The sequence below is a fragment of the Chiloscyllium plagiosum genome, chromosome 9 (assembly GCF_004010195.1).
Source record: "Chiloscyllium plagiosum isolate BGI_BamShark_2017 chromosome 9, ASM401019v2, whole genome shotgun sequence".
Lineage (NCBI taxonomy): Eukaryota > Metazoa > Chordata > Chondrichthyes > Orectolobiformes > Hemiscylliidae > Chiloscyllium > Chiloscyllium plagiosum.
In genome coordinates this window covers 6,374,736-6,446,824 of record NC_057718.1, presented here as the reverse complement: position 1 = coordinate 6,446,824, position 72,089 = coordinate 6,374,736, and the positions used below count along the sequence as shown (strand labels likewise).

At 43.4% G+C, this 72,089-nt stretch overlaps 1 long non-coding RNA gene across 1 annotated transcript; it reads left to right on the top strand.

Moving 5' to 3' along the window:
* Nucleotides 1-27,210: 27,210 nt before the first annotated feature.
* Nucleotides 27,211-42,955, top strand: LOC122553199. Its single transcript, XR_006312626.1, has 3 exons — nucleotides 27,211-27,245; nucleotides 41,900-41,965; nucleotides 42,555-42,955. It is a non-coding gene; the product is annotated as an uncharacterized LOC122553199 (long non-coding RNA).
* Nucleotides 42,956-72,089: the final 29,134 nt, after the last annotated feature.

The following is a 72,089-nucleotide window of genomic DNA, read 5'->3' as shown; positions in this document are numbered from 1 at the left end:
GATTTTGTCTTTGGAGAAAGGGGGGGGGGGGTGCTGTGGTCAGTGTGTCATGTCTCATGATGAGTATGTCAGTCTACCTTGAAGAAACAAGCTGATGATGTTATCAATGTATTTTCAAATAAGTTCTCAAATTGCATCGTACCTCAGATCACTTGAAGCATGTTCTGCAGTTGTAATCCAATATGATCATATGAGCCCAGACACTTCCGTGCTTGAGGAATGCAGTATTTGTATATAGTAATTAGTTGTAATAAATGCCTGATGGGCTTTTCAATACTAGGGTATCCATGCACAGTTTTTCATTTGATAGGAGTGCATTGATCCATCAGGCAATCTACCCAGCAAATGCAAACTCACCCTTACCCTCCTAAGAGTAAGTCACAACTTTCCCCATAGTTCAATATGTTTCTCTGAAGTTACATTGATCTTGAGTTGAAGCAGAGCAAGAAAAGATTTATGTTGTCCCTGGAGCGCGTGATCCAATCTATGCATCTAGTGGGAGCGGCAATAATTCATTTTAGGTTTGAAGATAATTCTATTCTGATAAACTTTCTAAGAAGTCACTCCTGGAGAGTTGGGACTGTTGGGAAAAATTGACATCTCTTACATGTTGCTGGTTATGGTTTGGAGATGCCGGTGTTGGACTGGGGTGAACAAAGTTAAAAACTCACACAACACCAGGTTACAGTCCAACAGGTTTAATTGGAAGCACTAGCTTTCGGAGCGTTGCTCCTTCATCAGGTGGTGGTGGGTTGGTTAATGTTGCTGGTTGGTTCTCAAAACTGTCTTCTTGAACACCACAGTATGTACAGTGAAGTTGCTCCTATGTGTTTTATTAATATATCTTTTATTGATATCATGGCTTCAAAGGTGATGGACCTCATTCCATAGAGAGAATGGAGAAGCTTGGGCTTTTTACCTCAGAGAAGAGAATGCTGAGAGAACAGTTTAAATCCCAAACTATGTGAGGGTTAGACAGAGGAGATGGAACAGTGCAAATCAGATCCTAAACACTGTCTGCTCAAAAAAAGAAGTCCTACTATCACCTGCTCATTAAATCTGTCCCCTTCAGTTCCATTTGCTGTCTTCCCTTCATTTTCCTTTACCACCAGTCGTCATCAAATCACCTCTTCAAAATGGCGGTGGAGTAACAGCGCAGTGCAGCAGGTCCCTGCTTGTGCGTGGCTCGTTTACTCTTTATGCTTTTATTTTTAAGTCTTACATTTTCTTTTCCTGTTCTTTAACTATTGTTTTTTCTTTGTCTAATCTACTTTCTGCACAGAAAATAGAACATAGAAAAGTACAGCACAGAACAGGCCCTTTGGCCCACGCTGTTATGCCGAGGATTAATCCTAATCTAAAAAGAAATAATCTAACCTACACACCCCTCAATTCACTACTGTCCATGTGCATGTCCAGCAGTCACTTAAATGTCCCCAATGACTCTGCTTCCACCACCACCAATGGCAACGCATTCCATTTATTCGCAACTCTCTGCGTAACGAAACTACCTCTGACACCCCTCTATACCTTCCTCCTAATATCTTAAAACTATGACCCCTGTGAGAGTCAATCCTGCCCTGAGTAAAGGTCTCTGGCTATTCACTCTATCCATGCCTTTCATTACGTTGTACGCCTTGAACAGGTCACCTGTCTTCCTCTTTCTCTCTAGAGAGAAAAGTCAGAGCTTAGTCAACCTCTCTTCGTAAGACAAGCCCTTCAGTCCAGGCAGCATCCTGGTAAACCCTCTCCAAAGCCTCCGTTTCTTTCCTATAATAGGGCGACCAGAACTAGACACAATGGTCTCACCAGGGACTCACAGAGCTGCAGCAAAGTCTCACGGCTCTTAAGCACCCCTCCCCCCACCTTCCCCGTTAATAAAAGCCAAAACACCAAATGCTTTCTTAAAAACCCTATCCACTTAGGTGGCAACTTTGAGGGATCTATGTACTTGAACACCAAGATCTCTCTGTTCCTCAACACTGCCAGGAATCCTGTCTTTAATCCTATATTCAGCATTCAAGTTCGGCCTTCCAAAATGCATTACTTCGCATTTATCCAGGTTGAACTCCATCTGCCATTTCTCAGCCCAGCTCTGCATCCTGTCAATGTCACACTTCAGCCTGCAATAGCCCTCGATACTATTAATGGCACGCCAACCTTTGTGTCATCGACAAATTTACTAACCCACTACTCAACCTCCTCATCCAAGTAATTAATAAAAACTACAAAGAGCAGAGGCCCAAGAACAGAGCCCTGTGGGGGACCATTCAACACTGACCTCCAGGCAGAATACTTTCCATCTACAACCATTCTCTGCCTTCTGTCAGCCAACCAATTCTGAATCCAGACAGCCAAATCTCCCTGTATCCCATACCTTCTGACTTCATGAATGAGCCTACAATGGGGAACCTTATCAAATGCCTTGCTGAAGTCCATATACACCACATCCACTGCTTGGCCTTCGTCGACCTGTCTCGTCACCTCCTCAAAGAACTCAATAAGATTTGTGAGGTATGACCTGCCCCTCACAAAGCCATGATGACTGCCTTTAATCACATTATCCTTTTCTAAATACTCATACATCCTATCCCTCAGTGTTCTTTCCAAAACCTTGCTGATGTAAAACTGACTAGTCTGTAATTCCTAGTAATTTCCCTATTCCCCTTCTTGAAAAGAGGAACAACATTCGCCTCCCTCCAATCTTCCGGTATGACTCCTGTGGAGAGTGAGGAAGCAAATATCCTCACCAGCGGCTTAGCAACCTCCTTTCTTGTTTTCCAGAGCAGCTGAGGATAAATCTGGTCTGGCTCTGGGACTTATCAATTTTAATGTTTTCCAAACTTTCCAGCACATCAACTTCCTTAATCTCGATCTGTTCAAGCCTGTTTCCTAGCTCCTCAAAGTTCTCATCCACAACAAGTTCCCTTTCCTTGGTGAAAACCGAAGCAAAAAACTCATTTTGGGCTTCCCCAATCTGCCCAGACACCACGCACAAGTTCCCTACGCTATTCCCGATCGGCCCTACCTTCTCCCTGATCATTCTCTTATTCCTCACGTATGAGTAAAATGCCTTTGGGTTCTCCCTTATCCTTCTTGCCAAGCTTTTCTTGTGCCCCCTCCTGGCTCTCCTCCGTCCATTTCTGAGCTCCTTTCTAGCAAGCCTGTAATCTTCTAAAGCTGTGCTAGATCCTTGCTTCCTCCACCTTACGTAAGCTGCCTTCTTCCTTTTGATGAGAAGTTCCTCTGTTCTCGCCATCCAAGGTTCCTTAATCTTACCCCTTCTTACCTGTCTCAGAAGAACAAATGTATGCATCACTTGCAACAAATGCTCCTTAAACAGTTTCCACATGTCTGTTGTGTCCTTTCTGTGGAACAATTGCTCCCAATCTGTACTTCCTAACTCCTGTCTGATAGCTTCATAGTTTCCTTTTCCCCAATTAAATATCTTCCCATAGTAATTGCTGCTTTCCCTCTCCATGACTTTGGTAAATGTGGTCACTGTCACCAAAGTGTTCTCCCACCACGAGATCTGACCACTGCCCTGGCTCATTGCCAAGCACCAAATCCAAAATGGCGTCTTCCCTCGTCAGCCTGTCTACATACTGAGTAAGGAAGCCCCTCCTGAATACACCTGACAAAAACAGCTCCATCCAAACCATCTGCACTAAGGAGGTTCCAGTCAATATTGGGAAAGTTGAAGTCACCCAAAGCAACAACACTGCTACATCAGCATTTTTCCAAAATCTGCCAGCCTATGAGTTCGTTGATCTCCCTACTGCTATTAGGGGGTCTGTTAAAAAAAAAAACCCAATGAGGTGGCTGCTCCTTTGCTGTTCCTAACTTCCACCCATAAAGACTCAGTAGACAAACCTTCCTCAACAACCTTCATTTCTGTAGATGAGTTGCACTCTCTAATTAGCAATGCTACACCCCCTCCTATTTTTCACCCCTCCCCTCCCTGTTCTTTTGAAATGTTCTCAACCCTGGAACATCTAGCAACCATTCCTGCCCCTGTGAAACTCATGCCTCTATTATGGCCACAACATCATAGTCCCAAGTACTGATCCATGCTCTAAGTTCATCAATCTTATTTCTGACACTCCTTGCATTAAAGCAGACACACTTCAACCGATCCCATTGTTTCATTACATGTAAAACCTCCCTGATAGACTCACTACATCCTGTCACTGCCCCATCAACTACACCCCTCTCAGATATGTAGCTCTGGTTCCCACCCCACTGTATGTGAGCTGCGAGTCTGTAGCAAGAGATGACCCCCACATCAATGGCAGTATTCCTGAGCGGCAGGGAGACAGGGAACAGGTAACCCAAGGAGATGAAAGAGGGAACAGGCAGCTCGAGGAGACAAGAGAGGGTACAGGCAGCTCAAGGCAATGAGGGAGGGAACAGGCAGTTCGAGGAGATGAGAGAGGGGACAGGCAGCTCCAGGTGATGAAAGAGGGAACAGGTAGCTCGAGGAGGCAGTCAGGTTGGTGTCAAACCTTGTGAGGAGTGCAAGCCCAGCATGGCCCAGTGCTTATGGACTGTGATGTTGAACTATTAACTGTGTTTCTTTGTTTCCTTATGGTTTAGTAAGAAGGACTGTAATGTTTAACTTCACTTTCCTTCTTTTTTTTCTGCTATGTACCACAATTCTGTGCCGAGGTACATTGTACCCAAGATGGCGCCATAGGTATCAGCTTGTAAACGTTTCACTGCACTCATGTGAGTGAGCACGTGTGACAATAAAAAAACAATTTAATTCTTTCAAATCCTCTTTGTTTAAGGAGAACAATCCCACCTTCTTCAGTCCCTCTATATAATCTTGTCTAACGAATCTCCTCTGCATCCTCCTGAAGGGTAGGTGTGAGGTTCTAGCTGGGCCCAACCGGCATTCCATAAAGCTTTAAAGTCAGAAGTCACATGATACCAACTTATAGGCCAACAGGCTTATTTGAAATCACAAGCTTTCGGAGCGTAGCCCCTTCATCAGATGAAGTAATTTCACCTGATGAAGGAGCAGCAGTCTGAAAGCTTATGATTTCAAATAAACTTCTGGGACTGTAACTTGTGTTATGGACCAGGCCAGACCCCCTCAAAACCTTTCAAGAAAGTATCCCAGGCCTTAACTTTCCCAGTTGTTTTAAGCAGGTATAGCATGGATATTCTAGGAGTGATTCAGCTGGTCAAACCACTTAGTTTTAAACAAAACAGAATTTATTTACAAGATTACCAAATGAAACGCAAACAAAACAGAATACAGAATAACTTAACCTATCCGAAAACCCAACAGATTATCCTACCTTAATGATGTTGTTACAAATTCTTGCAACAATCCCCATAAATACCCCTTGGCACTAAGGTAAAATCAAACCCGGGTCTTCCAGGAGAGAAGTCAGACAGGGTCAGCATAGACCTGCTTCTTTGGGTCCAGCAGGCATTATAACTGCCTGACTGCTTTCAGTGAATAGCCAGACTGCCCAAAAATAAAATCAAACCAGAGAGAAGCTAAGCTGGGAGAACTGGCCACTCGCCTTTCAGTGTACAAGTGTGTTTTTTTTAACTCGAAAGCCTTTTGTTTGAGGCAGTATCTGTTAGCTATAATCAAATTGGCCCCAAAACCCTTCCAAGCCCAGACTTGTGTTTTTACGACCTTTGGAAAAAAAACCCAAGGACAGCATACCTTGCTAAAGGAGCAGCTTCATTATGCCCAGTGTGATTTCTGACTTTTTCCACCTAGCACCTCCACATCATAGTTTGACATCATCATTATATATTATGTTGTTTATTCTCTCCCACGTTCAGCTTGTTATGACTCTCTCTTCAGATCTTTTCCTGTCTTTGTGTAATTAAAACAGTTAGCTCTCTCATGTATTTCAGTTCAGAAGAAGGATTATTGATCTGAAAGGGGAGCTTTGTTTTTCTCTCGCAGCTGCTGTCTGATCTGCTGACTGTTTCCACAGCTGCCTGTGGTTTTTTCAACTGATGAATGTGTTGCATTTGAGCATCACCAGCAGAGGGACCAATGTATAGCTCCATTAAGCTCCTCTGACAATACTTGCTGGTTCTCAAACTAGACAGAAGTCTGAAAGGCTGGAGATAATACCTCCTCATAATGTAAAGCTCCATGGACTCACCTGCCAAGCCCCAAAATATGTGCCGGGATGTTAATCTAGCCCTCCGAACCAAACTATTCAACTCTGACCATTTCCATACCCCAGGTGACTCATCCTTGCTCTCCTTCCAACAAGAGTGCATTGTGTATTTGGCTGGTGACAAGACTTGTAAATAGACTAGATTTCAGGGAAATGTCGATAGCTTACTTAGTTTCCCAGTGACACATTATCATACATGGCTAAAGTTTGTTTTCCTCAACTAATCTGAGAACTTTTAAAGAATCTGTATTACAATTAACATTGTGACAGTCTTTTCTATTCAATGGTGAATATTCTGTGCTTTCGATAGCTCTGCTGCCATCTCCATTCTGTGTTATACATCAATTTTCAGCCCGGAGTTATGCTTCAAACCGCACAGTGTCAGTCCTGAGATGGCTATGCTTTTATTCCTTTTTATTCATTCATGGGATGAGGGTGTCATTGGCTAGATCAGCACTTATTGCCCATCCCTAATTGCCCAGAGGACAGTTGAGAGTCACCCACATTGCTGTGCGTCTGGAGTCACACGTAGGCCAGACCAGGTAAGGATGGCAGTATCCTTCAGTCAAGGACATCATTGAACCAGATGGGTTTTTCCAGCAATGGATTCACGGTCATCATCAGTCTCCTAATTCCAGGTATTTAATGAATCCACATTGCACCATCCACTGTGACAGGATTCAAACCCGTGTCCCCAGAATGTTATCATGATCACTGAATTAACAGTCCAACGATAATACCACTAGGCCTCCTCTATGTTAGCCTGTATTGATTGCACTATCTGCCAACTGCAAGTTGATACACACAAATCCCTGTCTCCAAATGAAGGCCAAGGAGTTCTCACAGGAAGAAAGATTATACAGTTTATGGTTGCATTAAATAGACAACAGGACAAAGCAGTCGCAGTGTGTGGTGCTGGAAGAGCACAGACAGTCGGGCAGCATCCAAGGAGCAGGAGAGTCGATGTGTCGAGCATAAGCCCTTCGTCAGGAAAGCAGCCCACTTGTGTGACAAAAACCAAAAAACACAGATGCTGTAAATCAAAAAGAAAAACAAAAGTTGCTGGAAAAGCTCAGCAGGTCTGGCAGCATTTGTTAACATTGATTTCTCTCCACAGATACAGCCAGACCTGTTGAGCTTTTCCACCATGTGTGACATCCCATCGAATGTCTCCAGTGTTCACTCCCTCCACCCACTGAAGCATAATGGCAGCGGTCTGTACAATCTACAAGATGCACTACAACAACTCAGCAAGGCTCATTCAACAGCTCTTTCCAAAACCACAACCACTACCCTCTAGTAGGACAAAGACAGTAGATGCATGGGAACATCGTCACCTGCAAGTTCCCCTCCAAGTCAGACAACTTTTTGATTTAGAAATATTTTGCCATTCCTTCATCATTGCTGGGCCAAAAGCCTGGAACTCCCTTCCTCACAACACTCTGGGTGTATCTGCGCACCAGGAGCTGTGGGATTTCGGATAAGTGGCTCACCACCACCACCACCTTCCCAAGGGCAATTCAAGATGGGTAAGAAATGTTGGCCCAGCCAATGATGCCCACTGCCGAGAACAAATCTCATGAAAGCTTGAATATCTAATATCATGTCTTTGTCTACTTTGAAAGAATTAGTCAGTGCAGGAGCTCATTTGACTCAGCAAACTCCGGTTGAATCATAGAATCCCTACAGTGTGAAAGCAGGCCATTTAGCCTATCAAGTCCATACCAACTGTCCAAAGAGAATCCTACTCAGATCCAACCCCTACCCTATCCCTGTAACCCTGCATTTACCCTGGCAAATCCACCTAGCCTGCACATCCCTCAACACCATAGTCAATTTAGCACAGCCAATCCACTCTAACCTGCACATCTTTGGACTGTGAGAGGAAACCAGACACCCGGAGGAAACCCTCGCAGACTAAGGAAGAATGTGCAAGCTCTACACGGAGAGTCACCCAAGGCTGGAATTGAACCCGAATCCCTTGCGCTGCAAAGCAGTATTGCTAACCACTGAGTCACCGCGCCACAGCAAAGCTTGAAAATAAGTATCCAATTTGCCCCAGTATAACCAAACAAATCTACCCCCTATCCCAGATCGTGACCCTGCCACCACCACAACTTTCCAAGTAGCCCATGTGGGTATAGATTCTTGTGATATTGGTTTATTGCCGAGAATCTATAATCAATGGGCTACTTGGAAAGCTGTGGTGGTGGCAGGGTCACGATCAGGATAGGGGGTAGATTTGTTTGGTTATTCTGCGGCAAATTGGATAATTCTTGGCAAATTGGATACATCCTATTCAGAAGACAGTGAAGGACTTTCTTCTTGAACCCGGCCAGGCAATGTGATGTTCCCATGTTACTGTCAAGCAGGAGTTTAGAGATTTCAATGATGACACCCATCACCAATTTTGGCAAGGGTTTCTCCCTGTGTGTCCTTTTACATGTTACCTTCCCAAACATATCTATCCACATGCCCCCCCGGCACCTCATGCATGTTATTCTCCTTCTACCCCAGGTGGATGTACTGACCATTGCCCAGACCTCCCAGCATTCCTTGCGTAAGTGCCATCCTTGAAATTGTTGGTCAATCGTTAGCTGTCCACAGCCTCAATGCACAGTTCCTTCAAATTACCACAGATCGAGAAACATAGAAAATGGGAACAGGAATAGGCCATTCAGCCCTTTGAGCTTGTTGAGCCTGTCCATATGATCAACCAATTCAGTACCCTATTCTCACACTCTCCCTATACCTTTTAATCCCTTTAGTCCAAAGAATTACACTTAACTCCTTCTTGAAAACATTTAATGATTTGTCAACTGCTTTCAGTGGCAAAGAATCCCATAGGCTCACCACTCTTAAGCATCGTTGGATTTTGTTGGCCATTCTTAACCATTTTTTGCATGGATTATGCCAATCTTCACCAGATGTTTCATGGGTGGAATCTTCCTCTCTGCCTGCAGGTGATCCTGGAGGTGGAAGAGGTATTTATTGAGGTGAGGTGGTTTTGTACCTAGACTTCATTGCTTGTTGGCTTCTAACAGAATTACACTTTGGACGGGAATAACCACAGCTCATGTTCCTCCCAATTGAGACCCTTCGCTGGCCATTCAATGACTGTTTAAAGGCTTTGTCCTGTTGCTACCTGATCTACCCATCTGCAGATGGGCTCCTCTCCGTGTGATGTGAGTGAGACAACTTGAAACCTTACAGTGACCATGTGACCTTGTGGGGGCAGAGGGAGGGATGTGACTATCCCACAATCAGAGACTCAAAGCCTGACTGTGGGATTGGATATAAGGAGGTGTGGGAGAAAGAGTTGCCATTCCTTTGCTACTGACATCCCTCACTCCTTGTACCATGCATCCAACCCCCAATCCACAATCCCCACATCTCCCCCACCCCATCTCCCCACCCAACCTGCTTAGCTGTGGCCTGGGACACTGCCACCTGAACATGCCAAGGGTTAGCATTGGGCAGCACCACGGCCTCCTCAATGATGATGCCGAATGCAAGAGCTACCAGGCTCAGATCAATGTACGGTTCTTACTAGATGGGGCTTTTACCACCCACCACTCCCCTCAAGGGCCTTGATTTGAGGGCAACTTCCTCCACTGATTCAGCCCAATTGGTGTGGGTGTTGGGTGGGTCTCCTTCAAAAGGACGGGCATGGGTCTCTCAGCAGCTCCCCAGGCAGCAGCCCACAGCCCAGAAACCACACCAAGATTCCAGTCGACATTTCTGTTGCCTCTGTTAATGGTCAACACACAAGAAAGCACACGAATGACTCTACCAAAGCCAAGTTCCTCAAAAATGGTCACACCCCAATAGAAAACCTTGATGGGAGCTCCGTACAATGAGGTTAATAAAATGCTACGATTGGACAATGTTGTTACATGAGTGCAACTGTTGGAACATGAGCAAGATATTGGAAGATAAATTGATCAGAAATTAATTTAAAATTACGAAATAGTGTAGGGGCAAGAACCATTTTCTTCCATATTACTGTTCTTGACATTTTGGCTGCAGCAGAGTTTTCCATCAATATGAACATTTCACATGCGCAAGTAATTGCTAAAAATATTTTTATTCACTTGTGGGATATGGCAACGTGGTCATGGTAGTTAATGATCCATGACCTCTGCAGGGAGTCCACCTAAGCAAGAAATGATATTTTTCCTGCATTAGAAATTAAAAATCTTCCCTTCAGAAGAAAAGTCTCTATGCACCAACATCACCAACAACTAGTTGCGTTGATATTGTACCTTTTTTTAAAAAAGTCACTGATGGAATGTGGGCAACGAATGCTGGACTTGCTTGCAATTTCCACGTCCCAATAAAGAACATAAAAGGCACAATGTTATGCGATTCATTGTTGATGCTTGATTGGGCTAAAACATCCCAAGGTGCATTGCTCAGAGTCAGACATGAACCAATGAAGGAAGCAGAGAAAGGAGGTACTGGAATGGATTTCCAAAAATTTGAAGGATGTTTTGAAAGAGTGATACAGAGAGCAAGGAGATTCCAGAGCTTTGACTTGTGTAGCTAAAGACAGAGCTACCAACGGGTGGAGTGAATGAAGTCAGTGATGGAAATAAGGCCAGTCTCGGAGGAATGCAAAGCTGCTGGGGCTGTGGGAAATTATAGTAGTGGGGGGAGTGGGGTGTAAAAGAAAGCCAGGAAACTGAATGATAATTAAGGAACCAAATAGGATTGATGAGGTAAACACATGCAAATTTGGATACAATAACAACACCTCAAGTTTTCATAGAGTAGAAGTTAGGAGGCTAACCAGGAGAGTATTGGAACCATTAAGGCTGGACGTTATAGAAATACATATGACACTTTGACCAGAGGATTGGTTGAGAGGGGGTGAACAGCTTATGCAGGTGGAATTATATGCGACGTCAACTAAGGATGGGCAATAAATGTTGGCTCAGTCAACAGCACCCACATCCCAGGAATGAATAAAGAAAAGATCTCGATATTGGAGCAGATTTGTAGTAAGAACGTCCACTCTTGGTCAATAGGATAATATTATGATGAAGTGGAAAATAATTGAGGTGTACCTATCCCTGCAACTTGATATCTAACTCATTAAAAGTGAAGGGAGTCAAGACCTTGGCTCTTTGCAAACATTTTAAAGACAGTTAACTGGCAATTACAGTTAGAGAAAGATCCTGTATAAACGTAATGCCTACAGTAGTGGAGTACTGTGTCCAGTTCTGGTCGCCCTGCTATAGGAAGGATATTATCAAATTGGAGACTGTTCAGAAAGGATTTACCAGGATGTTGCCAGAAATGGAGCGATGTAAAAATAGGCTGGATATGCTGGGACTTTCTTCACTGGAGCTTAGGATGTTGAGGAGTGACCTTATAGAGATTTATAAAATCATGAGGGACATGGATAGGGTGAATGTCAGAAGTCTTTTCTTTGAGGTGGGAGAGTTCAAAACAAAGGGGGATAGTTTTAAGGTGAGAGGAGAAAGATTTAAAAAGTTGTGAGGGGAAATTTCCACAGAGGATGGTTTGCGTGTGGAATGAATTTCCTGAGGAAGGGGTGGGTGAGGGTATAGTCACAACATTTAAAAGACATTTGGATAAGTACATGAATAGAAAAGGTTTGAAGGGATAGATGCCAAACGCAGGCAGGTGGGAATAGTTTAGTTTGGAAACAAGGTCAGCGTGGACTGCTTGAACCAAAGGGTTTGTTTTCATGCTGTGTGACTCTATGACTCTATGCCACTAAGAGAACTTGGATTTAGTCTGAATCCAATTCCACTTGGGAACGCAGGTGTCTTCAGCAGGGAGCTTGGAAAAACCAATAAGAAATTCAAAAAGTGTAAACAGTTATTTGGCGAAAAGTGCATTTGGTTCAAGTTCAAGCTCAATAGAAACTGTGGGTTTGACTTGCAATAAGGTACCAGAGGAACAACCTTTGCACTGGAAATGTGTGCAGAGATTTTTATTTAAAGGACTTGCCTTGACAAAGCTAAGGCCTGTACTTTTGCCATGACAAAGAGCCTCTCTGTTGTGCTGAAAATGGTGGAAGTGACCAAAACCAGCAAGTTCCATCCTACAACCATGATGCTTGCTATTTTTCTCAGGATGGGACATGTTTTCTGACAGCGTAGACAGGAAGAAACGTTTCCTCTTCATGGGATCAATGCCTGGGGTGGTATAGATTTAATGAAAGTTTCGAGGATTTGTGAGGAAAAACCCTTTTTCACCCAGAGGGTGGTGGGAATCTGGAAATCCCTGTCTGTAAGGGGTGGGAGGGGCAAAACCCCTCATCACATTGAAGAAATCTTTAGATGTACTCTTGTGATGCCAAGATACACAAAGCTATGGGTCAAGTGCTGGAAAATGGGATGAGGATTGCTTTTGACGCAATGGGCCGATGGGCCTTTTACTGGATGGTAGACAACCATGATTCTATGTATAAGCAGTTCATGGTGGCCATTTAAATGGTTGGGTTAATCCAGTGAAATGCGATTTGCAAACCTTGAAGTGTGAAACATGAATAGTGTAAATGAATGCATGGAAGTACAGCTTGGAATTTGATGGATATTTTTGGGTCGGCAGGATACCTCTTTGAATCTAATCATGGGATAACTTTAGTGAAAGCCAAATGTCCCTTAAGGGAGGCGAGGATCTTTTTTGGAATGGTTAAAAGTGGACATAAACATGCAATAAAAAAACACATAAACTCTTTACTGGAACTGTCAGCAGACTGGTCAAAATCAACATGTCAATGGAAGACATTTACGAGATATTTCATAAAACAAGGAATGGATGCATTCCAACAAGTAAAAACAATTTCAAGGAACAACCAACCATCTATGGTTAATGAGAAAAGACAAAGATGATATCAAATATAAAGATAAAACACATCATTATGCAAAAATGAATCGTGTGATAAATGATCAGACTGAATACAAATGGCTAAAAAAAATGTAGGTAATAACTACAGAATGGGAGAAAGATAATGGAAACATAAAAACAGCCAGTAACTGTTTCCGTAAGTATTTCTAAAAAGTAAACAGTTAACACAATGAGAGTCTCCAAAGAGGTACGCTGGCTATCTAAATGGGTGCAGAAAGATCATCCATGTGCCCACCAGATTAAAACTTCAGGATTCACATTCCAAGGTGACCGAAATCCAACTTGAATGGGGATGGAATCAACTAGCTGCCTCAGCAAAAGGAGCAAATGTGAATCCCAGTCCATTCCAATCCCGATCCTGTGGAAGTGGGACATTTTCGAGGGTGACACTGGCAATATTTACCATCCTCGGGTGTTTTGCCACGACAGTGAGGCTCCCTGTTGCGGTAGAAGTCTGCGCTCCTTTGTTAAACTGGACTTTTCTTATTCTCAAGCAATGCATCCTTGAATAGACCGCACTCATTGCATAATGCAATATTTAGCTGCACCGAAGGATTGAGTTAATCGGAGGTTCATATGGATGTGGAAATACCAGGGAAACCCCTGCTTCAATATCCTTTCTACTGAGCAGAGAAACTCAAAATTAGTTAGCACCCGTGGACTAGAGAGGAAAGGAGAGTCAGCCAGAGTTCCCACGGTTGATTAATGGTCCAAACTCTTATGTTGGATTTTAGAATGGAATTGCGTGAATCTTTGGTACCTTGTGTAACTCTTGTTTCATGAGTGAGAATTGGCACTTTGATAAGACCCCAGAGTTCTATCAACATACCTAGGAGTGGATTCAGTGATGGGTTTGAACCTACTATTTTTCAATCAATAAAGTTCATTGAGTCAGAGAGATGTACAGCACAGACATAGATCCTTCAGTCCAACTTGTCCGTGCTGACCAGATATTCCAAACCAATCTAGTCCCAAAAGCCAACATCTAGCCCATATCCCTCTATATTCTTCCTATGCATATACCCATCCAGATGCCTTTAAATGTTGTCATTGTACCAGTCTCCACCAATTCCTCTGGCAACTCACTCCATACACACATCACCCTCTGCGTGAAAAAGTTACCCATAGGTCCCTTTTTAATCGCTCCACACTCACCTGAAACCTATGTCCTCTAATTTCAACTCCCTTGTCCTGGGCAAAAGACCTTGGCTAATCACCCTGTCCATTCTCCTCATGATTTTATAAATCTCTATAAGGTCACCACTCAGCTCTGGGGAAAATGGCCCCAACCTATTCACCCTCTCATTATAGATCAAACCCTCCAACCCTGGCGACAACCTTGTAAATCTTTTCTGTACCTTTTCAAGTTTCACAACATCTTCCTTAAAGCAGGGAGACCAGAATTGCAATGCATACAACATTCCATAAGTGTCTTAATCAACGTCCTGTACAATAAAGTGCTGAGGAATGTTTTAGATTGCCATAATATTTTTTCCTCCAGAGAGTGGGATGGCTCGATGGTTAGCACTGCTGCCTCACAACACCAGGGACTTCAGTTCGATTCCAGCCTGAGGCAACTGCCTGTGTGGAGTTTGCATAATCTCCCTGTGTCTGTGTGGGTTTCCTCCTGGTGCTCTGATTTCCTCACACAATCCAAAGATATGCTGGTTAGGTGAATTGGCCAGGCTAAATTGCCCCATAGTGTGCATGGATGTTTAGGTTAGGTGCGTCAGTCAGGGGCAAATGTAAGAGAGTGGGTCTGGGTGGGCTACTCTTCGGAGGGGTCCCTGTGGACTTGTTGGGGCGAAGGGAATGTTTCTAATTCTAAAACAAAAATATTCTAACCTGTTCACTAAGCTCTGCAAGGAAGTAAACATGGCATGGAAAAATGCATGGAAATATTACATGGATAAATATGAAGATATCTACTCTGCTTGCAAAAACAGGAAGACAGATTAATATCTGAATGGTCTTAAATTGGGAAAGGTGTCTTTGTATATCAGTTGCTGAAAATATACAGGTTCAACAGTTAACAAAGAAGGCGACTGGTACGTTTGTCTTCATAGTGAGAGGATTTAAGTACAGGAGCTAAGATGTCTTGCTGCAACTGTACATTGTCCCTGTGAGGCAACACCCCAGAGTGCTGTGTGCAGTTTTGGTCTCCTTATCTCAGGAAGAATGTTCTGGCAATGGAGAGGCACCAATGGTTTAGCAGACTGATTCCTGGGATGGAAGACTGACGAAAGAAAGAGAGACAGGGTTGATTAGGGCTATATTCACAAGTTTATTAAAACAAGGGAGATCTCATCAAAACCTATAAAATTCTAATAAGACTAGACAGAGTAAATGCAGGAAGGATGTTCTCAATAACCTGGAAATTTGGAACCAAGGGCCACAGTCTAAGGTTATGGGATAGACCAACTGAGGACAGAGATGAGGAGGAAGGTCTTCACCCAGACAATAGGGATGCTAGAGACTTCTCCACCACAGAAGGAGGTTGGGGCCAAAACATTGAGTGTTTTCAAGAAGGAGTTAGATATAGTTCTTAGAGGTGAAGGGATCAAAAAGATAAGGGGAGAGGAGGGGTGGACGATCAGCCATGATCGTATTGAATGGTGAAGCAGGCTCGATGGGCCGAATGGCCTACACCTGCTCCTAGTTTCTATGTTCCTTACCAACTTCAGCCTAACTATGCCACATCACACACCATGCTTACCTGCCCTTTGGAATGCTACAGCATCTTACTCAGTGATAACAATTTTCCATTATAGAGTTAACAAGTTTCTGTGCAGCAGTGAGGGTACACTGCTTGATGTCCCAAAGGTTAGATGAGTATAAAATCTGTCAGGTGTATTATGTAAGAGCTTTTCAATGGCAACACTTTGAAGCTTTCCCTCATATCTCTCCAATCAACATCTATCTCTTACTCAGCATCCCAAAAGCAAATGATCTGGTCAGGAGTTTGGGTTACACAAAACCTGGATGGTATTTTGCAAGGTTTGTGAAGGTTTGTAGCTCAGGTTGAGGTTTAGGGTGTAGGCTTGCTCGCTGAGCTGTAGGTTTGATATCCAGACGTTTCATTTCCTGACCTTCAATTGGAGGTCGCCACTCATGATGTTACCTAGCCAGGTAATGAAATATCTGGATATCAAACCTACAGCTCAGCGAGCAAACCTACGCCCTAAACCTGGATGGCACCTTTCCTTCAATGGGACAGCATCTCCACCAAGGCTGTATTCCACATTTTTTGTGACATCCTTGTGATTTGAAAGATACTTTGAAAATATGGGTTATCTTTTACACTGAGTCAGCAGTTTGAGAAAATGAGTCATGAGAAATGTTCAAAGCCAGCATTGTGCTATCTCCCTCTGAAACACAGTTATCGATGGAATTATATAGTTGGGCTGGAAATAAAATATTTTATTCATATCTGTCTCACATTAGCTCCAGCTCCAGCCACATTTGACAACATATTTTTGAATTAGTTGCGACAAGGGGACGAATTCAGGATGGCCTAATGCTGAGTGATTGAGCAATGGACATATTGCATTCTATCTTGCATGCCCTGCCATTGTAGCAACTCTTTACATTCCACACAGGACATGCAATCTCCGAATTCCCTCCATCTTGGATGCAGTCATGGGTTTGGGAGATCATGGATTTGGGATCTGACATGTTTGGATCTCCAAAAACTTGGACAAAGGGTTCCAACTGGTTTCTTGCTAAAATAAGCATTTGTTTTTACCCCAGGGGTTTGGTGTAGGCCTGGTCACCACAAACATGTGACTGAAGTTCATGTGGGCACTCTATCAATAGCATTGGATGTTTAGTCACACCAAACAACACGGACTGCTCATTTCCACATCTAGACTATTTGGGGGTTTGGGTTTGAGAAGCACACGGTAAATATTCGGAGTATTCATGCATTTATCAGACTAGTTAAAAAATAATGAGCTTTAAGTCTCGTGAGATGCATTTCTTTTGTATATTGGAGGGGAATTTAGATTTAGATTGGATTACAGTGTGGAAACAGGCCCTTCGGCCCAACAAGTCCACACCGACCCGCCGAAGCGAAACCCACCCATACCCCTACATTTACCCCTTACCTAACACTACGGGCAATTTAGCATGGCCAATTCACCTGACCTGCACATCTTTGGACTGTGGGAGGAAACCGGAGCACCCGGAGGAAACCCACGCAGACACGGGGAGAACGTGCAAACTCCACACAGTCAGTCGCCTGAGTCGGGAATTGAACCCGGGTCTCTGGCGCTGCGAGGCAGCAGTGCTAACCACTGTGCCACCGTGCCGCCCACAGGAATGAGTGAGGGGCGCATTGGAACTTTGTGAATGGAAATACTTGCAACTGATTGTTGTCATCTCAGCACCCTCCCCCCTAACCTATCACCTTCATCCCCTCCCCCACTCACCTATTCTATTCTATGCTACTTTCTCCCCACCCCCACCCTCCTCTCACTTAGCTCTCCACCCTTCAGGCTCGCTGCCTGTATTCCTGATGAAGGGCTTTTGCCCGAAACATCGATTTTCCTGCTCCTCGGATGCTGCCTGACCTGCTGTGCTTTTCCAGCACTACTCTAATCTAGACTGTGGTCTCCAGCATCTGCAGTCATTGTTTTTACCTAGGAATATTGGACAAGTCAGTTCCCGGAGTGAAACCTGGCTTGATGGAATCTTGAGTTGCTTAAGAGAAAAACGTCCAGGTAGTCAGCGAATCTGTGTCTGTTTGATATGAAACTGTGATGTCTGAAACGTTTTATTGTTGCTATTTATTATTGCGGTGGTCAGTCATTGACAAGAGGCTGCTGATGTACTTTTAAAAATAAATTATAGCACACAAGAGGAAATGAAAAAAACTCTCATTAAATTGCACACAAGCAATTTTGTACGCTGTGAGCAGCACAGTGGTTAGCACTGCTGCCTTACAGTGCTAGGAACCTGGGTTCAATTCCAGCCTTGGGTGACTGACTGTGTGGAGTTTGCATATTCTCCCCGTTTCTGTGTGGGTTTCATCCTGGTGCTCCAGTTTCATCCTACTGTCTAGAGATGTACAGGTTAGATGGATTGGCCATGCTAAATTGCCTATGGTGTGCAGGCTAGGTAAATTAGCTTTGGCAAATGCAGAGTTGGAGAAGGGGGTGGATCTGGATGGGCCGTTCTTCAGAGGGTTGCGTGGACCCGATGGGCTGAATAGCCTGCTGCCACACTGTAGGGATTTTATTTGAAGCCGTTTTATTACAAATATCAGGAAATAAAGGTACAGCCATTCTAGTCTCAACAATGATCATGCAGACACTTCAGTGAAAGGTCTCCCTGTCTCCATTTTAAAGTTCCTTGTTCAGTTGGCACAGTTGTAATTGCTTTCTGGAGCTTTCTTCTATCTAACTTTTAGATACTCTCTGTGAAAACAGGCAGGTTTGCCAAAACCTCTACATCCAGCAGATTTTCCAGTTAGTTTTCCTTTCATAGCTTGGCAGTTCAGACATCACTGTCTCATATCACAGACTCCCTGACTATCTGGATGTTTTTTCTCTTAAGCAACTCAAGACTTCTTCCTCAGCCCTGACTGTCTGGCAACTGTTAAACTTAGGTAGACAGGCAGGAGGCTGGAAGAACACAGCAAGCCAGGCAGCATCAGGAGGTGGAGAAGTCAATGTTTTGTGTGTAACCCTTCTCCAGGACAACACCAAGGGCAAGGAGTTGAGGGACATTGACCTCATTAAGTGCCTCTTCCTCACATGGAGGTAAAGCAGTTCCAATAGTTGCCCAGTATAGAGAAGGGATTCCATACAGGCCTCCCAGCATTCTCCTCTCAGGACATTTAACAGGTGCCCCATCACTCCACCTCCATCCCACCTGCTATCCCTCACTCTGTGGATGAGCAAAGGAGAATGAACCTACATCTTATGCGATTATACAGCTCACTGGTAAGGGCATACCTCCAATATTGTGTGCCAATTGGTCTCTTGATTTGAAGAAGGATGTTCTTGTTATGCAGGGAGCACGGTTTCAAATACAAAGGAGAAAGACTCTAATTATCCACCATATCCATTCCTCTCAAAATCTTATATGCCTCTACCCAGTTGCCCCTCAGCCTCTGAAACTCAAGCAAAAAAAGTCCAAGTTTGTCCAACCCCTCTTTATGGTTAATACACTCCAATCCAGGCAACATCTTAGAAAACCTCTTTTTCACCCTCTCCAAAGCCTAGTCATCCTTCCTATCGTGTGGAGATCAGATTAAAACGAAAACAGGAAATGCGCAGCATGTCTGGCAGCTTCTAGAGAGAGAAGCATAAGGAATATTTCAGGATCAACAGGTCTAAGGTTGGGCATAATGGTACAGGGGAGCCTGGCTTTAAACATACTTGGTTTTGGCACATCTCAAAGTGTCAATACATTTAAAGGTCAGAAAATTGTTCTAAATTCTTTGGCTTTCAAAGTGTACTCCAAAAATGTCCAATTAACAGGCTACAAGTTAGCCAGAAGCTGCACAAGTGCTGCCGTCGCATCCGATTCTTTTCTGCACGACTGTAGGTATTGTCATTCTGAGTTAATCATATTTAATGAGCGAACAGTAACATTCTGAGAATTGATCTCTGCCCATGGCGTTTTAGACAGCGCTGCCGAACAAAGATGGCTGGAACAGTAGCTATATTTTGCTAGACATTCCTGGAATGGAGACAGTTTGTACTACAAAACCACAGAAGTTTACAACACAGAAGGGGGCCATTTGGTTCTTTGTTAGAGAAAAAGCAAAAATAATCCTACTGCTCTACACACTCCCAAAGGTCCTGTCCATTCCTTTGCTTTAAATATTTATCCTACTTCCCCTCAAAATAAATGCAAGTCTCCTTCTTAAGTACACTGTGTAGCAAAAGCATTCATTGCTCTAGCCTTCCCTGAACTTCATTTTCTTAATAACAATTTTAAATTCATGGCCTTTCATCATTGAATGATCAACTGGTGTGAATAACCTTACCCTTTTCATGCCATGTGATTCCTTATTCGTTTTCAAATTAAAATTATAATGTATACTTAGCAACTTTCATAGAATCCATACAGTGTGGAAAGAGGCCATTCAGCCCTTTGAGTCTACACCAACCCTGCAAACAGCATCCCACTCAAACCTAGCACCCCACCCTTTAAGCCTGCATTTAACATGGGTGGTCTATTATGGGCAATTTATCATGGCTGATCCACCTTACCTGCACATCTTTGGTCAGTGGGAGGAAACCCACATGGACACAGAGAATGTGCAAACTCTACACAGATTGTCATCCAAGGCTGGAATTGAATCCAAGTCCCTGGCACTATGAAGTAGCAGTGCTAACTACTGAGCCACTATGCTGCCTCAATGCATTCTCAATAAGAAAACTGGAACTAACAGGATCAAATTGCCTTGTTAAAATATTCCTTGAACAAATAAAGGCCTGCAATTAGCTTTGCATGCTGAATATTAGCCAGGGCACTGGGATGGACTCCTGTATCATCTTCAAATTAGTGGCAATTCTACACGGATTTGCAAAGGTAGACAGGGTTTACCATCTCCACTTAAAGTCAGCAGCTCCAAAGTCCCAGAGAGCTGCTCTTTTGTTAGAGGAAGAGACCAGAGGGCTGCTGTCTCATCAGAGAGAGGAAGTCAGTGGTGATTTAACCCGAGGGTAATCACACCTCAGTGAGGGGGTAAAATTCAGAAAGCAGTATCTTCATGGTATCCTCAACAAGTACAGGAATTGTACCTGCACTATTGGTCTCACTCTATATCACAAACCAGCCATCCAGCCAACTGACCCCCAGGACTAAAATTGTCAGAGCCTTAACACACCATAGCATTGCTCTCTCATTAGAGACACAACTGGTAGCAACCTTACGTTGAGGGTCAGCACACCTCAGATGAAGGCAGAGGTTGAGAAGGACAGTCCTTCATGGTAACTTCAGTCAGTGTGGGAATTGAAGCCACGCTGTTAGTGTCATTCTGCATTACAAACCAGCCATCCAGCTAACTGAGCGAAGCAACTCGATTGTGGAAAGTCAGCTTGGATCATGCGGTGCTCAGTTCTCTGGAGTGCAAATTAAACCCACAACCTGTGACCCTCCATCATGCTCCCAAAGCCAGTTTCAGATGATTGCATCCCCACCCTGTATCTTCCCTGAGCAATACAGTTGTCAGTGCAAAATTAGAAATAATTGTTCACTCTCACTTCTAATCCAATAGAAATTCAAATGTTGGTGCCTAACATTATTTTACATGCAGCAATATTCTTCTAGTCAATATGCTAAAGAGATGTTCACTAATTTGTCTGTTTGTTTTGGAATCCCAGATTTGTAGGGGCTGTTGTGATAGGGTTGTCCAGTCCCTACCCTGGGAGCAGGAGGCCTGGGTGTAGGTCTTATCTGTTATGGAGGTGTGTAATAACATCTCTGAACAGGTTGATTAGAAACATATCTGGTCCCCAAGTGTCAGAACTGGAAGAACAGCCTTCAATAATCTCACACCAATAGTTCTGGTTAATATCTGAATGAGTTGACTTGTTCGTGATTAGCATTTTAACTGTTGTCATAGAATCATAAAATCCCTACAGTGTGGAAACAGGCCCTTTGGCCCAACAAGTCCACACCGATCCTCCAATGAGCAACCCACCCAGATTCATTTCCCCACCCTATTTTTCCTATATTTATCCCTGACTAATGCACCTAACCTCAACATCCCTAAACACTATGGGCAATTTAGCATGGCCAATTCAGCTAACCTGCACATCTTTGGACTGTGGGAGGAAACTGGAGCACCCAGAGGAAACCTATGCCGACACGAGACGAATGTGCAAACTCCACACAGGTAGTCATTCGAGTTTGGAATCTAACCTGGGCCTCTGGTGCTGTGAGGCAACAGTGCTAACCACTGAGCCATGAAGTAACAGTCAAATAAATGCCAGATTAACCTCTCCAGTTTATGTAACTCCATGTTCAATGAGATACAAAAATTGTATGGTGATGCATTAGTGAAACAAGGTTGAAAGATTCACTTACTAAAGTTTTTTGAGGAACTATCAACCAGAGTAGGTACAGAGATAGTAGGTGTGTTGAATTTAGATGTACAGGAAATGTTCGATGAGACGCCTCACAAAATGTTAAGTCGTGAGGTAGGAGCCCACACTGCTGGAGGTATGGATAGAGACTCTGCTAATGGGGAGAAAATAGATGAGTGGTAACAAGAGGTTTTTTCATGTTGACAATTTGTGGAGTCAGGGTTGGGACCCCAACTTATGGGAGAGTCTAGGATCAGAGAGCATGGTCTCAAATTAAAACTGAGGTAAGAGGAATTTATTCTTTCAGAAGGTTGTGGGTCTTTGGAACTCCTTGCCACAGACAGCTGTGAGGGCAGAGTCCTTGTGTATATTTAAGGTTGAGACAGAGATATTCTTGATCAGTCGGTGAATCAAGGGTTACAGGGAAAGGATAGGAAAGTGATTGTGAGGAATGTCAGATCAGCCCATGGTCTTATTGAATAGTGGAGCAGGTTGGAGGGACCAAATGTCCCTATATCTTAAGGTGTTATGAAAGATAACCCAGTGAAGAAAATTGTTAGTTTTCATTCAGTGTAATGAGGAGAAAGTGAGGTCTGCAGATGCTGGAGATCAGAGCTGAAAATGTGTTGCTGGAAAGGGAACAGGAGAATCGACGTTTCGGGCATAAGCCCTTCTTCAGGAAGCCCTTCTTCAGGAAGCCATTCAGTGTAATGACCAGGATAGTTGAAGCACCATCTTTGGAATGGAGGAGGCTGACAGTTTTAATCGAGGTATAGGGGGTCAGTTAGCTGAGTTGGTTGGTTGGCTGGTCTGTGATACAGAATGATGCTCACAGTGTGGGTTCATTTCCCGCACCGGCTGAGGTTGCCATGAAGCGATCACTTCTCAATGTCACCCCTGACTTGAGGCTTGGTGACCCTCAGTTAAAATCACCACCAGTTGCCTGTCTCTAAGACAAGAGCAATGGGATGGTCTTCTGGCACCATGCTGCCTTTTACAGAGACGAGGTGGGGTCAAGTAATCAGCGGGCACAGATTTAAATCAATTGGGAGAAGAATTAAAGAGGAATAATTTGTTTCATACCTGAATCTCAGAGTATGGTAGAGGCAGAAAAACCTTTGGAATCAGAAGTGTCCTTTGAATTGGTTACCTCTTGCATTAGTTTTGCCAACCTTTCAGAGAAGACACTGCCCACATCAGGATTGTCACTGCCCATCAGTGGGGGAACTGACTGAGGAAAATATCTGCGGATATTACTTCCAAAAACAAGGAAACAAAAATCTAGATACAGACTAAACTGCTTTACATAGCAGTGAGATGGATGGATGGGGTTTGGCCAGGAAGTGACAGGCTAGGGTGTGTGGATCAACCATGCAGGGCAGGAAGTGACAGGCTAGGGTGTGTGGATCAACCATGCAGGACAGGAAGTGACAGGCTAGGGTGCGTGGATCAACCATGCGGGCCAGGAAGTGACAGGCTAGGGTGCGTGGATCAACTATGCGGGCCAGGAAGTGACAGGCTAGGGTGCGTGGATCAACCATGCAGGCCAGGAAGTGACAGGCGAGGGTGTGTGGATCAACCATGCGGGCCAGGAAGTGACAGGCGAGGGTGTGTGGATCAACCATGCAGGGCAGGAAGTGACAGGCCAGGAAGTGACAGGCGAGGGTGTGTGGATCAGCCATGCAGGGCAGCTGTCAGGCTGATTCTATCTGCAAACTCAATAAATATTTGTAAGAGGTAACTGGGAACACACCTAAACCATGGATACAAAAAATATCATGAGCCTTGAAGGAACAATGAATCATGAAACCAGTTCTGAGGAAGGGTCTGAAACGTTAACTCCGATTTCTCTCGGCAACTCCTGCCAGACCTGCCGTGCTTTTCCAGCAACTTCTGTTCTTGTTTTTGATGTACACCATCTGCAGTTCTTTTGTTTTACATGGAACTTGATATGAATTATTGCAAAAACCCACTTAGTTCACTAATGTCCTTTAGGGTATGAAACTGCTGATTTTACCTGGTCTGGCCTATATGTGACTCCCGGCCCACAGCGATGTGGTTGACTCTTAGCTGCCCTCTAGGCAACTAGGAATGGGCAATAAATGGGCCTAGCCATTAAAAATGATGTTTATTCGACACTCAGACTGCTGAAGTGACTTTTTCCTTAATCCTAATTTTATTACTTTAATGGTTATTGCTGACTCCTCTATATCCAAGAAATTAATGGCCTCTTCTGTATCATCAGTGGTCTCTTCTGAGGTGACACTTACCTCAAGCTTAGATTGAAACTGTGAAGAACATTGTTCCATCAATTACTATGGGCCGACAATGCAATTTAACTTTTCAGTTCTTCATTGGATGCGTGCACTGTTGGCTGGGTCAGCACTAAGACTTTGCCCAAACCAGCTGACAAGGGAGGCGCAGTAGTAGTTTGGCGCACTCACCTTTACAACGCTGAGGCCAAACGCCAGAAAAATCTCGCAGATACCTCCTCCTACCGTCCCCTTGACCATGACCCCACCCCCCACCACCAAACCATCATCTCCCAGACCATCCATAACCTCATCACCTCAGGGGACCTCCCATCCACCGCCTCCAACCTCATAGTCCCACAACCCCGCACCGCCCGTTTCTACCTCCTGCCCAAAATCCACAAACCTGACTGCCCCAGACGACCCATCGTCTCAGCCTGCTCCTGCCCAACCGAACACATCTCGGCATACCTCGACACGGTCCTGTCCCCATTAGTCCAAGAAATCCCCACCTACGTTCGTGACACCACCAACGCCCTCCACCTCCTCCAGGATTTCCGCTTCCCCGGTCCCCAACGCCTCATCTTCACCATGGACATCCAGTCCCTGTACACCTCCATCCCCCATCACGAAGGACTCAAAGCACTCCGCTTCTGCCTTTCCCGCCGTACCACCCAGTACCCTTCCACCGACACCCTCCTTCGACTGACCGAACTGGTCCTCACCCTGAACAACTTTCCTTTCCAATCCTCCCACTTTCTCCAAACAAAAGGAGTAGCCATGGGCACCCGCATGGGCCCCAGCTATGCCTGCCTCTTCGTAGGGTATGTGGAACAATCCATCTTCCGCAAATACACTGGCCCCACCCCCCATCTCTTCCTTCGCTACATTGATGACTGTATCGGCGCTACCTCGTGCTCCCACGAGGAGGTTGAACAGTTCATCCACTACACTAACACCTTCCACCCCAACCTCAAATTCACCTGGACAGTCTCGGACTCCTCCCTCCCCTTCCGAGACCTTTCTGTTTCTATCTCAGGGAAGGGTACTGGGTGGTACGGCGGGAGAGGAAGAAGCGGAGTGCTTTGAGTCCTTTGTGATGGGGGATGGAGGTGTACAGGGACTGGATGTCCATGGTGAAGATGAGGCGTTGGGGACCGGGGAAGCGGAAGTCCTGGAGGAGGTGGAGGGCGTGGGTGGTGTCACGGACGTAGGTGGGGGGTTCTTGGACTAATGGGGACAGGACCGTGTCGAGGTATGCCGAGATGAGTTCGGTTGGGCAGGAGCAGGCTGAGACGATGGGTCGTCCGGGGCAGTCAGGTTTGTGGATTTTGGGCAGGAGGTAGAAACGATTCTACCTCCCCCCTCACTTCTCTCCAAGGCCCCAAGGGAAACTTCCATATCCGCCACAGATTCACCTGCACCTCCAACCACATCATCTACTGCATCCGCTGCAGCCGGTGTGGCCTCCTCTATATTGGGGTGACAGGCCGCCTACTTGCGGAGCGATTCAGAGAGCACCTCTGGGCCACCCGGACGAACCAACCCAACCACCCTGTAGCACAGCATTTCAACTCCCCCTCCCACTCCACCGAGGATATGCAGGTCATTGGACTCATCCACCGCCAAACCACAACAACGCGACGGTCTTATCTTCTGACTGGGAACCCTCCAACCACAGGGGATGAACTTGGACAGTTTCTTCATCCCCCCTCCCCCCACCTTGTCTCAGCCGAATCCCTCCAGCCCGGCACCGCCTTCCTGACCTGCAGTCTTCTTCTTGACCTCTCCGCCTCCATCCTACTCCGACCTATCACCCTCACCTTGACCTCTTTCCACCTATCACATTTCCAACGCCCCTCCTCCAAGTCCCTCCTCCCTACCTTTTATCTTCTCCTGCTGAACACTCTCTGCTCATTCCTGAAGAAGGGCCTGTGCCCGAAACGTCGAATCTCCTGTTCCCTGGATGCTGCCTGACCTGCTGTGCTGTTCCAGCAATAAAGTTTCAACCATCCCTGATAGTCAAGGTAAAATGGGGGTGAGCTGTCTTCTTGTACAGTTGCAATCCCTGGTGTGGAATGTCACTCTCAGTGCTGTTAGGAAGGAAATGCAGAGCTTTTAGACCTAGTGCCTTGAATCCCTGGATGGTGTCAAGCTTCTTAGCTCTTGTTGGAGCTGCAATTATTTAGGGAGAATTCTGTCACACCCCTGATTGATGATTTGCTGGTGGTGGACAGTCTTTAGGGAAACATGAGATGAGTTACTCACCACACAGTTATTATCCTCTGACCAGCTCTTGCAGCCACAATATTTATATAGTTAGCCCAGTTTCCTTTCTATCTGAAAATGTGTTGCTGGAAAAGCACAGCAGGTCAGGCAGCATCCAAGGAGCAGGAGAATCGATGTTTCGGGCATGAGCCCTTCTTCAGGAAAGAAGGACTCATGCCCGAAACGTCGATTCTCCTGTTCCCTGGATGCTGCCTGACCTGCTGCGCTTTTCCAGCAACACATTTTCAGCTCTGATCTCCAGCATCTGCAGTCCTCACTTTCCCCTCCAGTTTCCTTTCTAGTCAATGGTAACTCCCAGGATGTTGATGATGGAGAAATTCAGCGATGGTAAAACTAATGGACCTCAATAAGTGAAGGTTAGATCCTCTTTTGTTGGAGCTGGTCATTGGCTGACATTTATATGATATACATGTTACTTGATATAGAGTCTTAGAGCCATCGCCAAGTTATAGGAAGACTATTTTTATACTGGAGAGGGTTCAGAAAAGATTTGCCAAGATATTTCTGGGAACGGAGGGTTTGAGATATAAAAATAGACTGGATACGCTATGATTTTTTTCACTGGAGCATTGGAGTTTGAGGGGTGAAGTTTGGAAATCATGAGGGGTATAGAAATGGTGAGTAGCAAGGGCCTTTCCACTAGGGTTGGGCAATTCAAAACAGAGTGCCAGATGTGGTTAAGGTGAAAGAAGAAAGTTTTAAAAAGAATATGAGGGGCAACTTTTTTATATCGAGTGTAGTTCGTGAATAGTAAGAACTGCCAGACGAAGTGGTGGATGCAGGTAAAGTTACAACCTTTAAAAGACATTTGGATATGTGCCTGAATTTGAAAGGACTGGAGGGATATGGGCCAAATGCAGACAAGTGGGATTAGATGAGATTGGGAACACAGTCAGCATGAATTACATGGGCTGTTACAAACTGAAGTGGAAGATTGCTTTAACAACCAGTATGCAGCAGAATAAGATGAATGCAGAACTCTGAGTGAATTCACGCTTCCAGGGGACACTGATAACATTGAGTAAAGTTAAGCAAACAATTTACTGTGAAGAAAAGGAATGGATTCCATACTTATTGAGCAGGAAGGACGAAATGGAGGTGGAGCATTCTCCTGTAACACAGACAGTGAATTTATGTCAGCCTTTTCTTCAGGATTTTGTGAACGTGGGTGGAGCCTCAGAAGGTGGAGCAGACCAGCTCACGGATCGAGTCCTAGAGCAGGGAAAGTACTGTACCTAGGTATCCTGTATGTAAGATGGTGTCGAGAGGCGACACTACAATTATTTGAGCGCACGTGATAATAAAGGCTGTTCTGTTCAATTCTACCACATTGACTTTCAGCTATCCTTTTGCTGTCATTCATGTGTTTCTGGAGACCCCTTGCACTCTGCAGAATCTTGGAAACCCTGCTAACTAATATTGTCATGTTGAAGTCATCTTGCATCATTATGTCTGTGATGAGGGAGATTTGAGCCAAACAGAACATCTTGACTCACTCAGACAAATCGTTAAATACAAACAGTTCAGCTTTAGATTAATGTGAACATCTTCACGCATCCACTTTGATCTGCAATCTTCTGTGTCTTACTAACACCAAGAAGCAACATCACATATGTTAGACTTCTGGAAAGATCATGAAAACTGGTGGTGTGCTATGGAAAGTTGAGATAGCTTGGAGTTAATACAGTAGCTTAGATTGGGAGGTGGTACTGTAATGGTATTGTTACTGGGCTAATCTAAGGTGGTATTCCAGAGACATGGATTTGAACCCTAATGCAACAAATGATGACCATGAAATAATTGTTGTAAAACCCTATGAGGTACACTAATATAATTTATTGACAGAAATATGTCATCTTAGTCTGGTCTGGCCTGGCCTACAAGTGACTCCTGATCTACAGCAATGTGGTTCACTCTTAAATGCCCTCTGAAACAATTTGGCTCTCTGTGTTCTTCCAATCGTCTGCTTGTCTACTTTGGATTCCAGCATCTGCAATTTTTTTTTTGTCTCTGAAACAATCCAGCATTAAGTTGTATCAACCCATGACGATATATGAGAAAAGGAGGAATTCACATGGGCTAAATGGCATCAACCAAGGCATGGGCAATGGCAAAAGGCCTGTCAACCGTACAAAGTTTCCCGTCTAACATCATGTAGGAGATGTCCCACAGACCAGCAAAACAAAAGCCTAACACAGTCATTCTCACAGAATCATGCCTCGCAAATGATGTCCCAGACACCAGCATCAACATCCCAAGGTAAGTACAGTGCCATTGACAGGACAAGTTATCATCATTGAATCCCTCACTATCAACATTCCAAGGTGACCACTGACCAAATATTAAACTGGATTAGCCATTATAAATACAATGGCTGCAAGAGCAAGAAATAATTCATCTCCTGTTTCCCCAGAGTCTGTCCACCATCTACAGGACACAAGTCAGAGCTCTGGGGTGAAATAATCTCCATTTGCCTGGATGATTGCAGCTCCAACACCACTTAAGGAGCATGACAGTGTTCCAGGACAAAGAAGCCCACTTACTTAGCGTGACATCCAAGAAACTTCACCATTTAATCCCTCCAACACAGGCATACGCTGACACCAGTGTGTACCATCTGCACAATGCCAAGAATACTGAAACAACTTACCAAGGCTCTTTAAGAAATATTTTCCAAACCAGTGACTTCTGCCAGCTACAGTGACAAGGGCAGCAGATACATTCGCACACCACCACCCTGCAAGGTTCCCGCTTGGAGAAAGATTTAAAAGGGACCTGAGAGGCAACTTTTTTCTTACAGAAGGTGGTTTGTGTGTGAAATGAACTGCCAGAGGAAGTGGTAGATGCAGGTACAGTTATAACATTCAACAAACATTTGGACAGCAGGGTTTAGAGAGAGGTGGACCAATGCAGGCAAATGGGACTAGTTTGCTTTGGGAAACCTAGTCAGCATAGATTAGTTGCACCAAAGGGTTTGTTTCCATGTTGTATGACTTGATGACTCTATGATGATGAGTGACACAGAGTAGCCAAAACCTTTGTCCATGATTTAGCAAGAACAAGGTGGAGAAGGTTGAGGGACTAGGTGATGCACTGTTGCCTGTGTGAGTACCATGAAATTGGGCATGTGCAAGAGGCCAGAACTGAAGGAGCACCTGATGTTCTTGAGGTCTGTACAGCTGGAGGAAGTTACAGATACTGGAGAGGGCAAAGCCATAGAGAGATCTGACAGACAACAAAAAGTTTAGATCTGATGTATTTCTAGTCTGGGAGCCAATGTGAATCAATGAATGCAGAAGTAATAGGTGAATAGGATGTGGACGTTCATGTGAGCTCAACTTTCTAAACCTAACTAATTCATAAGAGCCTGACATACTATCGCATCTCAAAGAGCACTCAAACATATTGACAATTTTCCCTTTGGATGTGGTGACAAACAGATGTCTGAAAGTCTTTTGATAAAATCTTATGCCTAGAATTAACCCAGCAGGAATTAGTGAGATGCTGTTTTTAATAATCTTTTCTAATTATCTTTACAGAACAAGCCATAGTCCTGACGTCATCCCTAAAGATCTCTGTCTTAATTTTATGGTTCAGAATAACATTTTAAAAATCTACTTTTGAACCCACTGTATTCTTCCAGGTCTTGTGCTATATATACAGGGATAATAGAGTGTAAGAAGTGATAGAACTGGAGAGCAATCAATGCACTGATAAATGACTTCACTTGCTAATCCAGTACAATTAATTATATTCTGATGTTGACTTACTATTGGCAACACATTAAAGATTTGTTAGAATTTTTCACATAATAAGCAATAAAACATTTTGGTGGTGATAATCCATCCTAACCTCAAACATTTCCTCCAATGTTCTCCCTCATTTCCTCAAGCTGCTGCCTTGTTCTTCATGGTATTATGCCAAAGTGGTCTCGCATAGACGCACCAAAGATATGACCTGGAGGATATCATTCAGCCCCTCTGGCCTGCTCCACCATTCAATATGATCATGATTGATCATCGAGCACAATGCCCTAATCCTACCCACAACTCCACATATCTCTTGAGCTACAAGAGCTATATCTACCTCCTTCTTGAAAACAGAACATTTTGGCCTCAGCCGCTCTCTGTGGAATGTGGCTCCCACTCTTTTGGTGAAGACTTTCCTCCCCGTCTCAGTCCTAGAACATTTGCCCCTTATCATTAAACTATGACCTCTTGTCCGAGGGTCCTCCACCATCAGGAACATCTTTCCTCCATGTCACCTGTCTTATCCTGTTAAAAGATTTTAGATTTTTATGAGATTCCCAACCCCTCCCCTCACCTTTTTTCTGAACTCCAGTGAGTAGAATCCGAACCAACTTAATTTCTCCTCATCCCTCAGGCCTGCCATCCCAGGAACCTATTAGACATTCACTGCACTCCCTCCAAAGCAGAAGCATCCCTCTTCATTAAGGAACTGAGAAAGACCCTTTGTGATGGAAAGGGTCTTGTGGTTCTGTGATAATGCCCCTATCTCTGAGCCAGAAAGTCTGTGTTTAAGTCCAAACAGGAGCATGTTGTGACATGTCCAAACATGATAGGCTGGGACTTCTTTCACTGGAGTGTCAGAGGCTGAGGGATGACTTTGTAGAGGTTTATAAAATCATGAGGAGCATAGAGAAGGTAGATAGCCAAGGTCTTTTTCCAAGAGTTGAGGACATAGGTTTAAGATGAGAGGGAAAAAATTTAAAAGGGACCTAAGGGGTAACCTTTTCAGGCAAAAGGGTGGTTCGGATACGGAATGAGGTGCCAAAGGAATTGGTAGACGAAGGTACAATTCCAACATTTAATAGATGTTTGGGCAGGGATATGGATGGAAAACCTTTATAGGAATATGGGCCAAATGCAGCCAAATGAGACTAGTTCAGTCAAGGAAACCTGGTCAGCATGGACAGGTTGCGCTGAAGGGCCTGTTTTGGTGTTGTATGACTCTATAAGGGAAAGATTTGCAGTGCAGTAAGCTTCTTAAATGGGCATTAATTACCCATTGAAGATTCTACACTGCATGTCCATTGCATTCCTGCCTGGAAACTCACCAGGGTAGATGTGGAAAGGAGATTAGAGTCTTCATATACCAGCCACCTGCCTGATTAAATGCCCTGTCTGCCACCAACCTTACTGAGGGAATGGGCATTAAATTCCACCCCACTGGTAGAGATTAGTACCTGGTATAGGTCAATAGCTGTATTATATTTGGAGCAGGATGGGAGAAGGGGAACCAGATGATCTTCTTCCTTTTGGCAATACTCATGTATCTAACTGTTCATATGAAGTCAGAGTAAAATGTAGGACTGCTATCCCTAGCCCGAAGCTGAATCCTAACCTCAACTCTAACCATCACCGTAAGTCTAACCCTGACCTCAACTCTAATCACAACCCTAAGCACAACTCTAACCATAACCTTAACTCTAATCCTAAACACAATTCTAACCATAACCCTAACTCTAACCCTCAACTAAATTCTAACCATAACCCTAACTCTAATCTCTAACCATAACCCTAACTCTAACCCTCAACTAAATTCTAACCATAACCCTAACTCTAATCTCTAACCATAACCCTAACTCTAACCCTAATCTCAATTCTAACCATAACTCTGATTCTAACCCTAATATCAATTCTAACCATAACCCTAACTCGAAGCCTAACCTCAACTCTAACCATAAACCTAATTCTAACACTAACCTCAACTCTAACCTTAACCCGAACTTGAACTCTAACCTCAACTCTAACCATAAACCTAATTCTAACACTAACCTCAACTCTAACCTTAACCCGAACTTGAACTCTAACCTCAACTCTAACCATAAACCTAATTCTAACACTAACCTCAACTCTAACCTTAACCCGAACTTGAACTCTAACCTCAACTCTAACCATAAACCTAATTCTAACACTAACCTCAACTCTAACCTTAACCCGAACTTGAACTCTAACCTCAACTCTAACCATAAACCTAACTCTGACTCTAACCATAACCCTAACTCTAACCCTATCCTCAACTATAACCATAATCCTAATTCTAACACTAACCTCAACTCTAACCCAATCGCAAGTCTAACCTTTAATCTAACCTAACTCTAACCCTAACTCTAGCCCTAACCCTAACTCTAAACCTAAGTTTAACCCTATCTCTAACTTAACTTTGACCTTAGCTGTAACCCTAACTCTCCTAATGCTTTCAAGATAATCATGTTAAAGAATCAAAGACCCTGCATTGTTATAGTACTTTTCCTTTCCTCAGAACATTCCATATCCCTTCACACCAAGGAAGGAAATTAGAGTCAGAAATTTGTACACAACAAGATCCCACAAAAAACACGAGACCATTTGCCAGTTACTCTGATTTGCTGCTGGAGTTTCTTTCTCAATCTCCTTGTTGAGAATCAGTCTCTAGCACATTTCCAGGCAATACCGAACAATTCCTAATCAATGTAACACAGAATTCTCCTCACATCGTTAATGGTTCTTCTGCCAGTTATATTCAAACAGTATTGTTAATTGGGCACTCCATCATTTAGAGCACATTCTCCCACTGATCTATTCTCTTCAGACCATTCTTTGAAATCAACCTGGAGGATCTAGCTGATGAGGTGAGATTGCTTTTGTCATCATCAATCACTCACTAGTGAATAATTTTGTCCACCTCAGATATTCCGTGTCGCTGCTCAGCAGTTCTGTGGTCCTTCAGTGTCTGATGAGTCTGATTCTAGAGCCACATCTCCAAACCCACATTTAGCTGGTGTTTCCAGGAGGTGGAATTGAACCTTGACCTTGAGATCACTAACATTCCTTTCTCTGGTTCCCTCTCCCCATTTCCTCTTGCTGATGGGTGTTCTGGAAGAATTAGAACATAGAACTTAGAACGTTACAGTGCAGAACAGGCCCTTCGGCCCTCAATGTTGCACCGACCTGTAGGTTGTGCCCTTTCAGACTGGAGGTTCCTCCAAGTCAATTTCTTCTGAACAAGAGTCTCCCACACGTTGACATCTACGGTGCATTTCTTGAGGGAAGCCTTCAGGGAATCTTTGAAACCCTTCCTTTGTCCTCCTCTTGTTTATGCACCTTAGTTGAGCTGGGTGCAGATGATTTGCTCTGACAGTCAAAACTCAGCCATTTTAAGCATATGAGCCAGATGGTTTAAAGTCATATGCTAAGAACCAGTGCCACTGACTGTGCAGCACTGCCTCAGTGCTGCTAAAAACTGTCAACTTGGAGTTCATAGCCAAGGTTTGGCCATGGGACTCAAAGCCATCTCGATCTGACTCAGAAGGAAGAACGCAACTGACGAAGTGGAGCAGACAGTTTTCCTCATGATCCATACTAAATCAAGTGAAAAATAAAGCATTAAATTGAAGGATGTTATCTTTGGAATGTAATCTCTGACTTCCAACCACGGAATGTGTGGATTGTGATATCTCTTAAAGGAAAGAAAATTTCAGCATTCCACAAAAGCCACTGAATTCTCAGAATTAACCTCAGTACCTAGAGTGGGAAATTAAGTAGAAGAAAATAAGTAGTGTCACAAAGAAAGAACAGGTGCCTATTGCCAAAGTTTTGAGATGCCTAATTAGGTCATTGGGAAAATTACCACCAAATCATTACATTTCCTCTCTTCTTGGGAGAGTACGATCCTCCCAGTGTCTCTTACCCAGATCACTACCCTCTGAGACTTCCATAATGTTTTCCTTGTAAATCTTGGAATCATTTCAGACAGGAGTCTAAGCTCCTTGCTGTTTTGTTTGAGCTGTCTATATATGCACCATCCAGCCTTGGCACGTCACAACTAAAATAAAAAGAAATGTTCCCATTCATTTTCATCTCAGATTCCAATTACAAGCAGGGTCTTTCTGCCAAAGAGGCTCAATTCAGTGTTTTCCGAAACTTCTAGGATCACAAAATTCAAGGAGAACCATCCAGCAAGGTACAGCAGCCTGAGGTGGAATCTTGGATGATTATTGATATGCTCACTATCCCTGCGCTATTTCTTTTCAAATCCAGAATGCATTTCATCAAGTTGAGGAGATTGATTGGACTTTAACCCCATTAGATCCCTCAGTCCTTCATCTCGAGTGTTAGTTCTTGCAATTATTTCCGACCCACCCACCCCGCACCTCACCCTACCCCTGCCACTTTGGACTCTTGATTGATTAATCATTTTAGAATGCTTCATCATTGGAGAATGATCTATTTATTTATTCAACTGTTCTGCTATTTCCTGATTCTTAATTATCTTTAGGCAGCCTCATTCTCGAAGTGGCCTATGCTCATTTGGTATCTTTTTTCTCAAATATTTAAAGGAGCGCTTGCTGTCCATTTTTATTTTCATTGTTAAATTGCCATCATAGTTTATTTCCTTCTTCTAAATTTATTTTTGGTCACCTTTGGTTAGTTTTGAAAACATTCCCATGAGATCCTCACTGTGACATTTATCATTTGCTGCAGTGAAGTTTATAAGCTCCCTGATGAGATTGTCAATTTGTTTATTTATCTCGGTTTTCTGCTGCTGTTTCAGACTCAATATGTAGTTTTTAATGAACCTTTCAGAAGATGCAGCGGACACCGGTAATGTTAGAGTTTATTATCATCTGTGGTATCAATCAAGTCAGCTGCTTTGTCCTGGATGATGTCAAGCTTCTTGAGTGTTGTTGGAGCTGCATTCACCGAGGCAAGTGGGGAATATGCTATCACCCCCCCCTCCCCACCCCCCCCGCCCCCACCCCCGACTTGCACTTTCTTGATAGTGTCCAGGCTTTTGTGGAGTCAGGAGATGAGTTACTCTCTGTAATATTCCCAGCCTCGGACCTGCTCTTACAGTCACAGTACAGGAGCAGGTCAGAGGCGAGGAAGTTTTCAGCCAGTATCTCTCCTCTTGGTTCCACAAAAGACTGTCCACCATCTAATATTGGATGAACAAAACTATTTTTCATTCTGCCCTTCACAATCACTTAATCCAAAATTACTGTGCAATTAGTAACCTACAGAAATGCTTGATTGACAAAGTCGTGAACTTCAATTTGTTGACATGACCAAGAATTATTTTACGCTTACAGGAGAAGTGTTGGTGTCATGCAAAGACTATTTTACACTCATGATATATATAATATTTTGAAGGTCAGGATTACTGTGAACTATGGGGTGTCACAGTGGTTCAGAACCTAGTTTTGTTTCCACCCTTGAGCACCTGTCTGTGTGGGTTTCCTCTGGATACTCCAGTTTCCTCGACAGTCCAATGATGTGTAGGTTAGGTGGATCAGCCATAGGAAATGCAGGGCTCCAGGGATGGGATGGATGGGTAAGATGCTCTTTGGAGGGTCAGTGTGGACTCAATGGGCTGAATGGCCTGCTTCCACACACTTAGGGATTCTATGATTCAATTTTACCTAAACCTATCTTCTCCTTTTCTAGGGTTGTCAATAGCAAATAAGATCAAAATGATTTTGATTCACTTTTCCCAAGTCTTCACCCAGCTAGAATTGTGTATATAGGGTGGTGTTGGCAGGTAAAGCAGCTGTGAACAGCATTACAGCAGAAATGGGCCCTGTCTCAGACTCTGCTTCTGTGTTTTGGTTTGAATCCAGGTGCACAAATGTCAAATGTGGCAATTGCATCATGACAGTTCCATTCCATTCAATGCAGAGAATAGAGGTCAGGATTGTTCTCCTTGAGCAGGGAAGCTTCATGAAAATATTTCAAGTTATGTAGAACTTTGACTGAGTCAATAAGAAATTTCTTCCAGTGCCAGAAGTCTTGATAATCACAGCCCACAGCTTCAAATTAATTGACAAAACGTGCCTGAGATGAGATGAGAGAAGTTTATATTGCATTGTAATCTGGAACACAATACCTGAAAGGTTGGTGGAAGCAGTTTGATTATTTTTTTCTCTAACAGGAATTCAGTGAATATTTGAAGGGGATAGGTTGCAAAACTATTCAGGAACTATTGGTGAGTGCATTGATTGTAGAGTTTGGGAGGTCATGCTGCAGCTGTATCGGACACTGGTTCGGCCACTTTTGGAATACTGCATTCAATTCTGGTCTCCCTGCTAGTGGAAAAATGTGAAACTTGAAAGGGTTCAGAAAAGATTTACAAGGATGTTGCCAGGGTTGGAGGGTTTGAGCGATAGAGAGAGGCTGAATAGGTTGGAGCTGTTTTCCCTAGAGCATTGGAGACTGAGGGATGACTTTATAGAGGTCTATAAAATCATGAGGGGCATGTATAGGATAAGTAGTTAAGGAATTTTGCCCATGATAGGGGAGTCTAAAACCAGAAGGCATAGGCTTAAGATGAGAGCGGAAAGGTTTAAAAAGGACATGAGGGACATATTTTTCCTGCAGAGGGTGGTACGTGTATGGAATGAGCTGCCAGAGGAGATGATGGAGCTAGGACAATTACAACATTTAAAAGGCATCTGGGTGATTAACTGAATGGGAACGGTTCAGAGGGATATGGGCCAAGTGCTGGCAAATGGAACTAGATTAATTCGGAATATCTGGCCAGCATGGAGGAGTTAGACAGAAGAGTCTGTTTCTGTGCTATATATCTCCATCGCTCTGTGACTCTAACAGGAAAATGAAATGATTCGGAATGGCTTCCCCAAGAACCAGTAGAGGCACCGATCCCTTCATTCTGTGCTGAGGTTTTCTGGGTCGAGGAAGTTGGAACCCATGAACAGTGAAAAGGAAGCAGAGACGTTGGCTGTCAAAGGCTAGGTTTGGCCTCATGTCAGATGTTTTCCTGCTGTGTTCAACAATTTGAGAGATATGAGAAGCACTCAAGACTTCAATAGGTCTGTGTTAATGAAGGGAAGAAAATCCTCAGCATGGAACAGAAAGCTACTTCAAAGTAATTCTCAGAATTTAGATTTTAAAACATAGGATGTCAAAAATACACAGCAAGCCATGGAAGGTGATGAAAGGAGGATATTGACAAATGAATTTTTTTTCACAAATGAACACCACTGATATTTGCAAATTGCAACATGTCTCTCTTTGATCAAGAGCCAAACTGCTGCCCTACACAGCGAGCAGAGGCAGTCCCTACTCTGTAGACCACTACAATCCACTTTCAATCACTCGAGAAAATTATCGATGCTACCAAATAATCTTTCCTCCAGTTTACTGTCTCCCTGTTTTCCTAAGAAGTCTCACCCAGTAATCTCCTTTCAGGATCTTGTTTTAGAGGCTTCCTCAGACACTATGTTGACCATATCTTTTTTTGTTACATAGAAACATAGACGATAGGAGCATGAGTAGCCCATTTGAACCTTTGAGCCTGCTGCATCTTTCAATATGATGTTAGCTGATAAATTGAACTCGTATCCCTCGATCCTGTAGCTAAAGAGCTATCTCTACCTCCTTCTTGACAACACATAATGTTTTGGCCTCAACTAAGTTTCTTCCACAGGCTTCCTACTCTCTGGGTGAAGACATTTCTGTTCATCTCAGTCCTAAAACATTTACCCCTTCTCCTTAAATTATGACTTCTGGTTCTGGGCTCCACCAAAATAGTGAACATACTTCCTCCACCTAACCTGTCTAGTCCTGTTATAATTTTATACATTTCTATGAGATCCCTCCTCATTCTTCTAAACTCCAGTGAAGACAACCCTCAGCAACTTAGTCTCTCCTCATATGTCAGTCGTGTCATCCCAGGAATCAATTTTGGTAAACCTTCGCTGTACTCCCTCTATATCAAGAACATCCTTCCTCAGATGAGATCAGAACTGCACACAATATTCTAGCACTGCCTCACCAAAGCCCTGTAGAGTTATAAAGGCATCCCTGTTCCTGTAGTCAAATCCCTCTCACTATGAAAGCCAACATACTACTTGCCTTCCTTGCTGCCTGCTGCACCTGCACGCTGACTTTCAATGAATGGTCCTCACGGACATCCAGATCTTGTTGAGCATGTCCCTCTCTCAATTTACAGCCATTCAAACGCCTTCCCATTTTTGCTATCAAAGTGGGTAACCTCACATTTGTCCACATTATACTGCATAGGCTGCACATTTACCTCCAGAAGCCTCGAACAAGCTCATTGTGTGATTTGCCTTATGGATATCTGTGTTGGCTAACTCTCTTATCCAGATTTTTACCTTTATTGGTAATCTTACCTTTAGTGGCAGTCTCTCAATATTACTGATTGTAGATTTCCACTGTCGACACTGTAATCACCTGGATCAGTTCTGTCCCCCATTTTAAAGAGATGTGATGGGGTTTACTGCCACAAATACACACATAGTAGAGCTCTGAGATAATACAGTCTTCTCAAAGTCTTCTTGTTCCACCTGAGATCTGAGTTTGCACTGTATTTAACACAACACTTTCTCTCCCTTGAATGGAATCTATCCAACTCACTTTCCTTTTCTCCTATTGTCTCACTGTAAACAACTTCAGCATTCATTTCCTTTCCGATATGGGTTCTTTTATTCCCTGTCTGTGATTTCTTCATCTCTCTCTCTTTCTCTCTCTCTCTCTCTCCCCTATTTTTGAATCTTTCTTAAAGCATAGGTCTTACTCATCTGAATGTCCTTTACACACTGGAATCAATAATATCTTTGATTATTGTGTGCACGCTGTATCGTTGCAAATTGTTGCAGGAGTTACTTTCCAACAAGAGGAGATGATGGGCTTTTTTGGATCCAACGCAAAGAAAACAACAAATTGCCTTTCTATAGTGGCTTTAATATAATGAGATATCCCAAGGTGCTTCTCATGAGCATTCTCAAATAAGACCTGAAACTTAGGAAACTGAATCGTGTAAACAGATGTTAGTCTTTGGTCAAAGAGCTTGGTTTTAAGATGTGTCTTAAAAGCAGAACTAAAAAAAAGTGAAGAATTGAGGAGGTGGAAGGTGTTGTTCCAAAGCTGAGGCTCGAGAGAACAAAAGGCACAGCATCTGATTAAAATTGAGGTCAGAATTTGAGGAGGGCTCTCTCCGTGAGATTGTAAGTCTGGAGGAGAATGCAGATTTATAATGGGGCAAAGCCTTGAAGAGTTGTGAAGGTAAGATTGAGACATCAAGTTAGATCATTCACCTCATGTGACACTATTGACCCCTCGACTGTATCTAATGAATTTCCTTTTTTAACCTTAGTCCAATGAGACTACAAAACATCAGAAGAAGATGCAATTAGGCCCATCGCCATTCAATGAGATCATGGCTGATCTGATAATCCTCAACTCCACTTTCCTGCCTTTTCCCCAAAACCCTTGATCCCCTTAAGGATTAAAAATCCATCTCAGTATTGGATATGCTTAATAACCCAGTCTCGACAGCCCTCTGTGGTAAAGAATTCCTCACAATCCCCTGAGAGAAGAAATTCCTCCTCATCTCTGTCTTAATTGTATGACCCTTTAATGTGAGATTATGATTCATTCACTCTTTCCAACAGCCCTTTACCCTCTTTGTCTGTTAGACCAGCAATTTAATCCATCTGTTTGCATCCAAACCCAGTTCATGCTTTATTCACTAGATGGCAATCTTTTCACATTTGGGGTTGCTAATGATACGTTTTACTTAAGAGTTTCCTTCACATGTGACCTTCTGATTACAAGACAAAAATTCCATTTTCTCCAACTCATTGATTCCATTCAGGGATTGTAAAACTTGAATAATCGACCTCCCCACAACACCCCAATGCTTCATATATCCTCCAGACTAAATAGGTGTCTCCTCTCATGTCTGTTCACAGCTCGTTAATTTTGAAGGTACTGCTCTGTCAATGCCAAGTTAATCTCTGATGCGATTTTTCATGTTATAACAGAAAGGGAAAGCTGTTATTACTCTCCATTGCCATCTGCCCCCTTTCTTTTAAACCTTTGGATACTCTCTCCCACTTCCTTTACAGATACCACCACAAGTGCAGGGTGACCTGGTTTAGTTGCTATGCCACTGGTCTGAAACTTGGGTCTGTTAGTGTTGACAGGCTGGCAATCTAGAGATCTGGGTTCACACTCCAATAAATTATGAGTTTGTCACTGGCAGTGGCAGTGATTAACAAAAGCAATCTGAAAATAAATAACAAACTGGTATCAGTGAAAGCGACCACGAGGTTGGCTTCTCAAGAAAATGTGACTGTTTCACTCAGGAGACTTCGTGTTAAAAATCTGCCTCCTTATCCATGAATGAAGCTATATTTCTAGAGGAGTGGATGGTTCTTAACTACTCTTGAAGTGATCAAGAAAGTCATTTAGCTGCATTAAGCATCAGACATGCCTTCACTTGCTCAGCTGAAAGGATTGTTTCCACCTTTGGCATGATGGCTCAGTGATTAGCACTGCTACCTCACAGCACCAGAGACCCAGGTTCGATTCCAGCCTCGGGCGACTGTCTGTGCATGTTTCCTCCAGGTGCTCTGGTTTCCTCCCATGGTCAAAAGGTGTGCAGGTTAGGTGAATTAGCTGTGCTAAACTGCTAGGTGCATTAGTCAGAGGGAAATGAGTCTGGGTGAGTCACTCTTCGGAGAATCAGTGTAGACTTGTTGGGCCAAAGGGCCTGTTTCCACACTGTAGGGAATCTAATTTAATCTTCTATCCTTATCACTTCTACCACTAAGAAACACAGCAACATGATAATGCATAATCAAAGGATGAAAAAAGCATAAGCACATTCAACCCCTTTCATCTAGTCATCATTCAATAAGATCACAGATGATGTTTATCCATTTATCCTCCCAATGAGCCATATCCTTTGAGCTCATCTCCAAGTTCCTGACTATGTCATATACCATCCTGTCTTAGACATATATTGCCTTTCTTTTGGAGATGTTGGGTCATTCTTCCAACCTGTCGGAGAACCAGTAATGACAGCAAGAAATGTTGGCCCAGTTGGTGACACCCATATCCCGTGAATGAATTAAACAAAAAGAACACATGTCACAATTATTAAGGAGAGGAGGAGAACCATCTTCAGTGCCCTGACCAATACTTAACCTTCAGCATCAAAGCAGATTATCTTTTTAAAATTATTTCATGGGAAGTGGACGTCACTGGCTGGGTCAGCATTTATTGCCCATCCCTAATTTCCCACAGGGCAGTTGAGTCTTGGATGGTGTCAATCTTCTTGAGTGTTGTTGCAGTTGCTCTCATCCGGGCAAATGGGAAGTATTCCACCACACTCCTGACTTGTGTCTTGTGGATGATGGATAGGCTTTGTAAAGTTAGGAAGTGAGATACTAGGCAAAGGATACCCAGCCTCTGACTTGTTCTTGTCTATATCTTCATAGATTCAAGATCCGAGAAGGATTACACCAAACACAAGGTTGGACAACTTGAAGAAATCAATTGTTAAGGTACAGAATTGCATCAAAATCAAGTAACATATGCAGAGGTAGAACACAATTACAGAGGTGAAACATAAAATGAAGTTATACAGGCAATGCTCAATATGGTTGAACAATCTCCTTTAGAACAGATGTTCAAGGCACTCACATTGCTGTAGGTCTGGAGTCACATGTAGGCCAGACCAGGTAAGGATGGCAGCTTCCTTCCCTAAAAGACATTAGTGAACCAGATGAGTTTATTTTTAACAACAATTGATTCACAGTTATCCTTAGATTCTTAATTCCAGATTTTCCATCAGATTCCCACCATCTGCCACGGCAGGATTTGAATTCAGGTCCTGAGAACATTACCTGGGTCTCTGGAATTAACAGTCCAGTGATAAAACCACTGGGCCATCACCTCCCCTAGTCTGACCATTATCACATTGTGTGAAATTGCAGTGTGAAAAATAACCTTGTTGCCCACATTCGAACAGCAACTAGACTTCAAAAATACTTCTTCATTGGCTGTTGGGCTCCATAAGAATACCAGTGATTGTGAAAGGCATTTTATAAATGCATGTCTGTCTTTTTATCAGTGTTTTGTTATCTTCTTAAGAACCATGAATATAGAGGAAGAGAAGTGATTGGAACGTTTGGAGTCTCATGCATTAACAGCTGTGCCTGAAGATAAAGATGAAGACAGAGAAGAAGAGCAACAAGACCACAAATTAGTCTTGAGCAAAACAAAATTCTCAAAGAGGAAAACACATGCAGCTCGCTGCTCTTTAAAGAACCATAAATAACTTTCAAGAACATTGTTCAAACAGCTGGACATAAGGAATGTTTTCATCAAATAAACGGCTTTTGGAATCGAAGTCAATAATCTGTTCTTTCCCCAGCTACTCTGAGTGCCGGAAATTAAAAGCAGTTCATTTTAATCTGGGACAATAAATTGCCCCATTTGCAAAATACCGAAAAAATGTACTTTTGAGGGACGTCATAAGGCGATTAAGGGAAGGCACTGGGTTTGATTATAAGGGGTTGCGTGGTTATTAAAAAAGGCTGCTGTCATGATAAAAGGAAAATTCTCATGTCATTTCTTTGGGTTAAAAATGAAGTTGGAACATAGTTGATCAGGTGCTATAATGATGAACAAAGTGTTGTATTGAGATATCTAGCACAATTAACAGGGTACAGTTGCTGGATGGAGCATAGCGCCAATTTCTGATGGAAGTGGCAGTATAATCACAATTAAAGAGGCAAGATCAAAGAGATGCTTTCATGATTAATAACCTCTGTTTCATCATATAAATTATAATGTCTTGATTAAAGCAGCCATGTTAATGTGTGCTGTTATTACCCAAAGCATGATATCTTGATTAACTGAATATTGTCTTAATTCAAGGATTGTTGTTGCTGGTAAGAGCCAAGTGTCATAATTAAAGGTGTCATGCTAAACTTGAAGACTCAGTTATTAAATTATCAACTTGGTAGTCAGATTTATATCAGAGAACTTTCTCTAAAAATTAATGTAGAAGAAAACTTTTCCATTCATTTATGGATTGTGAGTGTTACGAGCTGGATCAGAGTTTATTGTCCATCTCCAGTTGCCCTTGAGATGTTGGTGATCTGACATATTGTACTGCTGCAGTCCATCTAGTATAAGTATTCCCACAGTACATTAAGGAGGGTGTCTCAGGATTTTGACCCAGCGACACTGACCTATTTCCAAGTCGGGATGATGAGTGGTTCGGAGGGGAACTTTCAGGGAGTGGTGTTCTCATGTATCTGCTGCCCTTGTCCTTCTGGATGGAAGTGGTCAAGGATTGGAAGTTGCTGCCTAAGCACTCTTAGGTGAATTTCTGCAGTACATTTTATAGATGGTTCACACTGCTGCTACTGAGCGTTGGTGGTGAAGGGAGTGGATGCTTGTGGATGTGGTGCCAAAAAAGTGGGCTGCTTTGTCCTGGATGGTGTCAAACCTCTTGAGTGTTATTGGAGTTGCACTCATCCAGGCAAGTGGGGAGTATTCTACCACACTCCTGACTTGTGCCTTTGGATGGTGGACAGGCTTCTTAAAATTAGGAAGTGAGGTACTAGGCAAAGGATTCCCAGCCTCTGACTTGTTCTTGTGAACACGTTATGTCTTCATAGATTCAAGATCAGAGAAGGATTACCCCAATCATAAGGTTGGACAGCTTGAAGACATCAATTGTTAAGGTACAGAATTGCATAAAAATCAAATAACATGTGCAGAGGTGGAACACAGTTATAGAGGTGAAACATAAAATAAGGTTATATAGGCGGTGCTCAATATGGTTGAATAATCTCCTTCAGAATAGATGTTCAAGGCATTCATTGGGGAAACTGGAGTTTCCAATATTTTGTGATTTAAAGAGCCTCTGTACATTAATGGATATCCTGTTAAATTTAGGCTTGATACAAGTACTAATGTCAATATGCTATAAAACCATGTCTATATCATCCTATGATGAGGCTATGTGGTTTAGGTGAAATAGTTTTCAAGGCCATAAGGATACTCTAAGTGACACTGCAGCATTAGAATTGTAGGACAGTTGAAAATGTTTATATGTTCACAATCAACACTTGTAACTTGTGAGCTAACATGAATGTTTGGGTTGAGATACATGTCAGATTTGATAGAGTGATGGAGCAGACTCATTGGGCCAAATGGCATAGTTCAGTTCCTATGCCATATGGTCCAAATGTTCAGGATACTGTAAAGAAATTTACCTTTCAATTAGAAAGAGGTGAGCTCGTCCAGAAATCCAGCTTGCAACAAGAGAGAAAGCATTGCTTTCATTGACATTGATGTTGTCTATAATGGACTTCCATGAGCGTAAAGGTCTTCCAGATGGTATTTTGGGGCAACAAACTGAGTTAGCAGAGAGTTCCTCAACAAAGGAAATTTAGGAGACTTAAGGCACTCAAGATACGGTATTGGCCAAACAACAAGACCCAGAAGGAACAATGTCTTCTGTGAACAACATTCAAGAGATAAAAGATCTTCCGGTGATGAAATGATCCACAGGTCCAAGCCAAAGTTATCATTTTGCCTCTACTAGCTGTAATTATAGGCATAGCAGATATTGCAAAAATTGCTTGTATTCTACATCTTAGTTTGAATCAAATCCCATCACACATTATCCCTGAGTTTATTTAACTCTAAAAGTTCTCAGTCTGACTGTACCACCATTTTACCACAATCAAGTCAAGCTCTCTAACCTTCTCCAGGTTCAGAGCTGAAAATATGTTGCTGGAAAAGCGCAGCAGGTCAGGCAGCATCCAAGGAACAGGAGAATCGATGTTTCGGGCATAAGCCCTTCTTCAGGAATGCTTATGCCCGAAACGTCGATTCTCCTGTTCCTTGGATGCTGTCTGACCTGCTGCGCTTTTCCAGCAACACATTTTCAGCTCTGATCTCCAGCATCTGCAGTCCTCACTTTCTCCAGGTTCAGAGTCTCACGACACCAGGTTATAGTCAGGTGAAGCTCACCTGTTGAAGGAGTAGTGTTCTGAAAGCTTGTGATTTTAAATAAACTTGTTGGACCATAACCTGGGGTGTCATGAGACTTCTGACTTTGTCCATCCCAATCCTTTACCCCAATCTCCATATTTTCTCTAGATTCATAGGGCTCTGAGATCTTTACTCTCCTCCAATATAAACTACCCCTATTTAATCACTCCACTATTGGTAGTCGCATATCCAGCTGCCGAGGCTCTAAGCTCTAAACCTCCCTCCGGTGGCACAGTGGTTAGCACTGCTGCCTCACAACGCCAGAGACCCGGGTTCAATTCCCGCCTCAGGCAACTGACTGTGTGGAGTTTGCACGTTCTCCCCGTGTCTGCGTGGGTTTCCTCCGGGTGCTCTGGTTTCCTCCCACAGTCCAAAGATGTGCAGGGTCAGGTGAATTGGCCATACTAAATTGCCCGTAGTGTTAGGCAAGGGGTAAATGTAGGGGTATGGGTGGGTTTCGCTTCGGCGGGTCGGTGTGGACTTGTTGGGCCAAAGGGCCTGTTTCCACACTGTAATCTAATCTAATCTAATCTAAAAAACCTCTCCACACTCCCACTTGCTCTCCTGCTTTGAGACACTGACTACAGATGCCTCACCATCTAGCTTCTCAAATAACAGTTTTACAGCATCAAACCTTGCTCGATAATGCTCCTGCAAAGCATCTTAGCCATTTGACTATGTTAAATTATTTGTGTTATAAATACACGCGGTTGTTAGTTTTCAAATATAAACCCATGACGAATATTTATGGGACAATCACTATAGAAAGCCGAGACTCGGATAGGCTCACTCCAATCTTTCAGGGAATGTAGTTGCAAGTAGCAAGGTCAGCATTTGTTGCTCATCCCTAATTGCCCTTGTACAGTGTGGTGTTGAATCCTTTACTTGATAACAAGTGGGCCAGACCAAGTTAGGACAGCAGATTTCCTAACCCTAATCGTCATAATGAACTAGATGTGAATCATGCAACAATCAATGATTGCTTCATGGTCATCATTACCAGGGTTAGTTTTTAATTCAAAATGTTATCCTTTAAATTGAAATTCCACTCACCACTATGATGAGATTTGAATACTTCTTCCCAAAACATTACTCTGGATCTCTGGATTACAAATACTGAGACATTGCCAATACAATATCGCCTTCTCAAGGTCTTTGAATGATGTGACAGAAGCTTTAATGGCTTCAATGAAGGCGTAGCAAGATCAAATATGAGAACAGTCTAATTCATCCTCAGCCAATTGTTATGGAGAGGGATGGACCAGGGAGCAGAGTTTGTTGCTGGGTCTGAACACATTTAAGATACCGCATTTCCTTTCACCAAACAAATGTCCATACTTGCTCTCCCAGAAAGCAGTGAGTCCCTGCACCAATCACTCCATTTCTGACCCAATAATTAAAATGTGATTCCACATTTTGCAAACGTTCCATCCTAGGCAAGGCTCCATGAAGACCTGGCTTCCATCCCATTTAGATAATGGTCTATTTCCCAGACCTTCGGCTAGGTACAACTAAAAGATTCAATGGAAAGTTCAAGGGAAGGCAAACATGCTTTTTGGGCATTTCATAACCTTTTACGTTTTTTTTTGCAACGTTTACTGCAACAGATAGACTCCCATGAATAAAATAGTATAGATGTTAGTGTCATTGTGATCTACAGCACAGAAAAAGACCAATCAGTCCAGTACGAGAATGCCAGTCAAATACTATCATCTAACTATTCCAATCCCATTTTCCAGCACTTGGCCAATAGACTTATATGCCTTAATAGCACAAGTGTACATCAAAATACTTCATAAAATACCTACAGTGTTGAAGTAGGCCATTCAGTCCATTGAGTCCACACTGACCCTCCAAACAGCATCACACACAGACCCTCCGCCCCTAGGTAAAAACAATGACTGCAGATGCTGGAAACCAGATTCTGGATCAATAGTGCTGGAAGAGCACAGCAATTCAGGCAGCATCGAGGAGCTTCAGCAAAAAGTAACCCTGCATTTTGCATGGCTAACCCACCTAACCTGACATCCCTGGACACTAAGGGAAGTTAGCATGGCCCAATCCACCTAACCTGCACATGTGTGGACTGTGGGAGGAAACCACTTAGACACAGGGAGAAGGTACAAACAAACAGGCAAAACATGTCCAGAAACCCTAGCCACTCTCTCCTATATCAAAGACATCGCGGAAATGATTGCCAGACTACTCAGACCACTTGGCAGCATGGTAGCCCACAAACTCACTAAAACACTAAAACAGCAGCTTATTAACTTGAAAAACCGTATACAGACAACATGCAAAACTGATGTCATTTACAAAATACCATGCAAGAACTGTAACAACCACTACATTGGACAAACAGGCAGAAAACTAGCCATCAGGATACATGAACATCAACTAGCCACACAATGACATGACCCTCTCTCACTAGTATCCTCACATGCCGAAAAAGAAGGACACCCCTTTGACTGGGACAATATATGCATCCTAGGACAAGCCAAACAGAGACATGCACGAGAATTCCAAGAAGCATGGCATTCCAATCGGAACTCTATCAACAACACATTGATTTGGAGCCCATTTACAAAGCCTTGAGAAAAAGAACAAGAAATGACATCACCATAGGAAATGATGCCACCACAGGAAATGACATCACCAACCCAAGGAAACCCAAACATGTAAATAGAAAGCAGGAAATACCATCAATGTTTCTTCCGGAGTCTCACTGAAGATGTTACCTAGTGTGGTGACGAAGCATCTGAAAATGAACCTTCCAGCTCAGCGAGCAAACCTACATCCAGAATATACAAAGTCCACACGGACAGTTGCCCAAAAGGGTGGAAATGAACCTGGGTCCCTGGCACCAATGCTAACCTCTGAGCCACTGTGCCACTCTACTTAAATGTTATGAGGGGTTCTACTGCTACCACCCTTTCAGACACTACCCTCTGAGTGAAAAAGCTTTGCCTTTTTGTGCAAAGGGGTCTGGGTGTTCAGGTCAATTGTTCCCTGAAGGTGGTGATGCAGGTCAATCGTGTAATCAACAAGGCATTACAGCATGCTTTCCTTCATCAGGCTGGGTATTGAGTACATGAGTTGGCAGGTCAGGTTACAGTTGCATAAGACTTTGGATTGGCCACATTTGGAATGCTGCAGTTCTGGTTGCCACATTACCATAAGACTACAAGACAATAAGACGCAGGAGTTGAAGTAAGGCCACTCAGCCCATCGAGTCCACTCTGCCGTTTAATCATGGCCGATGGGCGTTTCAACTTCACTTACCTACACTCTCCCCGTAGCCCTTAATTCCTTGCGAGATCAAGAATTTATCAATCAGTGCCTTGAAGACTTTTAATGTCCCAGCCTCCACTGTGCTCCGTGGCAATGAGTTCCACAGGCCCACCACTCTCTGGCTGAAGGAATGTCTCCTCATTTCCATTCTAAATTGACTCCCGCTAATTCTAAGGCTGGGCCCACGGGTCCTAGTCTCCCCACCTAATGGAAACAACTTCCCAGCGTCCACCCTTTCTAAGCCATGCATTGTCTTGTAAGTTTATATTAGATCTCCCTTCAACCTTCTAAACTCTAATGAATACAATCCCAGGATCCCCAGCCATTCATCGTATGTTAGGCCTACGGGTCATCCGTGTGAATCTCCGCTGGACACGCTCCAGTGCCAGTATGTCCTTCCTAAGGTGTGGGGCCCTAAACTGGACACAGTATTCTAAATGGGGCCTAACTAGAGCTTTAAAAATTCTCAGAAGCACATCCCTGCTTTTATATTCCAACCCTCTTGAGATAAATGAAAACACTACATTAATTTTCTTAATCATGGACTCAAACTGTAAGTTAACCTTTAGAGAATCCTGGACTAGCACTCCCAGATCCCTTTGTACTTCAGCTTTATGAATTTTCTCGCCGTTTATAAAATAGTCCATGCATGTTTTCTTTTTTCCAAGACCTCACATTTGCTCACATTGAATTTCATCAGCAATTTCCTGGACCACTCTCCTAAACTGTCTAAATCTTTCTGCAGCCTTCCCACCTGCCTGTCCACCTAACTTCGTAACATCGGCAAACTTCGCCAGAATGCCCTCAGTCCCTTCATCCAGATCATTAATATATAAAGTGAACAGCTGTGATCCCAACACTGAACCCTGTGGGACACCACTTGTCATCAGCTGCCATTCCGAAAAAGAACCTTTTATCCCAACTCTCTGCTTCCTGTCAGACAGCCAATCCTCAATCCATGCCAGTAGCTCACCTCGTACACCGTGGGCCTCACCTTACTCAGCAGCCTCCCGTGAGGCACATTATCAAAAGCCTTTTGGAAGTCTAGATAGACCACATCCAGTCTCTTTCCTAATTGTTACTTCTTCAAAGAATTACCAAAAGGATGTGGATGCTTTGGACAGGGTGCAGAGGAGGTTCACCAGGATGTTGCCTGATATGGAGGGTGCTAGCTATGAAGAGAGGTTGAGTAGATAAGGATTATTTTCTTTGGAAAGACAGAGGTTGAAGGGGTGTCTGACTGCGGTCTACAAAGTCATGTGAGGTATAGACAGGGTGGATAAAAAAGAAGCTTCTTCCCAGAGCGAGGGACTGAATTACTAGGGGTCACGAGTTGAAAGTGAGAGGGGAAAGGTTTAGGGGAGAAATGCATGGGAAGTTCTTTATGCATAGGGTGATGGGTACCTGAAACATGTTACCAGCGGATGTGGTAGAGGCGGGCCTGATAGCGTCATTTAAGATGTATCTAGACAATACATGAATGGACAGGGAGCAGAGGGATACAGATCCTTCGAAAAAAACTGCACCAGGTTTAGATAGAGGATTTGGATCAGAGCAGGCTTGGAGGTCTGTTCCTGTGCTGTAATGTTCTTTGTTCTTGTATCCCTTCTGAATTTCCTGCCCCTTATTTTAAATCTATGCTCCCTCCACCAAGGAGACAAGCTTCTCTCTGTCTGTGCCCTTCATAATTTTACACATCTCAGTCATATTCCCTCTCAACCTCTGTGGCTCCAAGGAACACAACTCCACTCTGTCCAAACTCTCTTCATAACTAAAACCCTCCAGCTCAGGCAGCTTCCTGTTAAATTTCTTCTGGGGCCTCTCCAGTGCTATCACACCCCGGCTATAATGTGGGAGATCTGAAATTAAATTGCAAATGTTGGAAACACCCAAGAGACAAGGCAGACTCCCCGGGGAGAAGAATCAGAGTTAAAACGTCAGCCTTTGCTATCTCAAAAGAATTTGGAAAAGTTAGAAGTGCAATAAGTTTTGAAACGGTGAAGAGTGAAGGGTAGGAGAGGGAACAAGGAGGAGAACTAAAAGGAGGCTTTGTCTTTCTGCTCCTCCTACTTCCACTTGCTCAAACTTTATACATTTTGCGATTTCCCCAATTTTCATCGACATAAATGTTAACCCTTTCGTGGTACGTGAATTGCTGAACATTCCCAGTACTTTCTGTTCTTAAATCTTTCTTAGCTCAGAAGAAACATTATTTACCATTGCCCCACGTGAAGACTGCTCAGGAAGTAAACTGTAAGGAAGATCAGTCTCTGAAGAGGAAAACTTTGGGAATAATCCAATCTGCTTGGAGGATTTCAATTGCTCTCATACGATGAAAGTAAACAACTGATGGCAGGAAACATAGCTTTCACCTTGTGACAGTTCAATGCTCATACCCTGACCTACTACGCAAACTCTCTGCTCATTCCGGCATCTACATTTGGATCAGTTTTCCATATTTTTATGATTAATTGCAGCGGAGTTAATGATGAATGATTGTATCACCATGTCATAATTCTGAGTCTGACTAATGCCTGTCCTTGTTCCTTCCATTTCCTGGCACAGTCGAACTGACACAACAAACAGAGAGAGCTCAACAGGTCTGACACAATCTGTGGAGAGAGAAGCAAAGCTAATGTTTCCTGAAGTTTTTTAATTATACATTCAAGGGATGTGGACATCACAGGAGAAGCCAGCATATATTACACATCCCTAATTACTCAGAGGGGATTTAAGAGTCAAATGCATTGCTATGGATCTAGAGTCACATTCGGTCAGACCGGTAAGGATGGCAGAGTTGGCACTAAAGGGCATTAGTGAGCCAGATGGGATCAATCGACAACAGTCATCACGAGACTCTTAATCCCAGATTTCTTTTTTTTTAAATTGAATTCAAGTTTGACCACCTACCATGGCAGGATTCAAACCCAGGTCCCCAGAACATTACCTGGGTCTCTGTTTTAATAGTCCATTAATAATACCATGAAGCCATTACCTGTCTGTATGAGTGCTTCAGAACTTTGAAGGAAATCATGTCATCTGCTGTACCTTAATTTCTTACCATTAACCATTCCATTTGATTTATTGTAGTCACATGTACCTAAGTACAGTGAAAAGTTTTGCTTGTGAGCAGTACAGGCAGATCATGGTAAGCAAGGACATACAGATCACTGGGTGCTCAGTCAGTGGGAGACATACAGGCTACACTGTCCAGGAGTGAGCAAAGCAAGATCAACATTAACGAGATCCACATTATTCAAAGTTAGAAAGTCTATTCGTCAGTCTAATTACAGGAGGGAAGAAGCCATTCTTAAACCTCATTCTTCTTCAGTAACCAGAGAACTTTGCTAATCTCTCAGTCTTTAGTTTTCCCTGACAGTGCTGACTTATAAGAATGTGCAATAGGAGACTCCTCTCTTCTTGGAGAAAGTAGACGCAATATCAGGTTTACAGTTTGTGCAGTAAATGCTGATTTGCCATGTTCCTGGCTAGATCAAGGATCTAGGTCACTGATGCCTTTCACTAGCATAGATCCCTTTGAATCCCAGTGTAGAACCTTGCAGATATTTCAATCTTAATTTATAAGATAATGCAGTATCAGGAAATGGCTGAATTATGTTTTTTTTATTGTTCATAGAGTATGAGAGTAGCTGGTTATATTCATTTATTGTCCATCCCATATGCCCTTGAGGGAGGATTGGTGAGATGCATCTTGAAACATTGCATTCCTTAGGGTATAGGAATACCCACAGTACTGTTAAGAAGGATGTACGAGGGTATTGTTCTTGTTACTAGGCAGAAGTGGGTACTGCAGATGCTGGCGATTAGAGTCAAAATTAGAGTGATGCTGGAAAAGCACAGTAGGTCAGGCAGCACTGGTAGAGCAGGAAAATTGACTTTTCAGGCAAAAGCCCTTCATCAGGATTCCTGTTAAAGGGATTTTGCCAGAAACATCGATTTTCTGCTCCTCGGTTGCTGCCTGACCTGCTGTGCTTTTCCAGCATAACTCTAACCTTGACTATGTTCTTGTTACTATGATGGAATAGTAACAGATTTCCAAATTGGGATAGTATGGCTTGGAAGTTAGTGGCTCCCCCATGAGCCTGCTGCCTTTGTCCTTCTATTTGGGAAAGATCATGGGCTTGGAAGATGCTAGTGAAGATTTGGTGAATTTCTGTAGGGTGTCTTGTAGATAATATACATTGCTGTCATGTTAAGTGGGTGGCAGATGGACTGAAGTTTTAAGGTGGTTGCTGATTTGGTCATTAGGTGGCCTGCTTTGTCCTGAATGGCGTGAAGCTCAGTATTCAGTGCTATTGGAACTGCACTCATCCAGGCAAATGGACAGCATTCCATTTCACTCCTGACTTGTACCTTGTAGATGATGGATAGGCTATAGGGAAACAGGAGACAAGTCACCAGCTGCAGATTTCCAAGCCTCTGAGTGTTCTTGCAGCCAGTTTTCATGTGTCATGTCCACTTCAGTTTGTTGTCAACGGATGTTGACGTTGTGCTACTGAGCAATGGTGATTTCTGAACATCAAGGGAGATGGTTTAGTTCTCTATTATTGGAGATGTTCATTACCAATTAAGACCATAAGACATCAGAGCTAAAGTACATTATTCAACCCATTAAATCTCCTTCACCAATTAACAAGATCCTAGATGATCTGATAATCCTCAACTCCACTTCCTAGTCTTTATCACATAACCTTTGATTCCTTTTCTGATTACAAATGTCTTTCTCAGCCTTGATTATATTGAATGACCCAGCCTCAATAGTCCTCTGTGGTAAAGAATTCCACAGATTCACTACCCTCCCCGGCTCGGCCTTAACTAGGTGGCTCTTTCCCCTGACACTTTGCCCTCTGGTTCTAGACTGTTTCATAAGAGGGAAGAATCTTGCCACATCTCACCTGCCGAGTCCTTTAAGAATCCTATATATTTCTCATTCTTCAAAACTTCCAAACAAACCCAACTGATTGACCCTGCCTCGTAAGAAAACTTGTTGCTGCCTGGGATCAACCGAGTGAACCTTTTCTGAAGTACCTCCAATGCCATTATATTCTTTCTTAGATAGAGGGAGCAAAACCATTTGCAGTATTCTAGGTATGGCATTACTAGTGCCTTCGAGGAGAAAGTGAGGCATCCCTGAAAGCTGCCTGACCTGCTGTGCTGTTCCAGCAATAAAGTTTCAACTTTGATCTCCAGCATCTGCAGTCCTCACCCCTGGATGCTGCCTGACCTGCTGTGCTGTTCCAGCAATAAAGTTTCAACTTTCATTACTAGTGCCTTGTATAGTTTTACCAAAACCTTTCTGTTGTTATAATCCTTTCCCTTTGAAATAAAGGCCAACATTCCATTTACTTTCTGAATGAACACTATATCTGAACAAACATTTTGTGATTTGTTCAGAGAGAACTACAAATCCCTCTGTGCCTTAGCTTTCTGCAGTCTCTCCCCATTGAAATAATATTTAGCTCCTGATTTAATCTCATGTTTTCCAACATTATATTCCAGCCGCAAAGTTCTTGCTCACTCACACACCATCTATTTCCCTACATTCCATATCTTCCATGTCCTTTTCCTATTGGAAAGATGTTGTGAAACTTGAGGCTGTTTCCCTGGAGCGTCAGAGGCTGAGGGGTGACCTTATAGAGGGCATTACAAAATAATGATGGGCATGGATAGGGTAAATAGACAAAGTCTTTTCCCTGGGGTCAGGGAGTCCAGAACTAGAGGGCATAGATTTAGGGTGAGAGGGGAAAGATATAAAAGAGACCTAAGGGGCAACTTTTTCACGCAGAAGGTGGTACGTGTATGGAATGAGCTGCCAGAGGAAGTGGTGGAGGCTGGTACAATTAGAACATTGAAGAGGCATTTGGATGAGTATATGAATAGGAAGGGTGTGGAGGGATATGGGCTGGGTGCTGGTAAATGGGACTAGATTGAGTTGGGATATCTGGTTGGCAAGGACGGGTTGTACTGAAGGGTCTGTTTCTCTGCTGTACATCTCTTTGACTCATGTAACCTCTGTAGGCTCTTTGTGTTATCCTCATCACTTGTCTTCTAACCTGACAATGGAGGAGAGATAATTGATGAAACAATTGAAGATGATGGGGCTGAGGACACTGCCCTGAGTAACCACTGCAGTGATACCCTGGCGCAGAGATGATTGACGTCCAATAACTGTGGTCATCAAAGAGAAATCGTAATGTGATAGTGATGCCATGCATCCTCTGCTCTTGTGCTTATAAGTGGCCAGGTTTGGAAGGTACTGTTGAAGGACATTGATAGATAGCATAGATTGCTTAATACAAGCATGCAAACAGAAATGTAGAAAATAGGAACAGAGGTAAGATACACAATCTTCAAACACCCCAACCATGTTCATAGCTGATCATCTAACCCAGTGAATAACAAAAAAAAAAAGAAACGAGGAAGCTAGAAATCAGAAACAAAATCAGGAAGTGCTGGAAAAACTCAACAGGCCCGGTAGCATCTGTGGAGAGAAATCAGAGCTAACATTTTGAGTCCAGTTCTGATGAGGGGTCACTGGACCCAAAATCGAGTCATACTGCTCTGCTTTCTCTACACAGGTGCTGCCAGACCTGCTGAATTTTTCCAACAACTTCTGATTTTGTATCCAACTTTCTCCTGTACGCATTGATCCGTAAGAGCTATATCTAACTCCTTCTTGGAAACATTCAGTATTTTGATCTCAACCACTTTTTGTGACAAAGAATTCTGCAGGTTCACCACTGCCTGGGTGAAGACATTTCTCCAGATCTGAATCCTACCCTGAATTCTTAGACTGTAACCCTTGGTTCTGGACTGCCCTGTCTACAGTAGCATCCTACTTATTCCTGATGAAGGTCTCTGGCCTGAAACGTCGATTCTTCTGCTCCTCTAATGCTGCCTGACCTGCTGTGCTTTTCCAGCACCACACTCTCGACTCTGATCTCCAGCATCTGCCACACTCTCGACTCTGATCTCCAGCATCTGCAAACCTCACTTTCTCCTAGTCGTGTTAGAACTATGCGATTCCACCCGCCCGCTCCCATTCTTCTAAATCCCAGTGAATGTCGTCCTAACCAATCCAGTTTTCCATTGTAGGTCAGTCTGGCCTTCCCAGGAATCAGTCGAGTTAATAAAACAAAGAACTGGAGTATGTGCTGGAGAAACACAGCATGTCTAGCTGTATCTGTGAAGAGAAAAACAGAGTTAATGTTTCGACCCTAGTGACCTTTCCTCAGTCTGAATAATCTTCATTGCAGCCCCTACACATCCAGGGCATCCTTCTTTAGATAAAGAGACCAGCACTGCACACAATTCTCCCGGTATGGTCTCGCCAAGGCCCTGTGCAAATGCAGCAAGACATCCCTACTCCTGCACTTGTTTCCTTTCAGTATGAAAGCCAACACACCATTTGCCTTCTTCACTGCCTGCTGCACCTGCAATGCTCACCTTCAGTGACTGGTGCACAAGGACACCCAGGTCTCTTTGCTCTTTCCCTCCTTCTTCCAATCTATCACCTTCCATTTTTACCCCCCAAGGTGATTAACGTGAGCTGTAGATTGTCAGAATTTATTTGATAACAATTTTTGCAACTTGGAAACAACCAAAACCGCAGTAAAGCTGTGTTCCCTGCAGCAGTTTGCTGTAGGCTTCATCACAACGCTATGACAGTCTCGCTGAAGATATCATTTTGTGGTTAGGCCACTTATGGAATACTGTGTTCAGTTCTGGTCTCCCTGATATAGGAAAGATGCTGTGAAACTTGAACGTGTGCAGAAAAGATAGACAAAAATGTTGCTGGCGTTGGAGAGTTTTTGCTGTACAAAGAGGGTAAGTAGGCTAGGGCTGTTTTTCCAGCTTTATAAAATCATAAGAGGCATGGATAAGCTGAATTGCCAAAGTATTTTCCCCAGGGTGGGGAATCCAAAACTAAAGGTTTAGGGGAGAGGGGAAAGATTTAAAAGGGACCTAAAGGGCAACTTTTTTTAAGCAGAGGGTAGTGCATATATGGAATGAGCTATAAGATTGATGGGGATTGGTACAATTACAACATTTAAAAGGCATCTGGAAAATTACAAGAATAGGAATGTTTTAGGGGGTTATGGACTAAATACTAACAAATGGGGCTAGATTAATTTAGGATATGTGGTTGGCATGGATGAGTTGGACCAAAGGGTCTTTTTCTGCGCTGTATAGCTCTATGACTCGGTGACTCTAAGTCCAACTCCTTAGGAATGGGCAGGCTATATTGCCCTGGGTCTGATACTCCACTGGGAGTGTAAGGATTCCTGTACACTCCCTAACTTCTAGTTGTTGTCTGTACAGTTGAAGTTCTGTCAGCTCTAGCTTTCCACGGTGTAAAGCCAACCTCTCTCATGTGGGGGACACTGAGGGTCAGCAGGCCTCAGACGAGGGACAAGGTTGAAACAGCAGGATAGCCACGATGATGTCATCCAGGACAAGAATTGTGCGAAAGGCGGTGGAGTCACTCTGCATTGCAGACCATCCAATGGAGCTAACCACTCCCATAACATTAACAAGCTTCAACAACCCTCATCCGGATCTATGAGCTCAGATGCATTGACAAAGCATTGACTGAAATATCCAACATGCAATCTTATGATCATCTACTGGGAACTGGATTGACACAAATTTAAATTACTTTTGTTTACAGATTGAGACAGAAAAGAGGTAGCGAAAGGAAATGGCAAAAATGTTGACAGAAGTTTGTCAGACAGAGTACTGAATCTCCTTCAACTTCAGAAACTGGATAATTTCTTTAACACTCGGCACAAATGTAACATGCACAATGGAAAGCTAGACCATTTCAACAAATTTGTTGTGAACTCTGTGCAAGGAGCTTGTACAGCAGCCTGAAAACCATTTGACTGTTCCCACTGGCTGTAAGATGGCTGGAAGGAAGTTTTAGAACTTTGTGACCGATATTGAGAGAAATGTTTTCTCCCTCATTCCAAGTTTAAGATTTCAAGGAGAACTTGCTTGCGAGAGGAGCTATCATAGAGAGGTGAGCTTCAATACAAGCCAAAACATTAATATGGAAATTGCCAGTGCCAAAATTTGATGAATCTTGCTGTGCTTAAATTGAATGCAAATTGAGCTGCTGTCTTCTTTCTATCTATCTATCTATCTATCTATCTATCTATCTATCTATCTATCTATCTATCTATCTATCTATCTATCTCCATGCAAATGTCTGTAATGTTCCATTCTATTTCCATCAAACTTTGGAGAGGCTGGAGGGTGCAGGGAGCTCTGGCTGACAGATATAAACAGGATGTCAGAGGTTCTGTTCACTCTGAGAGCTGGCTCTGAAGGAGCTGGATCAGTGAACTCTCCAAAAGTAAATAATGGATGACTTATTAATGGGATACCAACCTCTGTGGAGTTATTTCAGTGGTGACAAGAGCAAAGCATGCTCCTGAAGAGATTGACTCGCAACTGTTGTCTTTGAGTTGGGGTGAGCATTTCTGGCATCATGCCAGTATTTGCAAAGCTTGACTCGTTCTATCCTAGCATCAAAGATTACACCCAATTCATGGAAAGAATGGGTTATTTTTCCAGGCAAATGACCATTGGGGGCAGATTAAAAGCAAGCAGTTATTATCCTGACAGCTTGTGGACCTCCGGCTTTTTCGGTTATTAGGAGATTCACCTTCTACGGAAGCTAAAACCTTTCAAGAGTTGCCAGATTTAGTTAAGGAATTTCACAACCCCACGTCTCCTATAATTCTGAGATGCTACCTGGCAATTCGAGAATGAGGGCAATCTGTATCAGGATTTTGACTCAGTTAAGAAGACTGACAGAAGTATGCGACTTTAGGTTAACCCTTAATAAGATGTTGAGAAATCATTTGGTATGTGGGATTAATTATATAACCATGGAAAAGTACTTAGCAGCTGAATCCCATCTGGGCATCAAACAGGCATCACAACTGGCTTTATGATTAGAACAGACGTTGCAGAGTATACCGATGGGAGTGCGTTTCCATGCCAGTCTGACTGAGCATGGGGAGTGAAGGCAATTGTGTAGCCTCACTCAGGACATATCCGGATAAGAGAGACTCCAGGTCAGCCCACAGCAAATCCCAAAACAAAGCCAAGTCTCAGCCAAACAGTTAACATTTTCTTCAGGATCCAGGCCAGCAAACCATTGTAGTTGCTGCCGGTGGGTAGACCCAAGACAACAAAAGAGTCCCATTAGACCCAAAGGGATTAAGAGAACTCATAGAGAGGACAGTATCCAGGACAGTCTACTTACATGAGGTTTGGAACAGTTAAATTGCTGAGTAACTTCCAAATCAGAGCCAATCAAAATTAATGTCTGGTTAAGTGGTCACCCAGTTCTAATGGAGGTCGACACCAGTGCAACCATTTCAGTGATTGCAGAACCAGTCTTTAACAAAATTCGCTCTGGACTCCAATCCTTACATTTGGGTGAGACCTCAGCCAGATTGAGAACCTATACCAAGGAACCGTTACAGATTAAGGATACAGCTTTGTGAGAAGCAGCCACTTCAGTTTCCACTGATTTTAGTAAAAGGCTCAGGCTCAAGCTTGATTGGTTGTGAAAGATTCACCTCGATTGGTTCAGCATTTTTTGATTCAAAAATGGCTGCCTGAGTGAAGTCCCAATTAAATACCCGGAGGTTTTTCAGGAAGGTCTAAGGGCTATCAAAGGAGCCACGACCAACTTACAAGTTGACCAGGAAGCAATTCCATGATTCTGCAAGGCCTGCCCAGTGACATTTGCCTTATGGGGAAAAGTAGAGGCAGAAATCAGGAGGTTGGAAAGCAAAGGAATCATCAAACCAGCCCAGTATGTGGAATGGGCAGCACCGATCATCCCAATTGTGAAACCTGATGAGTCATTTTGCCTTTATGGGATTTTCAACAAGCAATAAACTGCTTCTCACAGCTGGATAAATACCCAATCCCTCACAGAGAGGATTTATACACAGAGCTGTCAGGGGAAGCTGTCCTTCACACAGCTGGACAAGAGCTGTGTGCACTGGCATTTGTGGTTAGATGAGGACCAGGCTATACCCATTGGAAAATAACGTGAGGGCGATCAGAGGTGCCCTGGCTCCCACGTCAGTACCACAGTTTAGGTCTGTCCCCGAGCTGGTGAATTATTACAGAAAGTTCATACATAACCCGGCCTCCATCCTGGCACCTTTGCATCATCTCCTGAAAAAGTGGTCAGCCTTAGAAATGGTCATGTAGCCAAGCTACAGATTTCATGGAAGTGAAAAAAGAGTTATCATCCTCGAAGGTGTTGGCACATTATGATACCAAGCAAGATCTGATATTAGCTTATAGGTGGCTCAATAGAGAGGAATTCTCAATAGCATATGCACCCAGGACATTGGCTAATGCAGAGTGTAAATCCCACCCAGATCGGGGTGGGGGGAGGTTTGACGGTTATATTTGGAGCCAAGAATGTGGTGCTGGAAAAGCACAGAGGCTTTGCCCAAAATTTCAATTCTCCTGTTCCTCAGATGCTCCCTGACCTGCTGTGCATTTCCAGCACCATACTCTTGGTTCTAATCTCCAGCACCTGCAGTCCTCACATTTGCCTGGTTATATTTGGAGTCATGATGTTTCACCAATACCTTTACAGACATAAATTTGTAATAATAATGGACCATAAGTCCCTGTTAGGACTACTTAAAGAGTAAACGTTGCTGTCCATAGCTTCAGGCTGAATTCAGGGATGGGCTCTGATATCAAATGCGGATAATTACAAGTTGGAACACCTTGATGCATTGAGCCTCCCATTGGCAGATATCCCAGCAGAGGTACCACCACGAGAGCAGTTCCATAATGTTTTAAATTTTCTGGACACACTTCTGATATTTCTGACAATATCGGACTTTGGAAGCAGAAAGATCCGGTCCTGGCAAAACTGAAACAGCAGGGGGTGATGGGGGAAACCAAAGGGCTGTCACAGCCAGAATTGAAGACATTTTGGATCCAGGGAGACCAGGCACGGTGGCACAGTGGTTAGCACTGCTGCCTCACAGCACCAGAGACCTGGGTTCAATTCCCTGGAGTTTGCATATTCTCCCCGTGTCTGCGTGGGTTTCCTCCGGGTGCTCGGGTTTCCTCCCACAGTCCAAAAATATGCAGGTTAGGTGAATTGGCCATGCCTAATTGCCTGTAGTGTTAGGTGAAGGGGTAAATGTAGGAGAATGGGTCTGGGTGGGTTGCGCTTCGGCGGGTCGGTGTGGACTTGTTGGGCCAAAGGGCCTTTTTCCACACTGTAAGTAATCTAATCTAATCACAATAGAGGACAGCATATAATTATGAAGTGCAAGAGTGATTGTCCCGAGCAAAAGTCACTACCACATACTGGCTGAACTCTGCCGGGGATTGGGGTTGGGGGTGGGGGGAGTTCATTCAGGGGTTTCCAAAATGAAGATGTTGGTGAGACGTTTTGTCTGGTGGTCAGGATTGGATGCAGACATAGCCATGTTGGTGGTGGCAGTGCCCAGAGTACCAAAAAGGTCAAAAATTGCCACCAGCAGCTCCCCCACATTCGTGGGAATGGCCGGGTAAACCGTGGACTCAGTTACACATCGACTGGGCTCAATGTTCTTCATCACCGTGGACACCCAGTCAAAGTGGCTGGATGTGTATAGAGCTCACTCTTCAGACACAGGGATGATGATAGAAAAACTGTGTGCATCATACGCAGGCCCCTCAAAGTTGGTCACAGATAACGAACCATCATTTACCAGCAGGGAATTTGAATATTTTCTAAAATCAAATGGTATTGAACATATAAGGACAGCTCCATACCATCCATCATCCAATGGTCTGGCTGAAAGAGCAGTCTGAACTTCGAAGGACGGCTTAAAGAAACAGCCTACAGCTTCACTCGCTACCAAACCATCCCGGTTCCTGTTTGATTATAGGGCCACCCCTCATGCAACAACAGGGGCAGCTCCAGCAGAGTTACTAATGGGGAGAAGACTCCACACCAAGTTGAATTTGATCTTCCTGGACCTGGGGGGAGATTGAAACTGCAAGCTGGTCACAAGACTCCACTACGCGAGAGAGACAGTTTTCTTCAGGGGATGATGTGTGGTGTAGGAATCATTGGAATGGCCCCCCATGGGTAGGAGGCATGGTCAATGCAAGATCAGGTGCTGTGATATATATCGTTTGGGTGGGTGTGACGGTCCTGAACAAGCACGTGGAACATACGAAAGCTGCAAACTCACAAATGGAGTGTGAGCAAACCTCCCGGGCTCCTCCTTTGCCTTTCCAGCTGTTTCAGAACGTATGGGTTCTCCCTCTCTGTCAACCATTGAAGATACCTTGGAATCTGAGATGGACATGGTGGATGTCTCCATGTCTTTGCCACCTGAAGAAGAGAATGAATTTCTTCTGAGAAGCTCCGGGGGGGGCAGAACAGATGAGCTACTGTGTGTTACACACCGCCTGTATCTGTGGAGGAGTTGGACGATCTGGTGCTAAAATGCCCCAGGATATGCTCGATAAAATAAAGGCCTAAATCCTCAGACTCAGAGGGTGAGCGATGTAACAATTATCATGATGTCAGCAAGCTGGACCTTCGAGAATGTGAGTTCCCTGATATGGTCCAATCAGGGAGTCCTAGCGGATGGATAGAAACAGGAGTGTCAGAGGTTCTGTTCACTCTGAAAGCTGGCTCTGAGGGAGCTGGGTCAGTGTCAAGGACTCTCCATGTGTCACGAAAGGGTGTCTACCAGCCTCTGCAGAGTTATTTCAAAAACACATCTGTCCTGTGGCCTGGCATTGTTTATACAGAGTGATAAATGTTAATTGCAAATGACTGGAACAGTCAGCTCGTTAGCATTTTCTTTGACCTGTGGCCAAGTTAGCCACAAGATGATCAAGTAGGCAATGTGTCAATGGAGAAAGCTGTTCCACACATGCCCCCTTGAAATTTTATTTTGACAACGAGTAAGACACTTGTGGAATTGAGTCTGACACATCAGGAGACAGCTCAGACTCAGCACATGGCTTGCTGGGAAAACACCAGGAGTGGGCTTTTGTTTTGAAAAGTTACATCTTTAGTTACATCTGAATCGCGTCCCCTAGCTCAGTGTGACACGTTACCTCTGTGTGTAACATTTCTAAGTGTGGCATCTCTGTAACATCTGAAAGCTTCATTTTTAGCTTCTACTGTCTGAGTTTGTTATTCTGAGAAGCCCCACAGTTTGGAAATAAGCCATTCGGCCCAAAAAGCCCACACCGACCCTCTGAAGACCATCCCACTTCGACCCACCCCCTTACCCTGTAACCCTGCATTTCCCATGGCTAATGTACCTAGACTAAAAACCCCTTGGTACTATTTAGCATGGCCAATCACCTGACCTGCACAACTTTGGACTCTGGAACGAAACCAGAGTACTGGGGGAAACCCACACAGACACAGGGAGAATGTGCAAACTCCACACAGACAGTCTTTGAATGCGCCAGCTCTGAATCTATGGAGATTCTCTGGAGATCTATGCCTGGGTACAGTATATTTGAGTGTGATATACATGAGTATAAAATCTCTAGAAGGGCACTACACAGAGTTAACATAATGATCTGTGGTCCATCACATTAATGAAAATGTTCACTAATATTCACTCGGATATGTTGTAAATGTGCTTGGAGCTGAAGGTGAAGGAGGTCTTGGACATTAGAACCATTTCTTAAACCATGTACACAATATACAGAGCAGGGTGAGATCCTTGTATGACTGTCTTAGCCACTTCAGAGGGTGTTTGAGAGTCATCCACATTGCTCTCGGCCTGGAGTCACATGTAGGCCAGATCAAGTAAAGATGACAGATTTCCTTCCTTGAATCACAATAGTGAACCAAACAGACTTTACCTGACAATCAAGAATAATTTCCTGGTCATCAGTAAATTCTTAATTCCAGATTTTATAATTTTATTGAATTCACGTTCATCTGTTGTGGTGGCAATAAAACCCAGGTCCCCAGAAGATGAGCTGAGTTTCTGGATTAATAGTTTAGTGATGATACCACGAGGTCATCATCTCCTCTGAGACACTGGATAAGAAAGCTATTGTTTATTCTGCCCAAAACCAGGACAATTGAACAACGGATCAACAAAATCGCACTCTACACACACACATGTCCCATTGCCGTGAATTTCATCAACATCGTACCCCTACTGCTTAAACAAAACAGCAGTGAAACATTGAGCATAATGAGGTTCGGTGACTTGCTTTCAAAGTGTAGTCACCTCCGCAGTCTCTGATTTTGAAACGGTTCCATTTTAACCCACAATCAAAAATACAAAAAATAAACCGGTGCAGTGAGGTGAGGGATACAGACAGATTTGGTTTTGGTTTGCATAAGCGCCTCCTGCAGGTGACTCAATCTTCACCAATCAAATTCCAACAAGTGACTGCTTTACTGCCAAAACTGTCAACACTTGACTGGGAACTTTTAGATTAAGAGTGAACGTGTAGTGCCTCCAGTTTTTAAACACATTGCTGTCTGTTATGGACCAGACCAGACCCCCTCAAAATATATTAAGAGGGTAACCTAGACACTTACTATTTCTTTTTTTAAAGCAGAAGTGAAGTGGGTGTTCCAGGTGTGATGCAACTGGTCAAACTACTTGGTTTTAAGCAAAACAGAATCTATTTAAACAGGCTCAGTGGTTAGCACTTCTACCTCACAATGCCATGGAGCCAGGTTCGATTCCAGCCTTGGGCGACAGTCTGTGTGGAGTTTGCACATTCTCTCCGTGTGTCTGCGTGAGTTTCCTCTGGGTGCTCCGGTTTCCTCCCACAGCCCAAAGGTGTGCAGGTCAGGTAAATTGGCAATGCTAAATTGCCCGTACTGATCAGGGATGTGTAGGTTAGGTGCATTAGTCAGGGGGTAAATGTAGAGTAAATGGGGAATGGTTTTGGATACTCTTCAGAGGGTCAGTGTGAACTTGTTGGGCCGAAGGGCCTGTTTCCACACTGTAAGCATTTTATGACTTTATTCTATGACTTCCATGACTACAGTTGAAACAGAAAAGAAAATGGAATTTAGAATAACTCAACCATGGGAAACCTTAACCGACCCGATCCAGTAGCTATTACTAGTTAACTGTTCCAACACAATAACATCCCATAAACACACCTTTTGGCAAAAAGGTAAATTCAAACACAGACTCTTACAGGCAGGAGGGAATAACATCCAGAGAGAGATGTCAGAAAAAAGCCAGAGGAATTCTTTACGACAGCTTGCATCTCTCCTGGAATCACACACCTTTTGACTGCTACCTTAAAAACAAACTAACAAAAGCCTGGAGAAAGTGAGGAGTGCAGATGCTGCAGATCAGAGGACAAACGTGTGGTGCTGGAAAAGCACAGCTGGTCAGGCAGTGTCCGAGAAGCAGGAGAGTCAACATTCCTGATGAAGAGCTTCTGTTCGAAATGTCGACTCTCTTGGTCCTAGAAAAACCGTGAACTAGGAGATTAGGACACACCCTTCCAGACTTTTCGACACTTCTGCCTTTATGACCTCTCTTCAAATAAAAACCAAGGACAAAATAGCCTTTTTAAAGTGACAGTATCGTCACACCTCTGTGCTATCTATTCCTGCAGCAGGCAACTCTTTGAGATTTAATCAGCTCCTTTAGGCACTGTCTGATAATGTTAATCATGAAATGGCAATACTTGGCAAAGTCAGGGTGATGTGTGGTTTGGAGATGATGGGAGTCACTGCCAAGTTAATCCAGGTGAGGTCAAACCATCAAAAAAGTTTATTTCAGATCCATGAACCAATTTTTGACAGTAATTTTCATAATTATTTCCATGTAATAATACATGCAAATCTTACACATTTCCCACTCTGGGCCGAACCAGCACCTGATATTTATTTTCATTAATTCTTCCTGCAAAGACAGCCCCCATGACAGTTATGGCATTGTCTAAACTCTGCTTATTGAACTCCTGCTGGTGAGTATTAATGCTTGACTGTGCCCAGAGATAATCTAACTCAGGCTCACCCCAAGTGCTTATTCGCAACCTTGAGTCTCAAGCCAAATCTGCTTTTGAAACCTTCATCCCTGTGCTTGGGTTGTGCTTCCAAGTTAAACAATGACTCTGAATCTAGAAACTACTTACTGCGCCCTTGTGTTATCCACTCCACAGCTGACTTGGATTTGAAAGTAAACTCACAAGCATCAACATTCTCGGCCACTAACCCTCAGTAGCAGCAGTGTCTGCCATTTGCAAGAGATTCACCAAGGTTCCTTCAACAGCACCTTCCAAATACTACTCCCAAGAAGGACAAGGGGCAGCAGATACATGGGAACGCCACCCCCTGTACATTCCCCTCCAACCCACTCACCACCCTGACTTGGAAATATATCGCCGTTCTTTCAGTGTCGCTGGGTCACAATCCTGGAACTCCCTCCCTCATTGCATTGTGGGTCTGCCTACAACACATGGACTACAAGAGGGCAGTTCAACACCATATTCTCAAGGGCAGTTAGGTACGGGCAAAAAAATGCTGGCCCAGTCAGCAACATCCACATCTCATGAGTGAAGTTTTAAAAAATAATTTGAGCCGCAGTCTCCATTTTAGTCAATGCAGTCAGCAGTGTGCATGTCCCAGGTGAAATACTGTCTCACAAGAGACCGACTTCCCTCCAAATGGCAGTACCATTTGTGGTTGGAAGATCAAACTTGAATTTACGATTTAGCAAAAACCATCCTCTGCCAATAGTTTGAGCACCGATGAGACTAGTTACTTTAATTCCAAAAAGAAGACAAGTAATCTTTCAGAACCACGTTGCATACAATATCAGACCATATGTTTTCTATCAGTCTTAGTGAAACTCAAATGAATCATTTATCATCATTTGCAACAGGCACAAACAAATTGCCACTTTTGCTCCAATAGTTTATTATTAACTCAGGCTAGTGCTACCACTTTGTACTTGAATATTGTCCTTATTTTTCTTGGAAACAGGAAGTCCTACATGGACTCATGGTTGGGCATTACCTTTTAAAAGGAACTTTTGCAAGAATTGTGTCTTCTCTTGATAGTGCCCCTGTCTTGTCTTCATTTAGCAGCCATGGATTCCTGCACTTTTGTCTCATTTCACCTGGAAGGATAGTGTCCAAGGAAACATAGCTCTTCCCGTAAAAAGACTGGAGTCATGGCATGGAGTTGAATTCCAGAACAACTTCTGGCAGCCCCTCCAGTTCACTCACACCAGCCCATTAGCAAATGTTTCCTTCACTTAATCCAAAATTAGCCAATATCCAGGAATACTATCTCCTCCTGGGAGATTCATCATCACAAAAACTGCAGTGATTCAACAAGAAGACCAATTTTCACCTTTTGAGTAGAACTAGTGGATGGGGAAGAGTTGGCAATCTCGCCAGAATCATTAATGCTGTGCGAGTAAATCACAGAGTTGTTACAATACAGGGGAACTGTTCTGGTGAACCTCCTCTGCACTCCCTCTATGGCAAATATATCCCTCACATGAACATTGCGACATTCCAACAAATCAATAATGTGTAGGAGGAGGCCATTCAGCCCCTTGGCCCTGCTCCATCGTTCATTCAGGTCATGGCTGATCAGAGTGGAAATTCAAATCTGCGTTCCCACCTGCACCTGACAACCTTCCACCTTCCTTCTTACCATGAAGTTACCTTAAAAATATTCAAGAACTCTGCATCCACTGCTGCTGGCATAATTCTCGTATCCTGTATTGGGAAGACCAAATCAAAATACTTCTTCAATTCATATGCTGTGTCTTTATTTCTATGACTGATTTACCAGTCTCACTTTCTAAAGGATCAACACTTTGATAACTCTTTTCTTCTTTAAATATTTATTGACAAACTCCTACTAAATTTCTGGCCTACCTTCTCTCACATTCCCTCCTTATTAATTTCTGGTCACTCGTCACTGTTTGTTTGTAATATTATTTCCAACCTTGTGACCCGCCATCTGTCTTTGCACAATTATATGATTCATAGAAAACCAAAAGAAATAGAGTAGAATTAGGCCATTTGGCCCATTGAGGTCGTTCCACCACTCAATCAGGCCTGATGTGTTTCTCAACCTGCCTTCTCCTTGTAACCCTTGACCCTTTTACTAATCAAGAACCTATCTATCTCTGTTTTAAATACACTCAATAACTTAGCCTTCAAGCCTTCGGTTGCAATTGGTTTGACAGATCCACCACCCTCTGGCTGAAGAAATTCCTCCCCATCTCATTTGTAAAGGGTTGTCCCTTCACTCTGAGGCTGTGCCCTTGATTTCTAGTCTCTCTGATTAGTGGAAACATCTTCTTCTCGTTCACTTTATTCAGGCCTCTCAGTCACTTGTAAGTTGCAGTTAGAAATGCCACCCCCTCCCACTAATCCTTCCAAACTCTATCAATTAAAAACCCAGAGTCCTCAACCATTCCTCTTATGATAAGCCCTTCATCCCTGAGATCATTCTTGTAAACCCCCTCTGGACCCCTCCAATGCCGACACATCCTTCCTTAGATATGAGGCCTGAAACTGCTCACAAGTTTCCAAATGCTTTCTGAGCAGAACCTTAAACAGACTCATTCCTGAAGAAAGGCTTAGGCCCGAAACGTCGATTCTCCTGCTCCTTGGATGCTGCCTGACCTGCTGTGCTTTTCCAGCAACACATTTTCAACTTAAACAGACTTAGCAGTGCATCTCTACTCTTGTATTCTAGCCATCTTGAAATGACCGTAAACATTGCATTTACCTTCCTAACTGCCATCAGAACCTGCATGCTACCCTTATGAGAATCCTGAACTAGGACTTCCAAGTCTCTTTGTGCTTCAGAATTTCAAAACCTTTCCTCCTTCTGAAAATAGTCAATGCCTCTATTCTTCCTACCAAAAGCATGACCTTGCACTATCCCACATTATATTCCCTCTGACAATGTTTTGCCCACTCTCTGAGCCTGTACTCCAGCCTCCCTGCCTCCTCAATGCAATCTACCCCTCCACCTATCTTTGTATCATCTGCAAACTTAGCAACAATACCCTCAGTCCCTTTGTCAAGAATGTTAATGTATAATAGTTATCCCAACACTGACCCTGACAGAACTCCACTACTTACCAGTTGCCATCCTGAAAAAGACCCTTTTATCACTACTCTCTGCCAGTCAGCCAATCCTCTATCCATGCCAGTACATTGTCCTAACACTCTTTTCTTATTTAATAGCCTTCAGTGTGACACCTTGTCAAAGACCTTCTGGAAATCCAAATCAGTCATGTCCACTGGCTCTCCTTTATCTAACTTGCTCTTTATCTTTTCAAAGACTTTTCTAACAGATTTGTCAGGCATGACCTCCCCTTGATGAAGCTGTGCTGACTCCGCCCCCTTTTATAACTTGCACTTCCAAGTACTGATTCAATCACATCCTTAATAATGGACTCTAAAATCTGACCAACAACTGATGGTCAGGCTAACTGGCTTATAGTTTCCTGCCTTCTGCCTCCCTCCCATCTTAAACAGGGGTAATATATTCACCATTTTCCAGTCCTCTGGGACTCTGCCTGACTGCTGCACTTCCTGAAAGATCACCATCAATGCTTCTGCGATCTCCCGAGATAACTCCTTCAGAACCCTGGGCATAGACAATCTGGTCTGGGTGATTTATCCACCTTCAGACCTTTCAACTTCTCCAGCACCTTTTCCTTCGCAATGGCCCACGTGCCTTCACCTCTGCCCCCACCCGCCGATTCTATTGAAGTTTTGGTGTGTTGCCGGTGCCTTCCCCTATGAAAATTGAAGCAAAATACCTATTCAGTTCCACTTCCATTTCTTTGTTCCCCATTACTACTTCTCCAGCCTCATTTCCCAGCAGTCCAATGTTTTGTCTTTATATCCAAAAGCACTCTTTCAATCTTCTTTTATATTACTGGCTAGCTTACCCTCATATTTCATCTTCTCTCTCTCCTTAGTGCTTTTGTAATTATCCTCTGCTGTTTTGTTTAAGACTTCCCAATCATGTGGCTTCCCACTAAACTTCGCCACATTGTATGGTTTTTCTTTTGCTTTTATACTGTTTCTGATGCCCCTTGTCATCCATGATTGCCTCGTTCCCCCCCCCCCCTCCCCCTTTATATGTTTCTTCTTCCTTGAGGTGAGTTTCTGCTGTACCTTCTGAATTGCCCCCAGAAACTCCCGCCATTGCTACTCCACCATCTTCCCAACTGGACTCCCCTTCCAATCACCTCTGGCCAGCTCCTCCCTCATGCCCTTGTAGTTACCTTTACCTTTTATTTTGATGCTATCGTTTATATTTCTAGTTAACCACAGATTAACCAAAGCCCCAGTAATTCCCATTAGCTTCCCTTATAACTTCCAGTATTCTGACGAAGATGTACCACCATTACACAATAGATCCTAGGATTCCCAACTGTCCTTTTTTTTAACCCAGTCGAGTTGCCTTCCTTTCACCCTCCCATGGTCTATCTTTCTTGGGTTTATGTAGATGATAGAAAAAAGGTTTTGCTTGTGTAGATTGCCACATAATCATCAGTCATCCTTCCAGTGTGCCCAGGAGTTTCAGCCATTTAGTTTTAAATATATGTTCTTGGTTCAAGAGTCTTCTAAGAGAATGATTGCTCGTTAAGTTCTATATATGGCTTCAACTCCTAATGCTCATATCCAACTGTCAAAATTACTTGGCTTGACTCTTCATACTGGCATATTAGACTCAGAATGTTAACTCTGTTTGTCTCTCCACAAAAGCTGAATTTCTCCAGCACTTAGCAATTTATCTCAGATTTCCAGCACCTGTTGTATTTTGCTCTTATCTCACTTTACAAGCTCAGTTGTTTACTTTTAACTTTCCAAAATGAAATACCAACTATTACTTCAACTTGCTTTTATTCTGGAAGATTCAAAGAGCACCACAATATCTGATTGTAGCTGTCAAACTCCAACAGCGCTTTTCTCTCATTAGAAGGAGATGACTGGTTGTGGCTTAACTCGGGCAAGGGGTGAAGCTGAGCATTATGGTCTTTATGTTGATCTCAGCCAGTGGGAGAATTGAGTCCAAGCTGCTGGTCTCACTCAGTATCACAAAACACCTTCCAGCCAAATGACTAACCAACCCTAACCAGCAACCAATCAATGAGTGGCATGCTGGCTCAGTGGTTAGCCTCACGGGACCAGGGAGCTGGGTTTGATTCCACCCTTGGGCAACTGTCTGTGTGGGGTTACTCCCACACTTCCTAGATGCTAAATTGCCCTATTGTGTCCAGTGATGTGTGAGTTAGCCATGGTAAAATTGTAGGGTTATGGGAACAGGAGGCTGGGACTGGGTGGCATGTTCTTTGGAAGGTCAGTGTGGACTTGATGGGCCAATGGCCTGCTTCCACACTGCAGGGATGCTACAAACCCCTCCAATTGACATTTATTTCCTCTGAGACATTTGTCAAGCCATGCAAGTTGCTTTTTTATTAAATGACAAGAGATTTATTGTTAAAATTTTTTTGATAGACTTACGAAAGAAAAATTACACTTCTATGAATAAAATGTTAAGTTTACTTCCTTTAAGACTATTTTCCTTTAGAATCCATCCAGTGTGGAAACAGGCTATTCAGCTCAACAAATCCACACTGAAGAGCATTCCAATCAGGCCCACCGCACTACCCCATCCCTCTAACCTTGCATTACTCATGGCTAACATACTGAAATTATACATCCCTGGTCACTATGGACAACTTAGTATGGCCAATGCACCTAACCTGCACATCGTTGGATTGTGGATGTTTGACAGCATCCGGAGAAAACCCATGCAGACTCGGAGAGAATGTGCAAACACCACACAGACGGTTGCCCGAGGCTGGAATCGAACTTGGGCCTCTGGCACTGTGAGGCAGCAGTGCTAACTACTGAGCCATCCCAAATATTTGAAATGCATGTTTTTCTTTTTCATTATGTTTACTATCTCGAGTCTTTATCTGGATGATAAACCTCTCTTCCCCTCTATGAGACACCTTCAAACCTACATCATTGACAATGGTGTCCTAGTGTCTCCTTATTCTCAGTGAGGTCCAGTCCTGTGAACTACATTAAAGACAGTGAAAATATCCAAATTGTTTGGGACTTCCCTCTCCCAATGAAGATTGCATGAGAGGTTTACTGTTTCTGGCACAAGTCAGAATTTCCATTCTCGATCGTCAAATACCAGACATCACACTTTGTTCCAGTAACAGAAGGGTTTTTCCTTACACACACAAACACACACTCACACATATCACTGACCTTAGAATCTGA